Source organism: Tachypleus tridentatus, chromosome 13, assembly GCF_004210375.1.
Source record: "Tachypleus tridentatus isolate NWPU-2018 chromosome 13, ASM421037v1, whole genome shotgun sequence".
Taxonomy (NCBI): Eukaryota; Metazoa; Arthropoda; class Merostomata; order Xiphosura; family Limulidae; genus Tachypleus; species Tachypleus tridentatus.
In genome coordinates this window covers 172,120,239-172,192,327 of record NC_134837.1, presented here as the reverse complement: position 1 = coordinate 172,192,327, position 72,089 = coordinate 172,120,239, and the positions used below count along the sequence as shown (strand labels likewise).

General features: G+C 33.3%; 2 protein-coding genes across 3 annotated transcripts; one reads left to right on the top strand and one right to left on the bottom strand.

The window, feature by feature from the left end:
- Window positions 1-23,973: 23,973 nt before the first annotated feature.
- Window positions 23,974-28,782, bottom strand: LOC143238132 (juvenile hormone acid O-methyltransferase-like). Its single transcript, XM_076478098.1, has 4 exons — window positions 28,496-28,782; window positions 26,083-26,290; window positions 25,307-25,454; window positions 23,974-24,111 (listed from the first exon to the last, which is right to left on the bottom strand). The coding sequence occupies exons 1-2, from the start codon at window positions 28,780-28,782 to the stop codon at window positions 26,098-26,100; spliced, it is 480 nt and encodes a 159-aa protein (XP_076334213.1). The 3' UTR covers window positions 23,974-24,111; window positions 25,307-25,454; window positions 26,083-26,097.
- A 9,221-nt stretch (window positions 28,783-38,003) lies between these two features.
- On the top strand, window positions 38,004-48,512 carry LOC143237295 (uncharacterized). Of its 2 annotated transcripts, XM_076476378.1 has the most exons (3): window positions 38,006-38,398; window positions 46,714-46,921; window positions 48,009-48,491. In XM_076476378.1, exons 1-3 carry the CDS (start codon window positions 38,307-38,309, stop codon window positions 48,195-48,197), a joined length of 489 nt encoding a protein of 162 aa, XP_076332493.1. In that variant the 5' UTR covers window positions 38,006-38,306; the 3' UTR covers window positions 48,198-48,491. The 2 variants fall into 2 exon arrangements, with proteins under 2 accessions (XP_076332494.1, XP_076332493.1); XM_076476379.1 differs by lacking the exon at window positions 46,714-46,921 and having other exon boundaries at window positions 38,004-38,398; window positions 48,009-48,512.
- Window positions 48,513-72,089: the final 23,577 nt, after the last annotated feature.

Here is a 72,089-nt window from a genome sequence, read left to right as displayed (position 1 = left end):
AAATATGATCAGTTTTTGTTTTGTATAAAGTTTTAGTAAACAATATTGTACCACCGGTAAGTTACGTTTCATTTACATTGTTGCTGCAGTTACGTGAAGAATACAATAAGCCATCGTACAATGACAGATCTAGGTTTTGAAGTTTGCTGTTAAATGACTGTACTCTGCAAGGACGTCAACTTGCGGCTGCAAAAGTCTGGTTTAGTTCCAAAACATTTATCTTCTGTCTATGATAAACTAACAGCAATATATAGCAGTTTTCTGTTTATGTTGTGGATGGAGATCAGCTTTATCTATCCAGTTGTCTGGAAAAGTGCATTATTGGTTTGTAAATAATTTCACGTTTAACCATTAAGACAACATAGTAACTCCGATTAGAAGATATATAATATTCAATACTCCTCAGATTAGTATTATAATTTTCATTTATAATTCTTTTCTTTTCTTATTGTTAAAGAATTTGTAAAGTATAATAGTATTTTATTAGATTCCCTTAACAATAAGCTTTCTCGAAGTAACATATTAACTTATAATTAAGTTTTCTGTAACACTGTACTTAGTCTTGAGTTAAGCTGAGAACTAATAACATCTTAAGAGTATGTTGTGTAAAGCACGTTAACAGAATTCAACTAGAATTTTTAGACTGAAGACAAAACTGGAAGAGTAGTCGGAACGGTGACTGTTCCGTCAACAAGTTACTCCATATTTGTAAAATGTTTTCTCGTAGTCCTCCAAGAATTTTTCGACATTTTCCAGTGGTATTTGTTTAACGATTTCTTATGACAAAACATATTCGTAGATATCTGGAAACGATAAAAAATACCTTACTGTTAGTAAATGTACAGAATATTCAACAGTCAAAATTATATGAAGTTTATCACCACCGTAATGTATGTTCTACTTCCAAGTCACCTTCAAACCTTAAGGTACATTTTATAATTCCACATTATAGTTTGTAACCTGGGATCTTTTCAATTAGTGAAGAATTCTTGTTTAATTTATTTTTGTTTTGTCTTGTTTTTTAAGTTACAACAAACCAATATATATATATATATATGTGTGTGTGTTCATTAGTTGTTACTATTTTTTATTCAAACTGTTTACTGTTTCTTTCAAAACCCGAGTAATTCATGTATGAGAACGTAATTGTGTCCCATAGGTTTTTCTTTCATTTTGGTGTGTTAAACAGTAGAACACATTATCCAAGTATGTCTCTTTGTTCTGCAAAGGAGGAATAATCACATTACATTAATATCTTGTGATTATATTTAGTTCTGAAGAACTGTTTATGCAATAATTATTTCAACAGTTACCCGACGTATATTAAAACGCTTCTATATTTCGCCCCAATGGCCTTTTGGTATGTCTCTGGTTTTACAATGCTAGAAAGTGGGTTTCAATACCCGTGGTTGGCAGAGCACAGATAACCCTTTGTGTTACTTTGTGTTACTCAATAGACTCATAGCTGGCAAAACTATTACATTTCGTAACATGAATCTGTAATGTTACACGTGAACTTGAAAAAGATAATACAAATAAAGTTAATGATATAGATTTTTAGCCTTCTGTCTTTCTTACATTTCTATTCCTGTTATTTTTGTACTTATTTACAAAATAAGTAAAATAAGTAAAATGCTTTCTGTAAGCATCTCATCTTGTAGGTGACGATTTTCCGTTTTTTTTTTGTTTTTTTTGTATTAAAAACCCTTGTTTGATATTGGTAACATTGGTTGAGTAAAAACAGTGTTAATTAATTTTACTTTATTTTCATAGGGATATTTGAGTGTTCAGGATACGTCGTTATTGTTACTCGTACTTAATTTCAATTTCAATAGTCCATTCATCCTTTTAGTGCAAACGTTTGTATTTCCTTTAATTAACTTGAACAATTTGGATATCCACTATTTGTTTGCTATTTCAGTCATAACTTCATCAGAGCTTTGTTTACCAGCAACGTTTCAATGAGTCCAGTCCGGACTTATGGTTACCGTAATATAAGATTTCGAATTATTGTTATAATACCACGTATATTTCCTTCAGTTTTTATTGTTAAAAATTAATAAATGTAGTATTTTTATTAGATTTCTCTAATAATAAAGTATCGTCATAATACCGATGCATATTGTTTTCAATTTGTATTTTTATAAAAATTTTATTAGATTTATTAATTAGATTATTAGATTTTATTAATTATAAACTCTCTTGAAGTGTTAAATTAATTAACAACTCTGTTTTGCTGTAACACAATACTTAGTCTTGATTAAATCTGATAACTAATAACATTTTAAGACTATATTGTATAAGTCTCGTTAAAAGCAATCAACTAGAATGTTTTGACTGAAGATGAATGTCAAGAACAGTAAGTTAAATAGTGACTGTTTGGTCAATATTGCAAGATACTACATATTTTTAAATGTTTTAATGTAGTCTTCGAACAATTTTTAACATTTCCCAATGATACTTGTTTAACGATTCTTCGGGTACAAGATATACAGGTAACTATAATCGTCCTTTTGTTGATACGTTTCAAACATTGCAGAGAACACTCTGTAAAGCTTATCTCAAACACCATTATAAGATATGAACTTCACTCCATTACACATAATTTTCCATAACAATAACTATGTCTGTTATGAGAGAAGAGACTTCAAAACCTTGATAATAATCATTGTATTACTAACACAGGTGATGAATGTCTCTATGTATCACAGCAGAGAGTCATCTTCTGTTATGCACCATGAAAGTGAAAATTTAAATTTAAATTTGATAGACACATTTTCAAACTTAAACAGTAGTGGGAATTATTTTCTTAACATTCTCATTTTATAACAAAATTTGAAATATAAATTACTTTTGTCGTTCTTTCATATTTATATATGCAAACATACTCGGAAACTATAATCCTACCCGTAAACTTAATTAACGAGTTTTTTTAGAAATGAAGTTTTGTTTATGGAACTATTTTCCTTTAAATTTTTGAAAACATGTCTATATGTAAAACTAACATCTGTGATTAACACCATGGGATTTTTACAAGTTTTTCTTTCAATCAAATCATAGTTAGGGCACTTGGCTTGCAATATGAGGGTAGTGGGATCGAATCCCTTTTTTCACCAAACGTGCTCTCTCTTTCAGCAGTGAGAGCGTTATAATGTGACGGACAATTTTTATATTCGTTGGTAAGATAGTGCCCCAAGAGTTGGCAGTGGGTGGTAATAAACAAAAACAAAACATAAGCGGTAGCATTATTCCATATAACATCGTGAATTCAAGATAGAAGTATTTCCCCCAACAAAAATGTTGCACGAGAACTTGTCAGATATAAGTTCTAAAAACGAGTTTAAATAAATAACTATTGCAGAATTATATCTTTTTAAACTTGATTAAGTTTCAGTTTATTTCATAATAATATTTTAGTCACGTACAAAACCAATGATTGGACTTTAAAATACTACGTTGGGTAAATAAAAAATCATCATATTTTCATTTTTATTACTTTTGTGAAAGTATTAGTAAACATTGTGTTTATCTCTTCCTACACGAAGATTAGATGCTCTGTCACCTTTACTACAATAAATAATATCATATTTAACCATCTTATAAAAACAGATCATTCGTACGAAGATTATTTCTAACTGGCTAGCCATTGACATGATGTTGACTTGAGACTGCGAATTGCCGATTCTGTCTCAGAAAACGTATCTTTTGACTGTAATAAACCAGAATCAACAAATAACAATTGTCTGTTTATGTTATGAATGACAATCAGCTTTGCCTAGTTGTCTAAGAAACCGCACCAGTGGCTTAGTATCAGTTACATATTTAACTAATATGATTTCGACATTTTTAACCATTTCAAATCAGTCTACGTGATGTAGTTGCACAGATTTAATTTATTTTCAATTTTATCTTAGAACGGCTGTTATGGGTATTGACACTTTTATTGATAAGGAGAGAATGACATTTCGACCTTCCTAAATATAGCGTGTTTCAATAAATAATCATTTCTATTTCAATAACATGGTTATCATGCATCACAATGATCTGATGTGCATAGTTAATATAATTTTATAACATTTCATTATAATATAGTTTCCGATATTGTTCTGTTTACAGAGTTAACTATTTCAGTGTTGACGAGAAAACCCACTTGTAGAGAAATATTTGTTTAAAACGGCTGGTTTGGGTTGATACAATGTTAATGTAGAGAAGCGAACAATGTTTCGACCTTCTTCGGTCCTCGTCAGGTTCACAAAAAAAAAAAAAATCTGAATCCAAACAAGCCGTTTTTAATATAAAGTTAACTATACTTTTCAAAAAAAGAAACGCAAAAGGCAAAATTTGAGACAAATTCTTAACAAGTTTATAACGGGTAGTTCTGTATGACATGTGTGAAACTTTGCACATTCATTGCTGAACATCCAAAATCTGAAAAGGAGGTAGAGTCTGCGGTTGAGGTTGTCGCCGTCTCAGACGTCGGTCCAACTCGTCCCAAAGATATTCGATGGGGTTTAAATCTGGTGATCTAGAGGGCCAGGGAAAAACGTTGATGTTGTGGTGTCTCAAGAAGACAGTGGTGAGTTGGTCTGTGTGAGGACAGGCGTTGTCATGTTGAAAAACGTCGTTGACGTTCACCATGATGGGTTGCACATGGGGCCTAAGAATCTCCTCGACGGTTGCGTACGGTCTGATCGGAAATCCTATGCAGGACGGGTATGGTTGAGGCAGTAGACGTCGCAGTGATGGTCCTCTCCCGAAGTTGACGTAACCGTATGTAGCGATCTTTTGATGACGTAGTCACACGAGGTCTGCCAGATCGTGGACGGTCACGAGTTGATCGATGTTGTTGGTGACGATTCCATTGCCTTGTGATGGTGCTTGGGTGGACATTCACAGCTCTGGCAACATCTGATCGAGATTCGCCTGCTTCCAAGCGACCAATGGCGTTGTTGCGTTGTGCTTCAGTCAGTCTTGGCGTAACTGTATTGCTTGTCGGTGGCTTAATACTGACCTATGGAAACCGAAAACCCGTCACTTCTATAGGGATTTTGCACATGTTGCACTTGCAGAACATGCAGATCTCTCAAACAAATGTATTGGACACGAATGCGTTTTGGCGAAATATCCGATGTTTTCCTCAGTTTTCAAAGTGCACAACTTTTATTGTCATTTTGCTCTGACAATCAGTGCCTTAACACGTGTAACATCACATACTCTGAGCTTGTAACGTTATTACATATATTTCTCTTTAAAATAAAAAAAAAACCCTTTTGCGTTTCTTTTTTTGAAGAGTATATTTGTATCTTTATATGGAAAATTGAAATGAAACAATATTTATGTAATTTATACCATTTACATATGATTCTTCGTATACTGAACAAATAATAACACATTGTTCTTTCTAGATGTACTGATTATTAGTATAGGGAGAGAACTGTGAGTATTTCAGTACACCATTACGTGATTCCACTTGGAATCACATTAGTGAAACTTAGCTGGAAAAACTGTTTGTTTCTACATTTATCTCAAGACTTGTTTCAAACTGATTATTAAAATGAAGAATATAATAATGAAAGGAAAACTAAATGTTATTTGTGTTACGTGTTATAATTTACCTTGAACTGAAGTTCGATTTATTATGTTAGATATCTTACGTATTACGATTTCAAATAGCCTGAAGTTTTAATTTTAATTTATAAATTAAGTGAAAGTCGATGTGTATCAAATTTATGATATTTGTCAATAAAACTTACACACCCAACTTTCTTAACACAAATACCTTTTAATATACATACAACAATAGAATTTATAATAACTGTAATTACAATAATAATGATTTGTATACAAAAGTTTTACAAACGTACAAGCAACAGTGAGACTTCTGTGATGTTTGGAATAAAATATTTTTTTCTACGATTCGAGATGAACGAATTCATTCTGTGTTGATACACAGGTACACTTCAGTTGACGGGAAGCTAGCTAACTTTCCACGTTAGTTTTCTCTGATGAAGTTGAATGTTTTCTAACTGTCGAAATATAAAGACATTTCTGGTCAGATATTTGTAGTTTTGCAATTAATAAATGTTTATAATAGTTACAGCTTCCGAGCTTTATATTATACTAACTGTAGCAAGATTCTACGACATTTCGCAGCCACAATTTCGCACCCGACACTTGGCAGCCAACAATTTAACAGTCGAGCTCGTTGACAACGGACAATTTCGCACCCAGGAAACTTGGCAGCTGATGATTACCCAGCCAAGCAATACATAGTTAAGTTATGGTGTTGTTCATGATGTTACTAATGTTAACTTAACAACAAATTAACATCCATTTGAAAATTGACGTCACTATTAAATCTGGGAAAAACATATAAAATGTCTGTGTTTACTGTTAGTACTTCAACACATAGTCTTCTTGTTAAACTTTCATTGAATATTTTGTAAAACAGTTTCAAACAGCCGATTAGTAACATCATGAACAACACTTGTTGTTGTTGTTTTGGAATTTCGCACAAAACTACTCGAGGGCTATCTGTGCTAGCCGTCCCTAATTTAGCAGTGTAAGACAAGAGGGAAGAGAGCTAGTTATCACCACCCACCGCCAATTCTTGGGCTACTCTTTTTACCAACGAATAGTGGGATTGACCGTCAATTATACGCTCCCACGGCTGGGAGGGCGAGCATGTTTAGCGCGACGCGGGCGCGAACCCGCGACCCTCGGATTACGCGCTTGGCCATGCCAGGCCTTGAACAATATAGTAACTTACGCAACATCAAACAGAGGAAAGCCGAAGGCATGCAACAATGGATACGTTTAATTATTCGATAAGGGTAGCAAGAAGGACAATCAGGTAACTTTCTACATGTGTGGAAATTACAGAACTTTGTACTGCCCAGCGAGAATTCATGTCCGAGACGATACAGTTACAGCTCGCCTCAAGGAGCACAGCCATGCACCCGATGGACCGAGAAAATCCGTCCTGGAAGTTGTATCTGCAATTAAAACACAGGCAGATGCTACAGCGGAGTCGCCTATTACCATTTTGGCTAACAACACCACCACAGTATCGCTGGCTGTTGATGCTAGCCTACCACTTGCAGACAATCTCAAGCGCATGATACAGCGGACGCGCTTAAGACAACAGCACATTCCACGATAGCCTGATTCCCTAGAAACTATGGTCCTGCCTGAAAGTTTCACTCGCCTCGAAACAGGAATCCGAGCCCCCAACCTCTTTGTATTGATTGAACATCTGAAAAAAAGAATACCAATTGAATCTAAATCTTCTGGAACAAATGATTGCAGGGCATGAACCGCTAAGGAAGAAGGCAAAGTACGAGACTGTAAATCGAAGATTCCAACGTATGGTTAACGAATATCAAGAAAGGGATCTTATTCAATTCCTTCAAGGAATGAGCTACTGCTTTAAACTGTGAACAGATGTGACAGCATGGCTGTATGATTTTGACTGTGAATAAATTTGGCTACATGGCTGTATGATATATTGTATCATACAGTATGATATATGTCTGTAATTATCCGCTGCCAATTTTCCTGGGTGCGAAATTGTCCGCTGCCAACGAGCTCGGCTGTGAAATTGTTGGCTACAAAGAGTCGGGTGCGAAATTGCGGCTGCGAAATGTCGTGATACCCTATAGCAAATCAACAATATTAAACTGTCTCTCAGCATTGCATTGGTTGCTTTTGTATAAATTTGAGAGAAGACTTTCTAGAAATTTCAGCTGAGGCAACAATACTGGCAATCACTAGTTTTTTACACAGACTTATAGTACATTGTTGATTTTTACACTCGAGAATTTCCTACAAAAATAATGAATAAGCGGGACTTTCGCGGTGCACATTTAACAGTAAACGTTACATGCAGTTTTAAATTAACTTAGACAGACTTCGATATTAGAATAAATATAAAATAGTGAATCCGTTACATTTATTACAGCTAGCTTTCATGTGATTTTGTACCATATATTCTTTACTACAAACTGTATTACTGCATAAATTTCTCTTTTTTGTAACAAATGCTATCGTTCTATTTTAGCAATTTTAATAGAAATCTAGTCATGGAAATATATAATATTCAAAAATTCATAGACTATTTTTATCATAATACTTATGCCAAAGATTGATAGTGTTATTATTATAGAAATTGGAAAGTTCGATATGTTTTAAAAAACAATAACTTTATTAGATTTTATTAATATTTAAGTTTTTTTAAAGTTACACTTTAATTAACAATTATTTTTCCTTTATACCTAATTTTATTTTTGAATCATCTGTAAATTAATCACATGTTAGGAGTATAATTAATATTTCTGAAAACTTGACAATAGTATTCCAAGAATAATTGGCATAGTATTTTTTAAATTATTTCTATAGGCAAGACTGACTTGTAGAAATCTGCAAATGATTAAAAAATATCATATTGTGACTAAGACTATACGCAGGATTTTTAAAGGAATACCATATATATTTAAAAAAAGGTAACTTCAAATGATAATGATAACACCATTTACACTAGAATTATGTTTTAGCTTATATAAAATAAAGAAGAATACATGCTTTTCTTATAGCAATGCTACATCAGGCTATCTCCTAAGTTCACTGCGAGGAAACGAATCCCTGATTTTAGCGTTGCAAATCCGTAGACTTACCGCTGACTAGGTGTGGTTGTAAAGAAAGAAACAGATCGATCTTCTCATACCTCTACAACCTTGACAGTACCTTATTTAGTATTTCACAAATGGTTTAGGTACAATATTCCAAGCCATTGTTGGTAAGTAACAAGAATGGTCTTCCTGTTTGAATACATAGACTTCAACTGGGACACAATTCTGAACACCTCATAGTAAAGATTAACACAAAACATCATCAGAAAGAAATGAAGAGACACGGCATGTTTCTTTCTGTGAAAGCTTCTTTTGTTAAAAGTAGAGAGGGCATGTAAATAAAATCAGAACACTGTTACTAAAGCAAGAACAAAAACATTTTTTAAAGAGTCACAATTTAGGTCCATTAGAACGAAAAAAAAACTATTACATAAGCCTACCTACAAGAGCTCATCACGGTAGAGAAGTCTGTATAATAAAAGGAATAATAGCAAAGTATGAAAAAATTATCCACACACGAGGTAAATAAAGAAACAACAAAATCTACACATTCAGGTAATTCTGGCATAGAATTTAAAAAATTCAGATCGTTTAGATATTTACTTGGTTTAGATTAGTAACTGATAATCCAATTTAACTAAATCCGGTCTTGAAACCTTCTGAATATTTAGTTACACCAAGTAAACTGGTGAAACGAAACGTATAAAGTAAGTAGCATCTTGCAAGAATGTCTATTAAGTACACTTAGTTGTTTATATGACCCGCGACTAGGATATTATAGAAAAAAACTGGAATTACAATATAGTAAACACATAGTCATCTTAGAATAATAAACTTATTGATGAACATACTTTGCTGGAAAAAAATCGCATTTCTTGAGTGTAATTTGCATGTTAGGACAACTTGTTTCGAAACTAATAAAACTTAAATTTAAAACTACGGTGGTTGTTAGAGGATAATTAAGATATTGATTTTTGACGCAAGTTACGGGTGTTTGTTGAGTGAGTAAATAGTGTCAGACAGTAACGCTCTAATGTAAGCAATAAATAATACTCTATGCGATAAAAATTAATTAGCTATTGAAAGCTATATTTAATCATTTATTTCAAAAAAATCCAGATTCTATCTTGAAAACAATGCCAACATTAGAACAACTGTGTTTCCAGTGTTTGTGTGTATGTATGCATATAACGTAAAATGTGAAAAATGAAATATCCTTCTTCTGAAAGAACCATTTTATTATTATTGTGTGAAAAATGTTATCATTAGATGAAGAAATGTAAAGGTTTTCAGAACATAAACACATTTAAAGTAAACCAGTGACGAATAATCATGAAAATCTAGATCCTTAAGATAGGAATTTCGTGCTTATGTCTAATGTCAAGGAAACTGTCCAAAACAGTTAAATGTTATCAAAAGTAAAAAAAAAAAACAACTTTAAACTTCTAAGAAATTAAATAAGTTGCTGAAAGATGGAAGTAGAGTATCCTGTACTTAAACATCGCACGTGTTTATCCTTTTCAACATAAGTATGTTAATTTGATAGTAACGAATGTAGGAAGATATAAAAGAAAGAGATTACCTAATATGAGAGAGGCCATGAAATCTAGCATAAAGAACCCCAAAAATAGAAGAGTAAATAAAATTCAATGAAAACTAAAATAAATAAAATGAATATAAATTTAAATAATTTTCTTTTAACGTGTCGTGAGAAGAAAATAAACTAACATAAGGATCAGTTATCTAATATAAACATGTGTGTGTGTGTGTGAATTGACAAAAAATTGACATTTTTCATTAAAAAAAGATATCATTTAGATTACTTAAATAGTGGAAAAGAAGCCTAAACTACAGACTTGCTACAATAAAAAGTATGAAACTCTTAAGTATCGAGTTAACAAACTTAAGCTTAAGGTACTTTAAAATTTACGTGTATGAAGTAGTATTAATGCTACTAGCAAACGTATACTTAGATCATCACATCAGAAACGACAATAAATAAACTAAAACATATAAATAATTGGAAAATCAATAACTGAAAATTATTGAAAATAATTAAAAAACTGAAAAAAAGCTACTCGAGGGCTATCTGTGCTAGCCGTCCCTAATTTAGCAGTGTAAGACTATAGGGAAGGCAGCTAGTCATCACCACCCATCGTTTTTAGTTTTCTCTTCTCAGATAAAAGACGGCTGATTTAAAGCAGCAAAATTATAGCGAGAAAGAACTTCCAGCCACATAAGTACTGGATAGGCCAAGCAAATTAGATTAGCAGTTTCTAGCTCAAGTTTTGAAAATTGTCATATCCGTGGACGGTTAATATTCATTAAACTATTAAGTACAAATTTGCAAAATATTATGAAATTCTCATCATTAAAGATCATTCAGCTTCAGGTGATTTTAGCTTAAGCAATTAGCGTAAATACTGCTTGATACAGATGGACCAAGTGCAAACGAGTTGTGGCAATCAATTTATTGAAGAAGATACATTAAAACAGTTACATCACTTCATTACCGGAAAAGGAGAAACTTAAACTTCTGGTGTAGTGATTTAAAAAAAGTGTGGTATTTATACATTTCAACAATTAAAAGTTCACAATTTCAAAAACTTGGTAAACATGAAATTTAGAATGTCCAGGCAACTGTATTCTTACACGTATTGATATATCTTATGAGTATTATTAGGAAAATTAGTGTATTTTTGCAAGTATTTTTATTGTGAGATATTTTTCTTCATGAACAGCATATCCTATTTACAAATGTTTCAGCTTCATTGAATAGACCGACATACACCTAGTGCTATTAAGCCAGTAGTACTTATTGTAATTATTATAGAAAACTAAAACTTTAACACAATGTTTATTTTAATAAGGTTTCAAATATTTAATAAACATTAAAAATGTAAAGCTATTGGAATAAGTATGGCTGATGTTATGGCACCAAGTACGTTATGTCTAATCTGGTTGTGGGAAATCTCTCCAGGCTTTATATTGCAAAAAAGTGCTAATATTTAGGAACTATTAATGCCTATATTTGCGAGAGGAATTGACACTTGGCTTTTAACATTATAATATATTTTTTTTCCGAAGAGAGAACTAGCTCATTATAGTATTTATGTTTAGAAGCAAGTGGAATTGAAGGTTTGAAAGAATACACTTATGAATATATGTGTCAAAATCAAACTCCAGTAACGACATGCAAAAAACACTTTAAAGAAACGCAAATTTCATTGGTTGAAACTTCTTGTTTCGCAACGAGTAAGTTTAAAAACTACAGAGTTTATGTGCGATATAATATCGTGATATTGGATTCAAGTTAGTCGTGCTTCTTTAGTGTGAATGAAAGGTATAAGGTAACAAAGTGTTAAAATAAGTAATAGATAGTATTCTATATGATTAATTTATTTGTATGATAGTTTTGTCTGTTGTTATGCAATGGTATTGTTGTCATCTAACATTTCGAATTCTTTCACAAATATTGTGTATAGAGAATAAATACATTTTTGTGAAGCATAAAATGCTACACAATTAATGTGTCTCAATACTGTGTATATTGATAACTGGATTAATAATAAGGGAGCTATACCCAAGATGTGTTTAAAATCCAGTAGACGTTAAAATGCGAAAACAACATACGTCTATAAACAACAGACCTTTATTGTTTTATATTAAACTACATTTTATCTGTTGTGATGTCGGGTTTTCAAAGGTAAAAAAATAAGATATCTATTATATAGATATTCAAACACTGTAATATTGTTTCCAATAGATAATATTTCTATAAATTTAATTGTCCACAGTGGTAAGTCTCAAGGCTTATATTGTAAAAAATTGAGTTTCGATATTTTTTGGAAAGCATAACACAGATACCTTATTGTGCATCTTCTTGACTCTCCAGAAAAAGAAAATCCGTGACAATGAAAAAGCAAAACTGACTCACTTTTGTAGCAGTATTTACACTAGAAACGCTTCACAAGAGAAATATAGAAAATAAACAATTTATATACTCTCGTAGTGACTTGTCTAAACTTCATAAACATTGATGCTCTAACTGTTAAAATCATAATAAGATATAAAGTGGTTAAAACTGTCTTCAGATGCTTCGTAGATTGATCGATCATTTTATAAAAATCCTCAGAAACTAGAGCACTTACTGTGAATAAACGTCAAGTTTCTGGGATTACAAAACTAAATCCAGGGTTCCTTTTTACTGGATTACAGAGTACACATAACTGAAACAATAACAACGGAAACTTCCTAGTGTGAAGTGATCTTGTAATAGATTATTTACACTTTTTACGTATAATTTCAGTTAAATTTTCTTTTCTTAAATCACTATACAACTTTTCAACAATAATATTTAATATGAATGAATTATATGTTCTGCGAGTACGATGAGAAAAACATACAGTTTACTTTATTAAATATCTTATTAATGTAAGCTAAATATATAACAGAAAAACTTAGAAGCACAGTAGTTATATACTCTTAATATGACGCTTACACACAACGGAGACTTACTATCTTAGAACGAATTCAAAATCAGCCTAGTATTGTTCGAATAGATCAAGAGGGCTTTTAGAGTGGACAGATTCAAGACTATTACATTACGTCTCGAAGATGGCCGTCTCTAACTGGGATATTGTCTTAGACTTTGGATGTGGTCCAGGAGACGTCATTAAAAATATACTTTTACCACACTGTCCAAGCTTAAGAAAAAATATTTGCTGTTGATATTCAGCCAATTATTATTGACTTCGCCAGGGAAACATTTGGTGATGAAAGGATTGAATACATGGTTTTGGATATAACACAAAGGTAAGGAGAAAATTGTGTTTATTTATATATACACATAACCATATATTTAAAAAAATGTATATAACTGCTAATTATTCTTCAATAAAAGCTGACATGACAGAACATTTTTGTATAATATTTTGTATCATTAAGTGGTGAAAAGAAAGGTTTTGGGAACATTTGAAGTAAACCAGTAACGACTCATCATGAAACATACATTTTGAAAATACGGTTTGTCTTTGGTTTGGTTTGAATTTTCTCACAAAAATATAGGAAATCTATTTATGCTAATCGTTTCTAATGTAGTAATGACACATTAGAGGGAAGACACGTTGAGATAAACACCCACTGACAACGTTTGGGCTACTCTATTACCAACGAATACTGGGAGTTAACATTACATTATAATGCAAGGATCGGTTTTCTGATTATATTTACATGTATTTGTGTGAATTATTAAATACTTGTAATATGAGTTATTTAACAAGGTGAAAGAACATATATCGTATCAATATATATTTGTATGCGAAAAGGTAGAGTTCTTTCACATCTTTATTGTCATATCTCATGAAATGTTTTTACTAAACTCAGCTAAGACTATCCTATGCATTTACTTATTAAGATTTTGCTTTCTATTTATTTATTAGGTAATTATTTTAAAGCAGAAAACCAATTCTTTTCTGTAACAAAATCAGTATGAAAAAGAAGCAAAATAAATCATATTACGCCATTTAACACGGCACAAGTTTCATATTATATATGGAGAATTTATCTTATCAAACTAACTTCAGCGTTAATACATTGCTCAAAGGACACTCAACATTATTCCAATTTTATTTCCCAATAATCACGTTACATTTAACAAATTACAGTTTTCTTGCTTTATAAGTTAGAAAACCATTACAAACACTCGTATAAAGAAATGAAGTCCTAAAACATGTTTTTATGGATTCTTAATTGTTTTCTCGTTTTTAACCAAAAAGTGAGAATTATTTGAATGTTACAGTACTGTAGTGTGGTATGTCATTACATATTTTGAATTAATATTTATTTTTAGATTTAGATACGTTTGCAGCTCGCTTCAGTGATTGGCGTAAAAATTATTTGTAGTAGAAAGAAGCACGAAAATGACTGTAAACTGTTTTTTGTAATTCAGTAGATAATCCAAGATACGATAAATTATTTACTAAGGAATAAAATGGTAAGCAATAACTTATCTCGACTGATAAATATGCTTTATATTTACTCATACTAAAATTTTTTTCAATCATTTTGTAGAATTCTACGAGTCCTTTTTGTTTGAAGAAATCTTTATCAAATATCTCTGGAAAATTTCGACAAATTCTTGAAAGACAAGGGGAAAGCATTTGCGAAATATGAGGTAACTCACAATGCTGATGGAACAGTCACTGTTTAACCTTCTCTTCTTGAGATTTGTGTTCAGTCTAAAATTTCTAGTTGACTACTAACGTGTCTTATAACAATTATTCTTAAGATGCTACTAGTTATCAGATTAAATGAAAACTACAAAAACTAGAGTTGTCAGCTAATCTGTAACTTTAAGAAAGAATTATTATTAATGAAATCTAAAAAATACTGAGCTTTATTAATTTTTGAACAATAAAAACTGAACAAATATGTGTGTGTGTGTGTGCCATGAAACATTATGAATGTAAAGTATGTTGGAAATATAAGCCTAAATTAAAAACGGGTTCGGGATTTCCTAGCCAAGAGCCAAACGCATAACATTTACCATGAAATTAGAAATACCGATTAATTTTAAACACTAACCGTTTCTCAATTAAACTACTTTCTGTTATATAAACAATGTTTATGATAAAAACAATTGTTTTTAAGCAAGGGAGACTAAAAATAAAGAAATTGACAAATATTTGAAAACTTCTATATATTTATTATTTAATAAATATATTTCGGTGCTATTTTGTAGTTTGTTTGTGCGAGAATGAAGGATGCCCTCTCCCAAAACACACACACACACATATAATGTATACACACATACATAATTGAAAAATATAGCTTGAAATCTAAATTTGACCAAAATAAATTATTGGCTTTGGTTACGGTAAGGATTCTTTTCCATCCTTTCGAAACGTACAGATAGTTTGAAAATGGACCCTCAGTCTGCTTATTGTTTCACCTTGTCCTAAATTACTAGATCATTAAAAGATCATTTGGGCTTTACATGCAATACAGAATTGAGAAGAAATATTTAAGTTGTTGATGTTTTTGAGTATAAATTAGTAAATTACATGATTTTTTTTTCTGTTAAGTATTTTTTCAAATAATCATATCATGCAATGAAACAATATTTCCGCTCTTCTATTTTGACATTTCTAACCAACCGTAAAACATAGATCCTCAGTTAAGACCATTTTAATTACACTTTTAATTAGTATATTGCTCTAGCTCTTTATTTATCGACACTATGTAATATAGAGATATGCATATATTGAAAACATTATATTGAAAGATATTTGTTCAAGACAGTAAACAACTGTTTTTTTGCAAAAAAAAATTATCATACCCATTTCATATTATTTTGAAATTAACAGAATTCGAATAATTATATCATATATAACATTTCACTCTAAGAAAATTTATGTTTTTAGTTATTTATTTGTTTGTTTGGTGATTAGAGCACTTCACTCCCAAACTGCGTTTTAAGAGTTCGAACCCACTCACCGAATATATCACCAAGTAGTGTTAACTAACTTCCTTCCCTCTAAACTCTTACTCCTACATTTGAGATGATATAACCAGATAGCCCTCGATTAGCTTTAAGTAGACTTCGGTTAAAAAATAAAGCAAGTAAGTCGGCTATCTCAGCTTTCTCTCTCTAGGGACACTGCTCCTGAAGTTTTACGTAATAAGGTCATAATGCTATCGCTCCTCAAATTTTGACAATATCTATTATGGTTAAAAATTCATTTGAAGTATAATTTATACAGATAAATTAGGTTTGATTAATTTAGAATGTCTTAGGTTGCATTTACTTACCGCTTATATCATCTTATGGACTCAGATCCCAAATTAAGGCTGTAGAGTACAATAACAGATGAGATATATTCTGAAGCCCTATGTAATCACGTGAGAAACATACAGAGGTTTAACACATTATACTAAAGTGATCTTGTATCCTCGTGATATCGATATTATCGAGATTGTAACATATAATTATATTCTATCTGATGACAACACATTTGGAACATATTTTCACACCTTCACTTTCTTCACAAAATGCCCTGTCGTAAGGTTGTTAAAGGAACACAATCCTACCTTTCAGAAATCCAAGGATACTGCGTAGGATGTTTCTACTGATATTCATTCTATTAATTAGCATAAATACTCATCACCACTCCAACTACTTGAGATGGTTGAAAGGTTATTCTTGGATATAACTTGTTTATATCTCATTTACGTAGGCTTTTGAGATAGAGATTTATACTGATTATGTGAAGAAAAGGGATGCTACATAATTTTCAGATAAAATCATAAATTTTCCTGGATTAATTAGTAAAAGTTCTAAATGCTAAGAACGCCGTAAATTTAATTGAAAGCATACCAAATAAGTATTTAGTGTATCACTTAGTGAAAGGTTATTTTAATGTAGTAAAATCGAAAATTTAAAAATAATCCTATTTGATAAATGTGTGGTGTTTGTACGGTTCAACAATTATTACCTCACAATTACAATGCAACATAAAATTTTAGAATGTCCGGGCAATTGTTTTCATACATGTATTGATATATTTTAAGTGTATTTTTAGGAAATCAATATATTCTCATCAAGTATTTTTCTGTGAAATATTTTTGTTTTTGAAATGGCATATGTTTTTGAGATTTAGACTGGCAGATCAACGTACGTCCAACATGATTAATCCTGACTACAGTGACATCTGTCGATTCACAAGAAAACTCTAGTAATTATTGCAAGAAACTAAAAGTTATATACATTATTTCAATGTGGTTTCTTTATTTTAAACTGAGATGTATGAGCCTGAGATATTTAAGAAACATTAAACATTGAAAACCACCGGAATCATTGTGGCTGATGCGATTTGACACCCAATACGTCATGCCTAATCTGGTTTGGGGAAATATCTTCATAACTAGATTTTATGTAGAAAAAAAAATGCCAATATTTGGGATCTATTTACGGCTGTTTTAGCGATTAAGTACAACTGAGATGAGAATAGTAAACATTTTATGAAGTATTATAGGAGAAATAGTGAAAATGGACTCGTGTAACTCACAAAGTCCGGAGAAATCGAGAGTGACCGATTAACACCGATTATGGGAGAATTAGTTTATATCCTAATCTGATAATTTGAAGTCTTTGAAATGCTTCGGCTATTTCAAGAAACGATTCCATTCAGTTCCATGCTAGGCTATCTGAGTAAGTTAGCATTTGTTTGGTTTATCTCAAGCGTAGTTCATAACAGTCATATTTCACTATTAAAATGTTGCAGGTAAGTCAATAAAGGGTTTCCATTGGCCTGTTTGTTTCTTCAATAAATTCAATTCCACATTAAGATAGAATGTTATACAATGTTTTTCCCTTTCAAAGGGTATTTTGGTGGTTTTGTGTATTCTAACTATGATCGTATTATGTCTGGCTTCTGATTAATGTTTTGACTTTATGTTGTTTACAAATCCTGTGTACGTTTTCAGAATGATCTACACGTTTCTTTCTTCTTCATAATTAACTTTTGTCAAGTGTTTAGGGTATCCTTTGTCAAAGGGTTGTAGTTACGTGTTGTCATTTCTGCTTGGCATCTTCTACGCAATAAATATTGTTTATTCAGATAATTCTAAAGCAGTGAACGAAAACCGTCTTACGTATACATACATCGTTGTATTTTAAGCATTGAATAGGTTAGGATTTCGATACGGTAGACATTTCTTTTTACCATAACAGATCATTGTAACTGTAAAGTATTGAAGTTTTAAATTATTTCTATGGAGACAGAGTTAACGTCGTTCAATCTTGTACGACATAAACTGCGAAAAATGTGTTAAATATTATGATATTACATCATTGCACCATTGAAACAATTGAATATTAAAGTGAACCTTTTTCAATACAATGATACATTCTAAGTTTTTTGATCTCGCAAGAAAGGTTATGGTCTACAAGATATGACATATCAATTATTTTAGGTGAAATATACTTATAAAGATTATTCATGTAAATTTAGGTGTCACATATTTACCAACATAATTAGACTGAGGTTAGTGATTTATCTTCAGAGTCTACCCGTTAAAGGTTCATGATCCGTATAAACAATGGTTATTGTAATTAAGCTAGTATTAGTCCTCTATATCACACGAAAACTGAATGACTTAGTTTGTCATAGGCATCTAAATTTTGTCTGGTAAATGAAATATTTCCAAAGCGTTTAGTTGCTATGATCTCAGGCTCTATGAGTTATGGCTTAATGTTGATTACTAGGATGGATATTGGTAAACACTTGTTTAATTTTAATTCTGTTATTTAGTGACACTGAAAACAGTTTTCTTAAACCTATATCAGTGTACCTTCTAAATGAGTTTAAGCCCATCTTATTATTGTTATTATTTTATTTCGGAAGAGTTTCTGATTTATTACGTAAAGTATGTTACGTATTACTGTCTCAAATAACCGGAACTTTGAATATGAGATTAGTAGTTAATTAAATGTTAATGTGTATTAAATTTCTGTTATTTGCCAACAAGATTGATACACACAATTTCTTTTGTAACACAAATATCTTTTAATATGCACGCATAAAACCAATACAATTTGTAATAACGATTAACACATAGTTATTATAAATGATGCTTTTCGTACAACAGTTTTACAAACTTACAGACAATACTGACTCTTATATCAGCTCTAGAACTGAGTATTTTACTACGATCCAAGTTCACGCCGATCATATCAATTCTGAATTGATATTGTTGCACCTCGCTTAAGCTAACGACGTCTTTACTGAGCAGTTTCACACCCTTACAATCTCACTTTTTCCGGTGAAGATATTTCATGTTCTTGTACGAATACTAGTATCATAAGTAATTCACTAAAGTTGAACGGTTTATAATGTTCGACGTATATAATGTTCCTGGTCAACTTCTGTTCTTTTCCAATTAACAGACGTTAATCGCAATCACACTATCCTAGGCTTATAGCATACTGACTGTAGCTGTCAAATAATATTCTCTTTTTCCTTCTCTCGGCACGTAGGCTTTTAATATCAAAATCACGCGATTTTCGCGACTCTTCAACAATATTCTAGCAAGTTTTCGCAAACAAATATTGTTGCTTCTGACTTTAAAGAATTCCATACAAGTTGCTAGAACAGGTGGTACTTATGCTATATACATTCAAAACTATACGTCACATGAAATCAAGAAGAAAAAAGCTATACAGAAAAAATGGTAACCTTTAAAATAAATGTACAACAGTAAAACTGTTATACTATTCACTTGTCAGAAGGTTTCATCATATAGATAAAATTGCCTCTAAGCTGGTAAGAGTCCGTCTATTAATATTGGTCTAACTAGCTCTAAAACCGAAATACGAATTTATAGACAAATAAACATTATCCACTATGTAAATTTCCACAGCGCATTTTAGCTTCTAAGTTCATAAACTTACCACTTATCCACTAGGAGACAGAATTGTGAAAGATAGAATCTTGTTTCTATCAATCAGTTACTTTTATCATACTTGAAAAATTTTAATATTCTTTTTGAGATTTATTTAACATTGGTAAGATAGGGGAAATGCACTAGAATTTGAAAAACAATTAATTAGATGCTTTGTATTTTGTATAAATATACTCTTCAAAAAAGAAACGCAAAAGGCAAAATATGAGACATATTGTTAACAAGTTTATTTTGGGTAGTTCTGTATGACATTCAGCACATTCACTGCTGAACATCCAAAGTCTACAAAGGCGAAGTCCACGCGCACTAGTTGAAGTTTAACGTCACTCAACGTCATAAACGAGTATGCCCCAATAGAGCATACAAAACTGCTTGGCATCTCCTGCCCATGGAAGCGATGAGATGACGTATCACATACTGTGGAAAGGCTGTCCACTCAGCCTGCAAAGCTGCTGCAAGCTGAGGTAGAATCTGCGGATGAGGTAGTCGCCGTCTCAGACGTCGGTCCAACTCGTCCCAAAAATGTTCGATGGGGTTTAAATCTGACGATCTGGAGGGCCAGGGAAAAACGTTGATGTTGTGGTGTCTCATGAAGACAGTGGTGAGTCGGACTGTGTGAGGACGGGCGTTGTCATGTTGAAAAACGTCGTTGACGTTCACCATGATGGGTTGCACATGGGGCTTAAGAATCTCGTAGACGGTTGCGTACGGTTTGATCGGAAATCATAAGCAACCCTGGTATGGTTAAGGCAGTAGACGTCGTAGTGGTGGTCCTATCCCGAAGGTGACGTAACCGGATGTTGCGATCTAGTACGGACGTAGTCACACGAGGTCTGCCAGATCGTGGACGGTCACGAGTTGATCCATGTTGTTGGTGACGATTCCATTGCCTTGTGATGGTGCTTGGGTGGACATTCACAGCTCTGGCAACATCTGATCGAGATTCGCCTGCTTCCAAGCGATCAATGGCGTTGTTGCGTTGTGCTTCAGTCAGTCTTGGCGTAACTGTATTGCGTGTCGGTGGCTTAACACTGAGCTATGGAAACCGAGAAACCGTCACTTTTATAGGGATTTTGCAAATGTGCACTTGCAGAACATGCAGATCTCTCAAACAAGTTTATTGGATACGCATGCGATTTGGCGAAAAATCCGATGTTTTCCTCCGTTTTCAAAGTGCACAACTTTTATTGTCATTTTGGTCTGACAATCAGTGCCTTAACACGTGTAACATCACATACTCTGAGCTTGTAACGTTATTACATATATTTCTCTTTAAAATAAAAAAATATCCCTTTTGCGTTTCTTGTTTTGAAGAGTATATATTGTAATAGAATAACTAGAATTGACTACGCTATTTTGAAACAATTTTTGAATGCAAGTCATTAAAGTACGAGTCAGCGACAGCCCATGTAAACTTGAGAGAGAATGAAATGTGTGACAAGTACATTTTGACTTTGTTTGGTGTTATACACTTAGATGAAGTCATTGAAAATTCACCAACATTCGTCAATAAAGTATACACACAACATTTCTTATCCACAAAGACAGCATGGTTATCGGTTTCAAGAAGACAACAGCCAGTCAACAGCGCACATACAAGTATGTTAGTAATTCCCAAGGAAATCCAGGAGCAAAAAATTATATACTGTAGGAAATATTCTTTAAAACTTACAAAGTCATAGCAAGATATGTCCATTAGTTTGAGACAACACAATTAAGTATATGCAATTAAGAGTTTAGCGGAGAGTTGAGCTCCGTCAGGGCTGGGATGAGCTTGGTAAGTACTTGTGACAGTACATGATCGAATTTTTCAGTTCATGGTTAAAAGAGAACAAACCTGTAGGTGAAGTATTCAGTTGTTATACAGCAAAGGAGTTAATGTTCTACAGGAAAGTCAAACAAATAAAGCCTGTTAACAGTGCAACAGTGTATTCAGGAGAAGCAGTAACTGTACCACTGTATACATAAAGTTGCTCTGTTATTTAATCCAGATGAATTCTAATGCATCCGTTTTGTGTAATGTAATTCCAGAAGACACGCATGAAATGAACTCTTTATTGTTAAGAAGGTTGGTTATATTAGCTCAGACAATTATATGACTAACGAGAGATGAAGCTCTGGTGTTGGTTTGTAATAATGAACAGTTGGATATCGAGAGAGGTAAAGTAATCAGTGTTGATAATAACATTAGATTTGCATATGTTGTACTGTGACTGAAAGTACTTAAAGGTCACTGGTTGAGCACTGTGGAAGCAATCAAGACTAAATGCGGTGAAAACTTCTCTGAGATTTGTTGATGTAATATATTAATGTATTTGTCAGACAAAATAGCTGAACAGGTCGAATAACAGTAAATTGGCACAATTAAGATATGTTATCAGTATCCGAACACAAATACTTTATTACCACTACTACAATGTTGGAAGGTTAGCATCAGACGAACAGAGTTTCATTTAAATGGCTATTTAATTTTAAATTATCTGGTAGATAAAACTCATTCAAAAAGAACGTTGAAAGAATACAACTTTGTCGTAGTGTATTCCCAGGCCCTCAACACAATAGTACAGAGATTGTGTTGCTACTCAGCGAAACTTTGCCCATTTCAGAAACTTCCCGATTGTGGACACTTGGAAGAAATTGGTATAATAGCCATTTTCACTATAGCAATAACAACATTTGGAGATTGTTGTTGCAGGAGTGGTCATATTTTTTATGGTAAGCCAGAATGAACAACTACAAAGAGTTTCAGTTATTGTTTATTGGATCACCACTCGATCTGTACTTCTAAATGCCTTTTATTTACGATTAATTTTGATCTAACAATTTAGAGAGTTCAATGGATACTACTACGTATAACGGAGCAACTAGTCGCATGCATTTTAATCACAATTCATTTTAATACGAATGATTCTGTTTGATTTTGAATTTCACGCAAAGCTACGCGAGGTCTATTTGCGCTAGCCGTCCCTAACATAGGAGTTTTAGACAAGAGGTAAAGTAGCTGATCATCACCTTCCACCACCAACTCTTAGGCTACTCCTTTCCAAACGAATAGTGAGATTACGAGTCGAGCGCCTTATCCATTTGGCCGAATACCAGTGAAGTGATAAGTTTAATTTCGTTATTCGTAATTTATCCTCAGCAGAACATTATAGATTTTTAGTTTTTTCGTGTATAGTTAATTATTTGTTTTTATAATTTCGGACAATTAACTCAAAGCAAAACGTGTGCAAGATTCCATTTTGATGTTATGATATTTTTGCATCTCATGCGAGTAATAATAATAATATGCATTACGTTTTATCCATTTGTATTGTATGTATAATTTGTTGGTTTTTTTTACTTTTGTACACCAGTATAAAACTCACAATTTTATACTAAAATTTACAGATTTGCATTATCTTTGTATGAAGTCTTGATTTAAAACTGTTAATAAAAATGAAGAATATAAAATTAGAAATATATAAAGTTTTTAAATGAACTTCACAGTGGGTTTGCAATTATGATAAAAATATTTCTTTACATACTTTAATACCGAATACCCTTTATTAGATGAGTGAATTTGAGACAAAATTGCGTTTCATTTTAGTAATTTTATTAAAACTAATAAAAACAAACACTAAATAGATCTAATATTGTTGTGATACACATTTACGACGTTTTTTCTTTTATTGTTAAACACTAACTCTTGGCAAGTTTTAAAATTAATAACATTCCATTAATATTCTACTTTACAAATATTTATCAATTAATTTTGAATAACGTTTGTGATAATTCTTGATCTAATCTGAAAAGTAATGGTATTTTGAAATTTTGTTTAAAACATGCTAACATCATTCAAGTTAACTTTTAGACTGCAGAAACATTTCGATAAAGGTATGCTGAGCAGTGACTGTTCCGTCAGTATTGTAAGTTACTTCATATCTTTTAAAAACTATTTTATAGTCTTCTAAAAATTTCTCGAAATTTTCCAGTGGTATTTGTTTGACGATTTCTTCAGGCAAAACACATTCCTGGAAACCTGCAAATCATAAAAAGTATATTAACTTGCATAAATGTAAAGTTTACTATGAATTATTGATGTAATTATCGTCATATAATCCTAAGTCCAAATCAATTCAAGCTGATCACTTTACTATGATATTCCTCTCTAATTACGTAATAGAAGAATAAGCGTATTAGCTCTTAAATAATACAACAAATTAATCTTTACTGGGTAAGCAATTAGTCTACAAGTTTAGAATGCCAAAGAATGTTGTTTAGACAGCTATGGTTGGCACAGCTCAGACATGTATCATTTCACAATTTGAGGTTACAGTTTTCGAATCAGTACTTTGATTAAAGTTTCGTAAAGTGAACTTAAACAATTGTTACATATTATAATTTGATTCGAACGAGTTTCCGAATTATGTTATGTCTTACAATTTCAAACAGACTAACCTTTAATTTTAATTTTGAAATCAGCTGAATGTCGATATGAATGAAGTTTATATACTTGCCAACAAGATTGAATACACACAATTTTCTTTCTTAACAAAAATATACAAAATAATACGATTTACAATAACAATTATTAAAAATAAGTTAAATGCAAAAGTTCTACAAACATAGAAAGAATCACGAGTCTTCGTTTCGGTTTCGATCTGAAAATTTTATGTGTGGTTTTTAATCAGCGAATTAATTCTCTGTTGATACAGATAAGCTAGCTGTATTAGTAATTGACCTCACGCGATTAACAATTTGGTTTTTTCACCGAGAATGATATCTAATACTTCATTAGAAATACTAACGTCCAAAAGTTAATTTTCCAAAGTTCAACACGTTGCAATGAACGTTCCTGGTCAAGTATCTGCAGTTTTTCGATCAATAAGCATTTATAACTGTCGAGGTTTATAGTGTACAAACTGTGCCAAACCGACAATATTAAAGTGTTTTTCCGCGTGTCGGTTTATAAACGTCAAAATGAGATTTTCAAAAGTTCAGTTGGCAATAATACTGGCAATAACTAGCATTTTACACATATTACATTAGGGTTTCTTACGCTCAAAAGTGTTTAACAAATGTAGAATACAGTAGAGATTTTCGCGATATAGGTTTGAAATACAAGTTGCATGGATTATTTAAATACAAATTTAACTGAAAAAAATACTAAATCCTTTACATAAGCTATAATCAAAACCATTTATTAAGATTCGTACACAAATAACACTACTTACCCATGAATTGTTTTTCTGTATCAAAAGTAACAGTTTCGAAACATGAAGTTACAACAATGGGGAGAAATCCACATTCTTCTGCCAATTTCTTGTATGTACTACAATAATTTTTCGAGGTATGGGTAAACGGAATATATTTTTCTATCCCCTGTTAGTAAATAGTAGGATAACTAACATTTTATGTATATCTTTCATGACATTAAAAAACATTGAACTTATTAACAGTGCATAAAGTATTCTAAGAAGAAACCCACCGATATCACCGATATTAAAGCTAGCTTGCCATCGAGACCACACAAAAGTTCCTTAAATTAAGAAAATGCACTGCTTTAATTAATTAAACCTATTTTTATTTTTGAAGGATATGCGAAATTCACCTAAAAAAGGATAGTTTCTGTACTTTTGACAAAAACTGGTTGCTTTCCAAATTCTCAGCGGTAAGTCTGTGGACTTGCAAGATCAGAAATCTAGTTTCGAAACTTCCGTAGGGAAAAACATATTCCTTTCCGTAGCTTTGTACTTAACAGTGAACTTAAGTAAGTAAATTTAAACTTAAATATTAAATGAACATTATGAATGTGTTTTTTCCAAACGCGTTATATTTTGTGCCTCAGTTCTTTTGAGAATGGTGTCTCGATCCTCCGTATAAAAAGTTGGCGAGATTTATGGAAAGTTACGCAAAATTAAATCATTTTTAGCGCTTTCTTACTAAGCCAAATGAAAAGCAAAAGTTGTATTCCTTAAGTATCAAAAACACCAGAAATATTATTTCTTACGATAAGATACTTGTTCTACTCTTCTTTCGTTGACAACTCTAACCAAACAGAATACGTAGGAGCCGAAGCAATACCAAGACAGATAACGTAACCTTCTGGTTTTAATATCTCACGAAATACTTTTAGAAATTTTCTAAAATCACTGATGTAATGATGGGAAAAGAAAGCGAAAACTTTGTCAAACCTCTTCGCCCAATGCAAGGGAGTTCTAAACGAAAGGAAACAGAAAAAAGTTTTATATTCTTAAAACTGTATTTATTTTAAGAAATCAGGGTTATATATTGAAATTCATTTAAAATAAATAACTCACTTGTTTATAGATATACACACACTCAAACGATCAGAGAAAATTTTGTTATAAAATCTTATATTATATTCAAGATATAATTTGGATTAGTTCAGATATTCGCAGATAATTACACAAAGACATAACACATAATTCTGTCAAAATTAAGAAAATTAACAGTAAGTTTCAATTCATGAATATAAGTTGAAATTGTTTCACTGTTCTGGTATTGAAAGGATGTTCGAGACTCTCATAAAATTGTAACTTTACATAACCAAGTTACTTTGAAATACCTTTTTATGTCTGTATTAAAAGTAGATTATGCGAGTAAAAACGAAAAAGAAACATCACATCTTGTTTTGGTAAGAATAGTTTGATTTCCTTCAAGTCCTTCGTTATTTTACTCTAACTTAATGTGAGACATATTAAGACGAAAGTAGTTAAACAAAAATTATTCCCATTTTTTTCATAAATACATACACCACATGAGCAAAATTTTGGGAGACACCCCTTCTAATAGCGGGTTCAGCTATTTCAGCCAAACCAATCGCAAAAAGGTACATAAAATCATGTATACAGGCATGTAATTCTCCTGTTATCTTAGGGAAGGTAAAACTTTCGGAGCCTGTCTTGCGAAAGGGGGTTTTCTCGGGTCACTTTCGTTCTATCCTTCTTCCCCCATTAAAATCTCTGACATTGGATCTTTTTATTCCATTCAAAGCAATAATCTTGCCCGGACCTTAATTGGTCCATTTTAAGCTAGTATCTCATCGGCTTTTCGGAGTGCGGGCTTCGGCATGGTTTACTTTCCTTGCACAGCTTTGTGTCGCCCCCCTTTCTCACCGGTATTTTTTTTATAATAAACAACCTCACTTCATCAACTTAAACAAGCTAAATCAAACTACAAGAAAACTTCAATGAACGGTAGGAAAGTGGAACCACAACGTTCCCGACCACCCCTGTTTGGGAGAGAATTCCTTAGACTATTCTCTCTCTCTCTAAACTTAACCTCTGCGTAGTTCAAAGTGCAATTTTTCTAGACCACCACTAGGAGCAGGATTATCGTGCTGAAGCGTCTTGTGGTTTGCGACGTTCATTTGCGGCTGCAGTATTTTTGCAGTGTCTGTTTCCGGGGTTGTGCCAATATGTGCTTCACTTTCGTGTTTTTCGGTGAATTTTGTTTGAGTGTAATTTAGACTTTGTCCTTTGTAGCAGTGTTTGTATTTTTTTCTTTTTCTTCGCTTGCTTTAATGAAACGATTTTCATTTTTGGCCGGTATGACTATGGCCATGCCTTTCGTGTTGCCCGCAACCTCTCTACCTTCGGCGGTAATAAACACCGTTAGTACAGACTTCTTGTAGCATTGTAGAGTGGCTCCTTCTTTTGGTTAGGAGGGTTACATAACGATGCTGTCGTCGTCGATACACGCCAGAACTCTGCTCGACAAGGTTGACTTTTCTCTTGTGCACCAACGTGTGTTCGTGGAGAGGAAGAATAATAATCTGTGGTTGTTTTTTTTATGGTTTGGGTGAGGCTCTTTACTTGCAATGAAGGGTAATCTTAATGCTACAGCAAACAGTAACATTCTAAAGAATTATGCGCTTTCAGCTTTGTGGCAACAGTTTAAGGAAGACCTTTTTTTGTTACAGCACGACAATACTGCCGTGCACAATGCGAAGTCCAAAAGACTAGCTCTCCGAGATTGGTGTGGAATAACTTGACTGGCCAGCACAGAGCCCTGATGTCAATCCCATCGAACACATTTGAGATGAATTGGAACCCCGACTGCGAGCCAGGTCTTCTGGTCTGCTCTTGTGGCAGAATAGCAGCAAATCCCCGCAGCCATGTTCCAAAATCTTGTGAAAAGCTTTCCCAGAAGAGTGGAGACTCTTACAGCAGAAAAGGAGGAGCCAACTCGATATTAATGCTCATGGTTTTTGGAATTAGATGGCTAACAAGCAAATGGGTGTAATGGTCGGGTGTCCACGTACTTTGCCATGCAGTGTATCAGTTGAAAGATAAAAGAATATTTCATTAACTCACTGCCTTAATTTAATGCAGCTTTAAAATTATATATAGCTAAATATTTAAGTATCTATATAAATGTAAAGCCACATTTCACTTTACTTCTCTATTACATCCAAAACCATATATTCAATCCTTTCATGACCGAATGTTTCCTTTGCGAAATCCACAAATGCTGATTGAATATCAATAGCAATAATCTTAGTATGGGCTGAACAGTGGGATAAAAGTATGTTTTTTGTGATGTTCCCTGCGCCACAACCAAAGTCTAAAACAATATCCCAGTTAGATCCAGTCATTTTCGAGACATAATGCGATAGTCTTGAATCAATCCATTCAACATCTGTTTTAGATCTACTGGAACAATACTGGGCTGGTTTGGAATTCATTCTAAAAAAAAAATCATTGAGAATTTAAAAACGTTATATTAATAATATTAGTATTGTTATGTTTTCTGTAAATCTCTAAAATATATCTTAATCCACATTACTTTTTTGTGAATTTCTCTGTTTATAGAACGTTATTCGTCTGCAAACACTATACCCGACCCAACTCGAACATTTATGTACAGTAGTTTTGCTATTTGTACCTCTTAATTTGGAGACAAATATACTATTTATAATGTTTATACAAACTTAGTACAGACCCATAAATTTAAGACCATACTCTTTTCCAGCAAAATAAGGACATTGTTTGAATACGTACAGTCATTCAAGTCTTATTGCATTCGTAATAACACTGTCAGAACATGTAAAATTTAATTTAGAATACAAAAAGAAAGAGCTGCCGAATATTTTTGAAAGAACTATTTTTCATGGTTTTAACATTTCATTGATGTTTTCTATGTCTAGAATGTATTTTACCTGTACAATATAATAATCCAAATTAATTAAATTACGACGAATGCTATCACATGGTAACGTTATCAAGAACTATAACTTAGGGAATATTTCTTTATTTTTAAGAACGAATCTATATAGAAACTGACGCGGTGGTCATAAAGGATGTACAGAATGAGGTCTTATCCCACGAAATATTGTCACAAATTTTCTAAACCCTCTGACGTAATGATGGAAAAATAAAATAAAAATTTTGTCCAATGAGAGGTAGGTCTGAAACAAGAAAACAAGGATAATTCAAGAACCATTTACTTGAAATTTTTTTTTCTTCTTTGGAATTTCGCACAAAGCTACTTGAGTGCTATCTCTGCTAGCCGTCCCTAATTTAGCAGTGTAAGACTAGAGGGAAGGCAGCTAGTCGTCACCACCCACCGCCAACTCTTGGGCTACTCTTTTACCAACGAAAAGTGGGATTGACCGTCACATAATAACGCCCCCACGGCTGGGAGGTCGAGCATGTTTGGCGCGACTCGGGCGTGAACCCGCGACCCTCAGATTACGAAGAGCACGTTTTAACGCGCCAGGCTATGTCAGGCCTTACTTAAAATAAATAGCCCGTGATAGAAGTTATATGAATATGGAGGGTGTGTATTTTCCCTATAACAAAGTTACATTGGGCTATTTGTTGAGTCCAAAATATGGAGAGAGAGAGAGAGAGACGCATGCACAAACATAGTCAAAATACAATTTTTAAACTTGATATTATATCCAAATTATAATCGGGATTATATCGCATACATGCACAAATATTACTTGCGTAAGTCTTCCCGTAAATTTTGCCCAACACCACGAAAATTACGGGTAAGTTTTTATATCATGAATATGCAAAAATAAGTTGAAGTTTCTTTTAATCGTTTTGGTGTTGAAGGAACCATAGAACTGTTTTATGTATTATATCAAAACAATCACAAGGGTTTAATGCCTGAGAGAAAAGCTTTTTTATTAATGTTCCAACATTAATGAATGCACTTTCAATGTATTTATTCTCTATTTTGAATAGTTTGTCTAATTATACGTGTAGGATAAACATCAATAGTATTTTACTAATATTAATGTTACTGTACATTAATTCTCAACTTATTAAGCCTTTAAAAGTATGGCGTGTAACTGTTTCTCACAGTTTTGTATATTGTTTAATTGATGAAATTAATCGTGATTAAGAATTAATTGGCCTTATTTACTTTATCTAGGTGGTTTTAGTAGGGCAGTTTAATTTATCTATTTGACCTATATCAACAGATTGTTTAAACTATCAATAAATCAATAGTTATTTTTCAATGTTTAACTCATCTTATTTCATAACTTTTGTTCCGCTTTACTTATTCACCGCTTAATTTTTGGACAACCGGTTCTACAATATTTTAAATATTTACGTATACAAGATAAAATATCATCATGTTTGGTTTCTCGGTCTACTTTACGCTTAAAGATAACATGTCTTTTTCGCATGTTTCATGTTAACTTTCCCAGTTTTACTCGTACTATTCTTTAATTAGTCAGTTGAAATCACATACCATACCATACCTAAAGTTTCAACAAGAAACCTTTTTTCTTTGAGACTGTCAAATTAATGTATTTGTTTTGAAAGTGTTCTACATGTACGGTGTTTAATAATGGGAACCTCAGTTTTCCTTTATGTAGTATAGATTAACAGCTAATTTTATATACTACAATCAGTTAAAAGTTTATACGTCTGTGTTGCTTTTCAATAATTCTTTCGCATCTGTGAATTATGTGACATAAAAAGAACAAAACCATTGTCTCACCTCCATGATCACTGACTGTCACTTTGAAACGATCCAGCTTTTGTTGTTGCCTTGCTGTTCATAAATACTGATTTTTGCAATATTTGATACTCTTTTGTGTTACTTTGATAAACCATAAGATGCATAGTCTGTGAAAACTAATAACTTTAAGAGATTTGAATATGGTAATCAAAGGAAGTTAACCACCAAAGTTGGTATAATTTTTACAAACATTCAAAAGATTTCAAACGATGTTTCAATTGTGAAGAACTGCTTTAAGTTTTCTTTTGTATTGAATCGTGATATTTTTATTTGTGTTTTAACAAAACTATTTTTTTCCTTTGTCTTTTGTATTTCCTAATCATTTTCTGACAATTTTAATTTCTTGTATTCGACAAAAAAGTGTGTTTGACAACTGTTTTATTGGAATAAAAATATTTCTTTCTAATGAGGCGCCAACGTTATGCGACAAAGTGCCAAATTTTTTTTGTAACAATGTGTAATTTCTCATCTTAGAAAAATACAATCTATTATTACCAAATTACCTACCTAATTAGATTATCATTTGGAAACAAAAAACTTACATGATGTATTTAATAAAAATTTGAACTATATAAAAAATATTACTTTACTTCTCTATTATATCTAAACTTATACATTCAATCCTTTTGTGAATTAACGTATTCTTAACGAGTCGACAAATGTTGATTGATAAAACTATAGTTTTGTAACGTTCCTACGCCACAATCAAAGTCTAACACAATATTTTAGTTAAATACGGTCATTTACAATCCACTTAATATAGTTTTTTAGATCTACTGAAACAATACTTGGTTGGTTTGAAATTCATTCTGAGGAAACAACAAACAATTTTCCACTGGTTGAAAACGTTATATTAACAATAAATAAATACTGTTTAGCGTTTCTGTAAATCTCTAGGTTATATTAAAGCACATTATTTATTGATATGAATTTCGATATCATTTGTGGAATGTGATTGACTGACCTATGAAGTACATATGTGATCCAGCTCGAATCTCAATGTAAAAAAGCTAATTTCGTAAACACAGTGTTTTCACTACTTTCTCCTCGAAATAGTTTTGCTAATTTGAATATTAACAATAATGTAAGATATACAAGCTATTATTAATTTAATCAAATATATTTGTTTATTTGATATATTTGAATTTGAAGAATTTCTGGTGCAAATATTGCTTGACATTTGAGACAAAGTACATTTAGCAACCGAAGGGTGTGGGGTGTTGCAGAATATAATTGTGATTCTGAGTGAGTACATATAAACAAACATTTTTGTATACAAATGAAAATAATCTAACTTGTGAGACTTCATATAATGTTTATATGAACTGTGTACAGATTTATAACGTTAATACCATACTCTTTAATAGGAAAAATAATGACATTATTTTAAGACCTATAATCATGCAGGTGTCATTGCATTTCTAATATCAAGATCCGAACATGAATACAGGTAAATGTAATTTAGAATAAAAGAATAAATACGTGTTATGTAATTGTGAATATTGTTTTCATTGTTTTAACATTTAATTGGTGTTAGCTATGTCCATATAATTTATACCAAGTACACGATACAAAAATGAAAGTATTTAAATTATGACAAATATCATCATATGGTTACATACTCAACAACTGTACAATAAAACATATCTTTATTTTTAAGAATAAGTTCTTAAAATTTACAATGTAGCATTAAAGGATATACAAATTACGCTTGATACGTTCTTACTTTTTCAGTAAAAACATTATTCTTGTTATTCTTAAAGCTTTACAGCCTCATACGTTTTATTCACGCTCAAGATAACGATCCAATGTGCTAATTGAATCACATATGACCAGCTTAAATCTCTGAACGACACCTCAAGCTACGACGTATAAGTTTTTTCTTTAGCTAAAAATATATCTAGAGACTTTTTTAATGTTGGCCATGGTCAAAATAAACATTTTACTGCGCATTTTAAATGTTGTTCTCGCTCTTTTTTTAATACCACTTTGTACAAGCAAGAAACACTGACATTTAATAATAGATCACGAGTCTTCTTGCCAGCTCAAAACTTAAGACAGGAATACGCAGACAAAAACAATTCACATAAATTATCTTTCCACTGCGGGAAATCAAACACCCGCGTTCAGCATTGTAAATCCACAATTTACCATTTGGCCACCAAATGACAGAAGTGTGTAAAAAACCCTTATTTTAATCAATCAGTTGTTTTTATAGTCATTTGAAAAACTAATATTGTTGTTGATAATTTTATTTTACTAAGATGGGAAAATGCGAGCGCTTTAACCGCCTGGCAATGGTAGCCCACAGTATTCTTTGAAATTAACTTTTTTTTTTTCAAATATATATGCTTTACGATGACCGAAGAAGGTCGAAACGTTGTTCGCTCCTATACAAAAAAACAAATTGTCTAAACCCAAACCAGCCGTTTTTACATATATATTTTTTATCTACAAGTGGGTTTTCTCGTCATCACTGAGGATTGCCTTATTCTAGCACGAAGATTTATTTACAAATGTCTTGATATTTGCGATATACAAGTTTCACTTAACTGTCCTAGTATTGAACAAATTACCTGGTTAAGGTACCATTTAAGTAGCCTTACTCACAATCTTAAAAGTGATACCAACATTATAACAATTGTATTTTCAGAGTGTATTTGTGTATATATGTAAAAAGTGTACAGGGATATTAATTCGAAAAAAATTGTGATATATGAATTATCTTTTTCTGAAAATAAACCTTTGACTCTTATTGTTTAAAAATCTAATATATTTTAAACTTTTGTTTCTGAGTACTCCGTCACAATGGTACAAGATGTTTGACAAGGTCTTTGCTTTCTTTTGTCCTCACTACATAGAAGGGCTACAAAACTATTCTCACTCTGTCTAATCTCAGATCCTGTAGTTTCTGTTTGGTTAGAAATGTCAGTGCAACAAGTAAAGAAACAATAGTTCATTGTAATAATTAATATTTCTGATATTTATACTCCTTTTTATAAGTTTAAAACTTCTTTTACCTGTTACCAAATTACTTTAACTTCTTATTTGTTTATTTCAACGTAAAAGAAACTTTTGATAATAATAATAAAACATCACGATTATTATATTCTAGTTTAAGCTCTGAATCAACACCTTATACATAAACCTGGAACAGTTCTTGTAACGGTTCGAAACTTGCTCCACTTAATCCGCTATTTGTTTTGCCTGTCTTTCGAACGGTACACTTGTTTGTCAGATGTTTAACTATACAAAAGTAAATACTGTTTCAATAAATATATTTAGAAATATCTTTATTCCTTGTGTCAGGGAAGAGTTCGTGCGATACAAAGAAATACTCGTCAGATTTTAATTTGAGAGTGCGTTATAAAAGAAACAGTTACTATCTCATTTGGTGGGTTTTTGGTGTTGTTGAATGGTTTCCATTTATTCTGTTGGTACGGCAAGAAATAGTCTCAACTTGTAAACAATAATACCATCATATGACAACAGACATAACAATTATAAATTAAAATATTTCCACGTGATTACGAAAAATAATCAAAATGTATAAAGTGAGTTTAATACACTTATAGTTTTAGTACTCCTATGTTGTATTGACTTAGGTTAAATATTTAGGATTACGACAAACTAGATAGACCTAAGTAACATGCTTTATATAATATTATTTATTACTTACTTCAAAACTATGTCATCTGATACTTTTCAATCATTCTCAATGAACACAACTATCGTGATTCCAAGGTCAAGATGTTAAGCCTCTCGCAACCATTTGTAGGTTATTTCTTATATACCGAGAAAGACCAACCAATCACGAAATTGCTTTCCTTGAATGTGTTTTTTTTTTTGTTATTGTTGTAAGTAGTGAATAGTTCTCTGTTAATACAAGTATATTCATCACTGCACTTATTTCTTACTAGCTCTTAAATATCTTGTTAGATAGTAATTAGTTTACAGCCTAGGCTTCAGCTCCTTACATAGTTAGCTAAACAGAACAATTATAGGCTTATTTGGAATAGAATGTAGTCATTATGGTATTATCACCAGTATACTGAAAAATGTTTAATTAAAGTAGAGGTTTTGGTGTATCAGAAACACAGGATATAGAGGAGAAGTGACAAAACTGAACGTTGTGGAATTCCTACATGGAGAATAAAGAGTTTTGAATATGTATTTAAGAAAGGTGATTGTCTGACATGATAAGGGATGAATTTATGTTACAAATAATAAATTATCTGATAGACAAAGAACGTTTCTTGATGACTAAACCATAATACTAAAGCAAATAAATATATATATACATATATTTTCAAAATACAAAAATGTTGGTTTGCATTAAAGTGATTGTAAACGGTGTTTAAGAACCAAATACTTTTACATTGTGAAGAAAATAGAGAATGAAATCCAACGCTCATTTGTAGCAACAGATTATGATAAGAAAGAAATTAGTGTCGACACTTAAAAAGGATATGCTCAAAATATTTAATAAATACTTATTTCAAAAAAATGTGTGGTAGCTTACATTTAAAGAAGGCGTATTTGACTTACAATATTCATATAGAAAACTAGAGGCTTTTAATATGCAATAAAAAGAGGTGTCTGCCTGACTATTATACAGAGTGAATTTATAACACGAACATTAGAAAATCTAAAGGACAAAGAACGTACTTTGATCATAAAACCACAAGATTTTTGTTGATTGTCACAAATTGTTGAAATGTTATCGGACTGAATTCTAACTATGTGGACAAACTACTTAATTCTTTGCTTCTCAATGTATTACTGATTTGAGCTATTACAACCATTTCTCTGGTCTTTATATTTATTTTCTTATTTCTTCAAGCTGTGTTAAGAGCTTTCCGTGCACCCTGCTAGTACAGCGGTGAGTCTACGAATTCATAATGTTCTAATCAGGGATTCGATTCCCCTCAGTGGGCTCAGCAGATAGCCTAATGTGGCCTTCCTATAAGAAAAACATATATATAAAAACAACTTTCTGTAAGCATCTTATTTCGCAAGTGATGATTTTCAGTTCTTGATTTTTATTGTAACATGTGGTTAGTAAAACTACGATGTTAATTAATTTTCACTTTATTTACGCCAAGATATTTGTATGTTTTGTGAGAGGTTATTAACCTTACTCGTGTTCATTGAATTTTTCCAGGCCGTTCATCGTTTTAGTGCAATCGTTTTGTATCTCCTTTAATTAACTTGTTTGTTTTTAAATGCGCAAAAAGCTACACGAGGGATTTTTGCGCTAACCGTCCCTAATGTACAAGTATAAGACTAAAGAGAAGGCAGATATTATTACGACACACCGCCAATTTTTAAGCTACTTTTTTACCAACGAATTGTTGGATTGACCGTCACTTGTTAAGTTTCCACAATTGAAAGTGCGAGCATGTTTGATTGAATGGAGATTCGATCCTAAGACCCCATTTAGTTAACTTTAGCTGTATGGATATCCACTATGGTCCTGCTAGTTCAGTCATAATTTAAAAAAAAAATCTATTGACCAGCAGTGTCTCAAAGATTTACCGTAACGTAAATCTTCTGATAAGTATACCCACGTTATTCAGTTTTTATTGTTTCATTATCACCTTATATACATTCACAGTGACTTCATGAACACTGGTAATCTAACTTGTAAATATATAGTGATATAAAGTGGTTACAAACAATGCTCATTAACTTTGTAGTTTTGATCGCCTTTCATAAAGAAGCCTTAGAAACAAGAGTACCATCTTTGGATAAGCCTTAAGCTTCTGGGGTTACTTTATACTGGTTCACAGAGTGCTCATACCTTTGTGCTGAAATTAACAATAACGAAAGACTTCCTAGAGAGAAGGGACCTTAGAATAGATTGTATACAGGATTTATATATTATAAAAATGACGTTTTCATACAACGGAGACTTTCTTTCTTAGAATTAATTCAAAACCAGCCCAGTATTATTCGAAATGACCTAGAAGGAGTTTAGAGTGGACAGATTCAAGTCTGTTACATTACACTTCGAAGATGGCTGGCTCTAAATGGGACTCTGTCTCAGAGTTTGGATGTGGTCCAGAAGACGTTACTAAAAATATCACTCTAAATAAAAGTTGTTCATTACGACTACCAGGGAATAGTCACGTCTATTTTCTGCTTGAGAAATATCGTGGTCGCTGTCAAATTGACTATCTAAAATGTATCAATAAGCAAGATGACTATCATTTTGTAGTCGTGGATATGAAATTGACTGTTAAGTAATGACAATGATCTATTACTAGTCAGTTTGTCTAACCCTCAGACAATTGAAGAATTTAGTCAGTTTGACTACTTCCCAGTCAAAATGACCATGTCCCAGTCTGTTTTACCATTTCCAAGTCACCTTGATACTTCATAGCATCACTGCTATGCTATTCTTAAGGATTACTTTGCGGTCAGGAAGACCAACACCATAGTCAGCATTAACTCAGGAACTGACACTTTTGATGTTTCTTATATCATTAAGTCGCAGTTCAAACAAATGACTGTATACGTACATTTTGTTTCATAAATACAACAATTGAAACGTGACCAGTGCTAAACTTTGCAAGAATTTATTTATTTATTTACTTTTATTTTTTATATGGGGGGAATACATTTCTTTCACACAAAATAAAATCCTACCTAAATAAATTTTATTTATCGACCACTACTATTTCTTCACTGTTTATTTGACAATTGTGCTTTATATTGTTGTGTGCATGTGTTGGAATATTCGAATATGAAATCCAATAATCAATAATTTATTATTAGAATCCACAACGATCTAAGTTGTGATTGAAATAAGCTTTCCCCACGTGGTTAACACTCGCGCTAACACTACACGTCCGGGAAATGCATCCGATTCGTCTAGTGGTCTACAGCGCAAATCGAGAACAAATGGAAAGCAGCTACATTAGGTGTGAGCGAGACTATCTCTTTTCCAGACGGGTGTACCAGGTCGAGTTTATCTGAAGGCGGAAGTTCCTTGTGCAAGGAGGGCTGTACATGTTATTTGTGGAGAGAGGTGGATCATTCCTCAAGGTGATCGAGGGGGGATTCAGGGGCTCACATACAACAATACATTCACGGGGAGGAGTGTAGACGGCACGGCCCACTCCTTAGCGGCAGCCGAAGGTAGGGATGACACTATAAACTCAAAGGAGGCGGAGGGGAGAAGTCACACACAGCAATATTTTGTTGCACATTGGAGAATTACATATGACGTTTATAGAATTTATAATGACCGAAACATGTACTGACATTGCACAATTGCAATGCAACCGCGAAGATGTCGGAAAGAAGAAATCCAGGTAAATATTAAACGTTTATGTCTTATTTTCTTACACTATGTCTGAATAAAACAATACGAATGTTTAACTTTCTAGATTAGCTGAAGTGAATCCATCTGTATTTTTTTGTACAACTCGTTATGTGTAAACAAGGATGGTTGCCCGTTACATTATGTCGGTCTGTACTACTGTAGTTTAGTAGTAGTAGAGTAGGAATATTAATATTCAGGTAATGCTTTGAAGCAAATATGAAATCGAAAACATTCCCCAGTCTTGACATAACAAATGCACATATTTGGTATCTTGAATGCATATCCTGTGGTAGAATCAAAAACCCGCAATGATCCATGTTTCTACTCTGTTAAATTTAGCGCCAACTATGCCGCTGCTAGAAAGACTTGTTATGACCACCGCTACACAGATGAAAGTTGTATACTCATTAAAATTAACCTCGTCTGTTATTATTTTATAGACCTTTGATAATGAAAGATGACATACGATAATAGGTAAATAATAAATCCTTATTTGTAATAAATCAGCAGAGCTACAAATGCTAAAGCGTACACAGTTTATGCGACATGTGTATTATGGCAGGATCCTCTGACGCAGCCAACAATGGAATTACAAATGGGGGTGGCAAGACAAATCATTTGAAAACTGCGAAAAAGTGTAACTTATATTGTGTTTAATGTGTGTTTCTTTAATTTAATATTACAAACTATCTAAAACTCTCTTTAGGTACAAAATGTATTTAAACTTTTAAACTCTATACTTTGAAATCGAATGGTGTAAGATAGGAGCCAGTGGCAGGCCGTACACTATGAATAGAAAGCCTGTGATCCTGCAAAATATTACCCCAACCACTCTCGAGCATCTCACAGCTGACAAACTTCTGCATTGAGGAGTGGGGCAAGCTTTCTTTAGACCGATGTCAGAGACTGGTAGATGGCTGCAAGAAGCATCTCACTGCAGTTATTTCCAACTAATTAAATGAGTTGTTTATGGTCTTGAAGATGGAAAGAAGCCGAGTTTCCCATACTTAAACATCGTACATATTTATCCCTTTCAAGAGTATAAAGTATGTTAATGTTGTAGTAGCGAATATTTGAAAAAAGAAAAGAAAGAAACATCTTGTGATAGAGATGTTATGGTATCTAACATAATCAAACAAAGAAAGTGATAAGTCACGTAATAAGTGATGAGGACTGTTATCTCATATTTGTGTGTATATACATTTCTGTGAGTCTACGTGTCAGTGTGAAATCTTGAAATCTCGTGTAACATGTTAAAAACGTGAAGGGAAGGGAAATAAATCATGAAAAATGAAATAAATTAAACTACACAGAGAAATATGAGTTTATTTACTTATTGAGAGTACAAATATTCTTGATTTATTAATGACGATCAAACTGTGAAAATAAGCTGCTCTTAATTAATCATTTAGGTCACGTAAATAGAGAAAAAAGAAGCCTAAATCGCATACTTGTGTTGCAATAAACAGTATAAAACGCTTAGGTAACCAGTCATCCACAGATATAAAGCGTTAATAATCTGAGGGCTAATGCGCTTTAAACTTCATTTTTATGAAACAACATTAACGTTACTAGTAAACGTATACTTCGGTTGAGTTATGAGAACCTCGAATAAAATAAAGTATACAGATAACGTTGAAAAATAAGTAACTGAAAACTTTTCACCAAGACCAAAAATGACCAAACCTGAAGAGAAACGCCGCTAAGTTTCACGATTAATTATACAGATAAATTTAAAATAATGTTATGATAACGTTTTAATTCTGAAATCAAAATGAAGACTTCATTTTCTGTTGATCTGTCTTCAATTAAAACTTGTGCACTGGATAAACTGTTACTTTTTATAACTTCTGTGTATATACTGATTGAATAAAAGTTTCAGAAAACTTCCTAGTCTTGATCAACTTATAAGGGTAAGTGTGGAAAAATGAATGACTGCAAGCACACGTTTTGTTTTTATACCTTGTGCGAATAAACTGATTGAATAAAGTTTCAAAGAGTTTTATTTATTCATACATTCTAAAAAAAAATAAGATCGTTATTCCAACACCAAGATGTACTTATAAATGTTCTGATAATTGTGACATACATTTTTCAGTTAACTGTCCAAGTGTTGAGCACATTATAGAGGTAAGTGAGTCAAAATGAGGAAAGGCTAGCACATGTAGCTTTTACGAAACCTTTTGACATTTATTATTTAAAAATATAATATATTTTTATCTCTTCATTTAAAGAACTTCACCACAAGGGAACAAGATGTTTGACAACGACTTTGCTTTCTTTGGTCTTGATTATGTACAAGATTTACGAAACTTTCTGAAAACACTTCGTTCTATATTAAAATAAAGAGGCTTCTCTTTGGTTAGATATTTCAATAAAAGAAGAGTGAAATCGGTATTTCATTGTAAGAATTAATATTTCTCATATTATATTTTGCTTTTATATAGTTTTATAATTTCTTTTACCAATCTCCAAATTACTTCAATTTCTCATTTGTTTTTTTAATCTTAAGTAAAACTATTAATAATAATAATAATAATAATAATAATAAAACATCACATCTGAATTAACACCTTCTACATTAACCTGGGACAGTTGTTGTAACGATTCAAAACTTGTTCCAGTTAATCCTTTATTTGTTTTTCCTGTCTTTCTAGTGGTACAGTTGTTTGTCAAATGCTTAACTATACAAAAGAAAATTACTGTTTCAATAAATATATTGAGAAATATTTCTGTATCCCTTAAGTCGAGGAAAGGTTCGTCCAATACCACCAAATACTCGTCAGACGTTACATTGAGAATGCGTTATAACAATAACATTTAATATCTCAGTTGGTGGTTTTCTCGCTGTTCTTGAATGGCTTCTATTTATTCTGTCAGTATGGTAGCAAATTGCCTTAAATGTTAAACAACGACAATACCATCATATGACGACTGACACAACAATTTTACAATCAAAAATTTCCTCATGCTCAAAGTAATAAAAAAAAAAAGTAATCAAAATTTATACATAACTTTCAAAGAGTAAAAAGTGCGTTTAATACACGTACAGTTTTAGTATCCTAAAGTTGTATATACTTAAGCTAAATAATTAAGTTAATAAAGATTAACTCAAACTAGATAGGCCTAAGTAACATAGTTTATATAATAGTATTCATTACTTACTTTAAAACGATACAATCTGATACTTTTCACCCACTCTTAATAAATATGACGATCGTGAGATCAAGATATTAAGCCTCTCGCGACCACTCGTAGGTTATTTCTTATATACCGAGAAGACCAACCAATCACGATATTGAGTTCATTGAATGTTTTTTTTTGTTCTTGTCATATGTAGTGACTGAATAGTTTTTTGTTAACACAAGCATATTCATTAGTGTCCTTTTTTTCAAACCTCATCTTAAGACCACAAGATTTATGTGAATTATAATAGATTGTTGAGATGTGATTGGACTGCATTCTTACTATGTGGACAAACTACTTATATCTTTGCTTCTCAATGTGTTACCTGACGAGGGCTATTCCAACATTTTTTGTGACCATTATTATTTTTTTTTTGCTTCATCAAGTTGTGGTAACAGCTTTCTGTAAACATATCATTTCGCAAGTGGTGACTTTTCGTTCTTGATTTTATTTGTAACATGTGGTTAGTATAACTACGATGTTCATTAATCTTCACTTTATTTACACCACGATATCTGGATGTTTTGTGAGAGGTTATTAACCCTACTCGTGTTTACTTAAAAGTGAAGTGGCCGTCCACTTTGATAAAAAGCCTTAGAAAATAGAGTACATTCTGTGGATAAGTCTTAAGTTATTGGGGGTTACGAAACTATATCCGGGTTTTCTTTATAAGATGTTATTAATTTAAGCTAAATATTTAATAGAAAACATTTAAAGGACATGTCTTATATATTATTAAAATGATGTTTTCATACAATGGAGCCTACCTTTCTTAGAATAAATTCAAAAGCAGCCCAGTATTATTCGAATAGACTAAGAGTGGACAGATTCAATACTATAACATTACGTTTCTAAGATAGTTGGTTCTAACTTGGACTTTGCCATTATTTTCATTATTCAAATCATCCAGTTAAAGTAACTGAACATAATATATATTTAAATACATGGTTATTGTTATACTTACCTAAACACAATTTTATCCATACTTTTGTGTTATATCCAAAACCATGTATTTAATCGCTTCATAATCAAGTTCTCCCATGACGAACTTAACAAAATCTGATTGCATATCAATGGCAAGTTGTTTTGTTTTTTTTCAAGTTTGGGCAGTGTGATAAAAGTATATTTTTGTAGCCCTTCTATGTAGTGAGAAAGCAAAGACCTTGTCAAACATCTTGTACCATTGTGACGGAGTACTCAGAAACAAAAGTTTAAAATATATTAGATTTTTAAACAATAAGAGTCAAAGGTTTATTTTCAGAAAAAGATAATTCATATATCACAATTGTTTTCGAATTAATACCCCTGTACACGTTTTACATATATACACAAATACACACTGAAAATACAATTGTTCTAATGTTGCCATCACTTTCAAGATAGTGAATAAGGCTACTTAAATGGTACCTTACCCATATAATTTGTTCAATACTAGTACGGTTAACAGAAACTTTTATATCACAAATATCAAGACATTTATAAGTAAATCTTCGTGTTGGAATAAGGCAATCCTATTTTTATTTATTTTCAAAATTAAAACGTTACCACAACATGATTTTAACCTTTTCTATATAATTATTCGTGAAACTCAGAGCCATTTTTATTTAGGCTTCTTTGTTTTTATACGAAGCAACATCAGGCTAGCTGTTGTGTCTACCTAAGAGAGTCTAACCACGGATCGTAGCATCGTTAGTCAGTAAACATACCGCCGTCCAACAGGGGAAATTTATGTATAGAGAGACACCTCTGTTGATTATGTGCTACGCACGGCAGTTGAATATGTATGATCCTCGTATGTATTCTCTATGTTAAAGAGATGAAAATTAAGATATCTAAATATATCGGTATGGTGGCGGTATGGAGGAGATCCCCATACTCTTCTTACGCAGCTGCGGTTGTCCTGCAGCTGCCGCGATGTAAGATGCCACACGCCTCGGACAACGCCAGAACGCGGGGTGACTACCCCACACAGCATAAACTACCTTGCATTCTTCGTTGAAATATTCAAATACTAGACACTTTCCGCACTGGTGGGGTTTGGCAAGAACTCAACAAGTGGCTTTCAAGGCCACAGCGGTTGCATAGTCTCCGCATCCCAAAATAGTTTGTTACACATCACACGTAACCCCTGGATAGATGTAAACCGGCTTCTTCTTATCATAGAGTGTGGAGGCACTCTACATGGCTACTCGAAGTCGGTACTAACTGCGTTTATTATCGCCGAGGGTAGCGAGGCTGCGGGCACCACGAAACGCATGGCCGTAGAGTCATACCGGCCAACAATGAAAATCGTTTCATTAAAGCAAGTGAAGAAAAAGAAAAAAACACAAACACTGCTACAAAGGACAAAGTCTAAATTACACTCAAACAAAATTCACCGAAAAACTCGAAAGGTAAAGCACACGATATAATATTGGCACAACCCCGTGAACAAGCACTGAAAAAAATACTGCAGCAGAAAATGAACGTCGCAAACCAAAAGACTCTATAGCAAGGTAGTCCTGCTTCCAGTGATGGTCTAAGAAATTTGAACTTTGAACTTTGTAGAGGTTAAGTTGAGAGAGAGAGAGAAGTCTGAGTAATTCTCTTTCCAACAGCGGTGATCGGGAACGCTGTGGTTCTACTTCGTCCCCGCTCATGGAGGTTTATTTACTTTTACGTGGAAGTTTTTTGTAATTTGATTTAGCTTGTTTAAGTTGATGAAGTGAGGTGGAGTATTATAAAAATTACTGGTGAGGTAGGGGAGGCAAGGAAAGTAAGCCATGCCGGAGTGCTCAGAGAAAACACACGTTCACAGGCGCCGAAAGTTTTACCTGTGCCCGGAGGGAAATTGCAACGAAAACGAACGTGGCAGAGGCTTAGTTGAGAGAGAGAGAGAAATCTGAAGAATTCTCTCTCCAACTCTCATGGGTTTTTCCTTCGCTTTTATTTTGACATTTTTAAGGTTTAATGGGGTATTTGAGAGTAATACGAAAGACGGGAGAACTGGACGAGGGCGGCATAAGTAAAGTAAGCCAAACCTTGGCCTATGGTCGGAATATGCTGGCGGCTGGCGAATTAACTTAAAATTAACTATAACTGGATAAAGTATAAACTATAACTGAATAAACAAACGGCTCTTTTCAGGCTCCGGTAAGAATGTGACTGGGACCTACAGATCCAATGCGAGAGATTTTGCTGTGGGGGAAAACGGGAGTACCTGGAGAAAATACACTTTCACGGCATGAGCGCCGATAAATTTACCGAGACCATGCCCGGAAGTAGCTGGGACGAAACACAGGAATAAAAACAAAATCAAAATCAAAAACAAAAACAAAAGAAAAGCTGATGGACTGTGACGGTGGTATACATGAAAACTGCTAGCTGTGGTCTTGTAGATCAGGTAGTAACTTCGTCTTTCTGTTTGAACTGACGCGTCGATAGTTATCTTGCTAATGGTTTGAGTCTGGCTGGTTGTTGAATTCTGTGGAACTGGGACTGAAGCCTGGCATGATCTGTCGCTTGGACTGCTGAATCTTGGCGTGTTGCTAACAGAGGGAGTTGACGTCTTCTGGGTCGAGTTATCTGTATCTGTGTTCGTGTTTCTTCTAGTTGGATCTGGACTCGGCGGTATTTTTGTAGTTTCTCGTTGGAAGTTGTCCGTTGGTTGTTTATGATGTCTAGGCGCTTTGTTTGACCAAGTGTTGAAAGGTCGTCGATGTGGACGTTCGGCTCTAAAGTGAAATATGTGATAATAACATCCGTCACGTAAAATACAGTCAGCATTGTACTTCGATGTTGTCACTATCTTCATGAAGTACGTAGGAAGATTAGTGTTCTTAGAAAAAATTCGATGAACAGCATAAACACTGGCCTAAATTTGAGGTTCTATGGCTTGTTTGATTTCTTTTGGTTGAATTGATGGGTCGACGCCCCTGAGAAATACTGAATAAAGACTGACTGGACTTTTGGTAGGGGAACAACTTACATTAAATTCGGTGTTCCATGGTTGACACATATAAATTTGGTCTGCGGTAGTGGCGGGTTAAATGAGAATTCCGATCCGGCGTAAGATTCGGGTCCTGGACGGTTCAGTGATTGCCCCTGGCTTGGCTTGGGCGATCAACGTGGCGACTTGAAGCGGCGTGAGGTTCGACGGTAGACCGTCGACGATTACCGGCGGTACTGACGGCCTGCCTGGTGTGGATGAACGTTTCGTCTTAAAAACCATGTTGGTGGAGATATCAGCACGTCTGACTTGATCAGTGACTAGCGTGGACTCTAGTTGACTGGACTGGTCAAAAACTCCAAAATATTTCATTTGGTGTTTGAGAGTAGAAGTTTACATCTTTCACAAAGCTTGTGTTTTCTTACAGCAAAGCCACATCGGGCTATCTGCTGAGCCCACCGAGGGAAATCGAACCCTTGATTTTAGCGTTGTAAATCCGGGGGAAATTACATGCCTGAATACTTGATTTTATGCATCTTTTTAGCAATGGATGTGGCTGAAATAACTGAACCCACTAACTAGAAGGGGTGTCCACACAATATTCCTCACGTAGTATATATGTTTATGAAAAATTTAGATTTAATTTTTGTTTTACTACTTTCGTCTTAATATCTCTAACATTAGGGCTAGGAGCAAAATAACGAAGGCCTTATAGTACGTCAAACTATTCTTACCAAGGCAAGATGTAATGTTTCTTTTTATTGTTGACTGTTTCACTTAATCTACTCTTAATACAGATACGAAAGAGATATTTCAAAGTAACTTGGTTATGTAAAAGTACAATTTTATGTGGGTCTCGAACATCCTTTCATTACCAGAACAATGAAACAATTTCAACTTATATTCATGAATTGAAACTTACTGTTAATTTTCTTAATGTTGACAGAATTATGTGTTATGTCTTTGTGTAATTATCTGCGAATATCCAAACTAATCTAAATTATATCTTGAATATAATATCAGGTTTTACAACAACATTGTTTTCTCTGTACGTTTGTTTGTGTGTGTATATATATCTCTACACAAGTGAGTAATTTATTTTAAATGAATGTCAATATATTACCCTGATTTTTTTTTAATAAATACAGTTTTAAAAATCTAAAACATGTTTTTTTTTCGTTTTGTTTTAGAACTCCTTCGCATTGGGGGAAGATGTTTGACAAAGTTTTCGCTTTCTTTTCCCATCATTACATCAGAGATTTTAGAAAATTACTAAAAGTATTTCGTGAGATATTAAAACCAGAAGGTTACGTTATCTGTCTTGGTATTGCTTCAGCTCATACGTTTTCTGCTTGGTTAGAGTTGTCAACGAAAGAAGAATGGAACAAATATCTTATCGTAAGAAATAATGTTTCTGGTATTTTTGATACTTAAGGAATACAACTTTTGATTTTCTTTTGGCTTAGTAAGAAAGCGCTAAAACTAATTTTTTTTGCGTAACTCTCCATAAATCTAATGTCATACCCCTCTCGCCAACTTGTTATACGGAGGATTTGGCACAGTTTATATACCATAAACCTCGACACCTATAACTGTGATAAACGCTTATTAATCGAAAACCTGCTGATACTTGACCAGGAACATTCATTGGTATTTAACATTGCAACCTGTTGAACTTCGGAAATTAACTTTTGGATGTTAGTATTCCTAACAATGTATTAGATATCATCCTCGGTGAAAAGCCAAATTGTTAACTACGTGAGGCCAACCAATAATACAACTAGCTTATCTGTAAAGTAAATTGTATCTGTGAATCAACATAGAATTAATTCGCTCATTGAAAACCATACATAAAATATTCGGATCGAGACCAAAAAGAAGACTCGTGATTCTTTCTATGTTTGTAGAACTTTTGCATTTAAATTATTTTTAATAATCGTTATTGTAAATCATATTGTTTGTATATGTTTGTTAAGAAAGAAAATTGTGTGTATTCAATCTTGTTGGCAAGTATTATAAAGTTCATACATATCGACATTTAGTTAATTTCCAAATTAAAATTAAACGTTAGTCTGTTTGAAATTGTAAGACGTAACATAATTCGGAAACTCGTCCGAATCAAATTATGATATGTAACAATTGTTTAAGTTAACTTTACAAAACTCTAATCCAAGTACCGATTCTAGAACTGTAACCTCAAATTGTGAAATCATACATGTCTGAGCTGTGCTAACCATAGCTGTCTAAACAACATTCTTTAACATTTTAAACTTGTAGACTTATTGCTTACCCAGTAAAGATTAATTTGTTGTATGATTTAAGAGCTAATAGGTTTATTCTTCTATTACGTAATTAGAGAGGAATATCATAGTGAAGTGATCAGCTTGAATTAATTTGGACTTTGGATTATATGACGATAACTACATCAATAATTCATAGTAAACTTTACATTTATGTAAGTTAATATACTTTTTATGATTTGCAGGTTTCCAGGAAAGTGTTTTGCCTAAAGAAATTGTCAAACAAATACCACTGGAAAATTTCGACAAATTTTTGGAAGACGAAAGGAAAGTTGTTAAGAGATACAAAGTGGAATGCAATACTGAAGGACCAGTCACTGCTCAGCAAACCTTTATCGAGATGTTTCTGCAGTACAAAAGTTAGACTTGAATGATGTCAGCATGTATTAAACAAAGTTTCAAAATACCATTACTTTTCAGATTAGATCAAGAATAATCACAAGTATTGCGATACAAATATTTATCAATTAATCTTAAATAAAGTAGAATATTAATGGAATGTTATTAATTTTAAAACTTGCCAAGCTTTAGTGTTTAACAATAAAAGCAAAAACGTCGTAAATGAATATCACAACAATATAGAACTATTTAGTGCTTATGTTTATATTAGTTTTAATAAAATTACTAAAATGAAACACAAACATTTTTGTGTCAGATTCATTCTATTAATAAAGGGTATTCGGTATTAAAGTATGTGAAGAAAATATTTTTGTCATAATAGGTCATAATTGCAAAGTTGCTTTGAAGTTCATCTATAAAACTTTAAATATTTCTATTTTTATATTCTTCATTTTTATTAACAGTTTTAATTTTGATAAAAATTAGCGAAAAAATGAGTTGTTATGCGAACTAGACATATATTGCATATATGGTGAAAAGAGACCTAAACACCTCTCTTCGTTAATTTGTACATCAGATCATTATGATAAAATCATTTAAAATAATAATAGTAATAACAAAATAGAGCTAAAATAAAACAGGCCACCTACGTTCTAGACTTATTAAAAAAATCAAAGAATAATATAAATGTACATTGCCTTAAATAGGACCAGATTAGTGTTATGATATTACTCCAGCTATTCAGTATTTACTCGAAATATATTAATCAGGTCACTCCAACAAAGTAATAGGAGGAATACAAATATATATACCCAAACACCACAGAGAGAGAGAGAGAGCAGTATTCAAGCGAGTCATGTGATTTAAAATGAATACCACTAATTACTCAGCCAATACGTACATGTAATGGTATTCATTGAACTTATGTAAATTATTAGGTCGAAGTGAATCGTAAATAAAAGGCACTTAGATATGTTGATCGAGTGGTGAACCAATAAACAGTAACTGAAACTGACTGTAATTGTTCTCTGTGGTTTACCATTACAAGAAAAACTGCAAAACTAAATCACATGTTCACAGCCGACATTCGACGGTATTTTAGTGTACGACTAATTAGAAACAAACTTCCAAAATGTAACTACTCGTGCAACAACACTCTCGATAGACAACACTTATTAAAACATCTTGCAAGTTCAAAGGAAACAGTAAACTGATCATGTATTTTCCCAACACAATTCTCTTTTAAAATCGTCAAAATCCTAATTTTCAATCTTACTCGGCATTAATCTGCCAGTAACATCATCTACTTCAAATGTTGTTATTGCTGTAGCGAAAATGGCTATTATATCAATTTCTACGAAGTGTCCACAATCGGGAAGTTTCTGAAATGGGCAAAGTTTCGCTGAGTAGCAACACAATATATCTGCACCATTGTGTTGTGTGCCTGGGAATACACAACGACAAAGTAGTATTCTTCCAACACTCTTTCTGAATGAGTTATCATATCTACCAGATAATTTAAAGTAAATAGCCACTTAAATAAAACTCTGTCCGTCTGATGCTCACCTTCCAACATAGTAGTAGTGCCAATAACGTACCGTAAATGCAAGTAGTTCTTTCTCACGATAAAGTATTTGTATTAGAACACCGAGAACATATATTAATTGTGACACATCACTGTTATTCGACCCGTTCAGCTAACTGATTTGACAAATACGTTAATATATTTCACCAACAAATCTCTGAGTTTTTTTTTCACTGCATTTAGTCTAGATTGTTTGCACAGTGCTCAAACAGTGACCTTTAAGTGCTTTCAGCCTCAGTACAACAAATGCAAATTTAATGTTATTACCAACATTCATTACTTTTAACTCTCTCACCTTATCCGTAACAGCTCGAAATCCAACTGTTCATTATTACAAACCAACACTTGAGGTTCATCTCTCGTTACTGAAATAATTGTCTAAGCTACTGCTCTTGCACTGTTAACAGGCTTCATTTGGTTAACTTTCCTGTAGAACATCAACTTCTTTGCTGTATAACTAGTGAATACTTTCATCTACAGGCTTGTTCTCTTTAAACCATGAACTGAGATATTCGCTAATGTACTGTCAAAAAGTACTTACCAAGCTCATCCCAGCCCTGATGGAGTTCAAATCGCCGCTAAGATCTTAGGTGCATATACTTAATTGTGTTGTCTCAAACTAATGGACACATCTCACTATGGCTTTGTAAGTTTTCAAGAGTATCAGACTCTTCCGAAATAAAATAATAACATATAGCAATGATAAGATGGACTTAAACTCATTTTGAAAGTACACTAATATAGGTTTAAGAAAACTGTTTTCAGTGTCACTAAATCCAAATTTGTCATCACATTGAGATCGCAAATATTTATTTATTTCTTTTACCAGACAAAATTTAGACGCTTACCTCAAACTAGATGATTCAGTTTTTGTGTTATATAAAAAGAGTAGTACAGGCTTCATTACAATAACCATTGTTTATACAGATCATGAACCTTTGACGGGTAGTCTCTGGAGATAAATCATTAACCTCAGTCTAATTATGTTGGTAAATATGTGACACCTAAATTTACATAAATACTTTTTATAAATATATTTCACCTAAAATAATTGATATGTCATATCTTGCAGATCATAATTTTTCTTGATAGATCAAAAAACTTAGAATGTATCATTGTATTGAAAAAGGTTCACTTTAATATTCATGGTACTTATTCCTTCAGTGGGAAAGTGGTGTAATATCATAATATTTAATACATTTTCCGCAATCTATGTCATACAAGAGTTGGACGCTGTTAACTTTGTCTCCATAGTAATAATTTAAAACCTCAATACTTCACGGTTACTATGATCAGTTAAGGTAAAAAAAATATCTACTGTCGAAATCCTAACGTATTTAATAATTAAAATACAACGATGTATGCATATATAAGACGGTCTTCCTTCACTACCCTAGAATTATCTGAATAAACAATATTTATTGCGTAGAAGATGCCAAGCAGAAATAACACATAACTACAACCGCTTGACAAAAATTAATAATGAAGAAGAAAGAAACGTGTAGATCTTTATGAAAACGTACACTGGATTTGAAAACAATATAAAGTCAGAACAATAATCTGCAGTCAGACATAATATGATCATAGTTAGAACACATAAACCCACCAAACTTTCCTTTGAAAGGGAAAAACATTGTATAACATTCTCTCTGAATGTGGAATTGAATATATTGAAGAAACAAATAGAACAATGGAAACCCTTTATCGATTTACCTGCAACATTTTAATAGTAAAATATGATCCACGCTTCAAATAAACCACACAAATGTTACCTTACTCAAATAACCTAGCATAGAACTGAACAAAATCTGTTCTTGAAACAGCTCAATAATTTAGAGACTTCAGATTATCAGATTAGAATATAAACTAATTATCATCTAGAAAAACGTTGATTAAGTAGAAACTAGACTTAAGTGTTTATACACGTTGCTTACAATGAAAATAATAAAAACTAAATAAGCATCATGATATAAATATTTCGTTCTATTATAGTAAGACAATTATCATCCCCTAGAGACACAGTAGTGTGTCTACGGCGAACTTTTCCTTCAAAAAACCTTGTTTCGATACAAGTGGTGAGAAGATCACAGATAGTCCATTGTGTCACTTTGTATTTAACCTAGAACAGAACAAACACAATTATTCACACTTATGAACCAATCTCATTTCTACAAGGGCCGGCATGGCCAAGCGTGTTAAGGCGTGCGACTCGTAATCTGAGGGTCACGGGTTTGCATCCCTATCGCGCCAAACATGCTCGCCCTTTCAGCCGTGGGTGCGTTATAATGTGACGGTCAATCCCACTATTCGTTAGTAAAAGAGTAGCCCAAGAGTTGGCAGTGGGTGGTGATGACTAGCTGCCTTCCCTCTAGTCTTACACTGCTAAATTAGGGACGGCTAGCACAGATAGCCCTCGAGTAGCTTTGTGCGAAATTCAAAAACAAACAAACAAACATTTCTACAGCATAGCTGATAGTCGATTAGATTTATTATAAATGTTAATAAAGGTTTGTTAGCTTGTGGGATCTATCGATAAATGTTTCCCGTAAACTTCAAAGCACATTTATATTATACTTGTGGTAACAAGAAACTACACAGCCACTGTATGCCAAAGAGCATTAAAAAAATGGTCAGCTATAACTGGTTTGTATTACGTGCCAAAGGACATAATAAAGGGTCATCCATAATTAGGTGATGCTCTTCGTAACGAACAAGACAAAAATAACCAGTTTAGTGTAATTAACGGCACTGTTTGGGTACAAATATAAAGATTCAAACTCGTGACTTTGTGCTGAAATTAGTCGTGATTTTTGAGCGTGAATGAGAGGTATCAGATAGTAAAACCTTAATGTCAGTAGTAATTAATTTGTTATACAATGTAAATTAACTAGGGTTATCTCGTATATTACAACCATTTATATTCAACATAAGGTCGCAAAACTGATAAGTTAAGATAAATTAAGATTGGAAATGTGTAAATATTTAAATAGGGATTGTAAAAAGGTACATATATAAGGTTGAAGGTACAGTAGACATCATTTTCTCAAACTACAAACCATTTTTTGACTTCACAAAATATATTTCTAAGTAAATAATGCCTTGTTTTTTTGCTTTTTTTACGATCCCTATTTTCAGGTCTTTAAATTTACTATTTTGTATGAGCATCTATAGGCAAAGGATTACTTGATGTGATAGAGAAGTTTATACATTGTAATGGTAACAAATATAGTAGTTAGCTGATAAGGTTCATAATGATGTATTCTAGCGTTTGGCTATTTGATCACATTAACTTGAGATGTTAAATTTTAAGCTACGTCTAGAGATTGTCATGAATATTCGGTTGGAATTATAGTAAACATTTATAATTTATGTGTAACCTGATTCTCTCTATATATAATGCATAGAAATGGGCAAATGTGACCCAGACCACGTTATGAAAAGAACAACTAAGTTTCATTTATCCTTCATTGGTATTTATGTCCTCCGAACCATCAAAGCTCAGAAATAGAAAGTTTGACCTCGTTGGTGGTTTAAGAGGTTTTACTTAAGGACTTACGAACGAGAAGGGGATAAACAAGTTCATGGAATCTCAAGAATACCCCAAGAATCTCACCGATAAAAACTTGCTTCCGATTCTCGGGTGTTTAATATTCTCTTCGGCAACGATTCGGGGTATGATGGACTTAGGACGAAAAATAAAAAGAGATATGGTGAAGAAAGATGTATATTAAACCACCATATTGGGTTCCCCAAGTAATTTCTTTTGAGTTTCCCTTTTTATACCAATGTATTTTTCAGAATACTTCTGAATTGAAATATAATTCCATAAATTTAATGTTAGTTTTTAATTTTTATAAGATTACATATAACTCATTTTGTATGGCAGTGTGTTCTCTGTGTAAATTAACTTATTTAATTTTACAATATTATTCTTAGTTTAAAGTTCACGTATTCGTGCTTGTTTGGGGTTTATTTTCAAAGTCTACTTCTTTCCTGACTGAAACATGGTAACTGTGCAAATTGAGGCCGTTAAAACTGCTGTATGGGTCTATTTTATTTATTTGTATTAAAGAGGAATAAATATTTTTGTAATATAGTTTATGTGTCTGTTACCATGTGACAGTATTTGTCGCTATATAAATATGTTAACGTTTTCTAGAAAACTTGTATAAAAATAATAAGTTATGTTACAATTGTATAAGCAAACCCCACTAGACGTTAAATCATGAAAGTAACATACTCAGATAGGTAAGTGGCTTTCATCTTTTATTCTAAATCGAATTTAACCTCTTGTAATGCTGGACTCTCGAGATTTAGGAATATAACAAAAATTACATGGCTATAGATATTCAAACACTGTTACTGTTCATCCTAATATTGAGTACATTTACTTTTTCTTCTTTCTGTACTTGGTCTGGGTGAAACTTAAGATTGGTCAGTCAAATTAACCCTCCCCCCAGAATATATCGGAAAGTCTTAGAGCTTATATCGTTAAAATATGGGTTTTGATAATCACGGTGAGCAAATAACAAGCAGACTATTTTGCAACTTCACAGGTAACAACAAACAAATCTGTTGCAATGTAAAAAAAATCGAAATGTCAAATAATGACAGTACCATCACATAACAATAGACGAAACTATTATACAATTTTAATATTTCTTCATTTTTAAGAAGAAGAGATAAAGCATTTACTCAAAATGAAGTCTTAGATGATAAAAACTGTGCCTAATATTCTCAAACGCCCCTCAGTGGCTCAGCGGTATGTCTGCGGAGTTACAACGCTAAAATCCAGGTTTTGATGCCCGTGGTAAACAGAGCACAGATAGCCTTTTGTGTAGCTTTATGCTTAATTAAAAACAGCAACTACTCTTAAAGTTTCAGTACTCTAGCGTCGAATAATCTTATGTTAAATATGGAGGTGTGCTTATACAATATAATCCTAAATAACTTACATTGAATAAAATTTTACTTTACTTTAAAACTTTAAAACTTTATTGCCTGATACCTTTGATTGAGACTCAAGAAACACGACTGTCTTGATTCCAAGATCACGATGTTATATCTCTCATAACCCCTGTGGTTTTTAAAGCTTCCTCGTTATCAAACAAGTAGTTTCAACCAATGAAAATTACGTTTCTTGATTTTTTTTTCATATTGTTACCGCAGTTTCATATTAACACATATATCCTTAACTGCACTTTTTCAAACGTTCGATACCACTTGTTTTCAAACATAAATTAAAAACCAACTTTTACACTGGGCTAGTTGCTGTGCTACGAAAAAGTATATTATAATATTAAAAGTCAAGTGTTAATCGGTCACTCTCGATTTCTCCGGACTTTGTGAGTTACACGAGTCCATTTTCACTATTTCTCCTATAATACTTCATAAAATGTTTACTATTCTCATCACAGTTGTACTTAATCGCTAATACAGGCGTAAATAGCTCCTAAATACTGACATTTTTTTCTGCTATAAAAAAGCTGGTTCTGAAGAGATTTCCTAGAACCAGATTAGGCATGACGTATTGGGTGTCAAATAACTTCAGCCACAATGATTCCGGTGGTTTTCAATATTTAATGTTTCTTAAATATCTCAGACTCATACATCTCAGTTTAAAATAATGAAACCACATTGAAATAATGTGTATAACTTTCAGTTTCCTGCAATAATTACTAAAGATGTCACTGTAGTTAGAATGAATCACGTTTGGCGTATTTCGGTCTGCCTCTCTAAAGCTAAAATAAGATATGATATTTCATAAACAAAAATATTTCACACCAAAATACTTGACAAGAAGATATTGATTTTCCTAAAAATACACTTAAAATATATCAATACACGTATGAATACAATTGTTCGGACATTCCAAAATTTCATGTTGCTTTGTAAATGTAAATACATAAGGCTTCAGAATATATCTCATCTGTTATTGTACTCAACAACCTTAATTTGGGATCTGAGTCCATAAGATGATATAAGCGGTAATGAAATGCAACCTAAGACATTCTAAATAAATCAAACCTAATTTATCTGTATAAATTATACTTCAAATGAATTTTTAACCATAATAGATATTGTCAAAAATTGGGGAGCGATAGCATTATGACCTTATTACGTAAAACTTCAGGAGTAGTGTCCCGAGAGAGAGAAAGCTGAGATAGCCGACTATGTAGTTTTGAAGCAAAACAAGCATTTGCTTCCTTTATTTTTTAACCGAATTCTACTTAAAGCTAATCGAGAACTATCTGGTTATATCATCTCAAATGTAGGAGTAAGAGTTTAGAGAGAAGGAAGATAGTTAACACTACTTGGTGACACATTCGGTGAGTGGGTTCGAACTCTTAATACGCAGTTTGGGAGTGAAGTGCTCTAATCACCAAACAAACAAATAAATAATTAAAAACATAATTTTTTTTAAAAGTGAAATGCTATATATGATATAATTATTCGAATTCTGTTAATTTCAAAATAATATGAAATGAGTATGATATTTTTTTGTAAATTAAATCATTTTAAATTTAAAAAGAACAGTTGTTTACTAACTTGAACAAATATCTTTCAATATAATGTTTTAAATATATGCATATCTCTATATTACATAGTGTCGATAAATATAGAGCTAGAGTAATATACTAATTAAAAGTGTAATTAAAATGGTCTTAACTGAAGATCTATGTTTTACGGTTGGTTAGAAATGTCAAAATAGAAGAGCAGAAATATTGTTTCATTGTATGATATGATTATTTGAAAAAATATTTTAGAAAAAAAAAATCATGTAATTTACTAGTTTATACTGAAAAACATCAACAACTTAGATATTTCTTCTCAATTTTGTATTGCATGTAAGGCTCAAATAAGATTATAATGATCTAGTAATTCAGGGCTAGGTGAAACAATAAGCAGTCTGAGGGTCCATTTACAAACTATCTGTACGTTTCGAACGGAGCTACAAAGAATGTTGAATTTTATTATTAATGTATACTTGACTCACACTGAGAATTTTCAGACAACAAAAAATTAAATAACTTTCTTCGACAAACTTATTAAATCGTGCGTACTCGAAATAACATTGAGTTAAAGATGGAAAAGAATCCTTACCGTAAACAGAACCAATAATCTACCTTGGCCAGATTTATGTTTCAAGATATCTTTACGCAAAACGGACTTCTGTAAATCTGAAAATGATTGAGAAATTTCTTCGTGTGAGTAAATATAAAGCATATTTATCAATCGAGATAATTTCATGTTTACCATTTTACTCCTTAGTAAATAATTTATCGTTTCTTGGATTATCTACCGAATTACAAAAAACAGTTAACAGTCATTTTCGTGCTTCTTTCTACAACAAAGAATCTTTACGCCAATCACTGAAGCGAGCTGCAAACGTATCTAAATCTAAAAATAAATATTAATTCAAAATATGTAATGACATATCACACCACAGTACTGTAACATTGAAGTAATTTTCACTTTTTGGTTAAAAACGAGAAAACAATTAAGAATCCATAAAAACATGTTTTAGGACTTCATTTCTTTATACGAGTGTTTGTAATGGTTTTCTCATTTTCTTACAAACCAAGAAATCTGTAATTTGTTAAATGTAACGTGATTATTGGGAAATAAAATTAAAATGATGTTGAGTGTCCCTTGAGCAATGTATTAACGCTGTAATTAGTTTGGTTAGATAAATTCTCCTTATATAATATGAAACTTGTGCCGTGTTAAATGGCGTAATATGATTTATTTTGCCCATTTTTCATACTGATTTTGTTACAGAAAATAATTGATTTTCCGTTTAAAAGGTTAAGTAAAACGGTGTATAAAGATAGTTTAAAAGTAACTAAATTTAACTAATAAATAAATAGAGTTAAAATCTTTATAAGTAAATGCTTAATAAAAACATTGCATGAGCTATAACAATAAAGATGTTAAAGATCTCTTCCTTTATAACGCTATTATAAGATATCAAAAATACTCACCATGTCCATAAACCAAATGTTTTTGTCACATAATCTACCTTAACGCAAACGTGAAAGTGTTAAATAAAAGTATAGGGAATGATTGGAGTGAACGGGAATGACAGAAATGTAATTCTGGCTTGAGTTTGTAAGTACTAATAGGAGATAATTGTAGGTGAGGAATACATATTAATATCGTTTGTCAATACCTTCGAAGAGGCAATAATAAGTACGAGCTGTGGAAAAATCTGACTGACTAGAATGCAAATAAGGAGATCTTGAGTTGCTTATGATAAGGCAGTGTTGGCTGATACAGAAGAACGGCTGCGACTTGAAGTTACGAAACTAAACGAAGCAGAAAAATTTAATAATTGAAATAAACATGAAAGAAACTAGAGTGTTGAAAGTACTAAGGAGATAAGTTAGAAAATTAAACATTAATGTCAAAGGTTATATGTTCCAGGAAGTATGTTTTGCTATCTAAGAAGTCATATCACATGAGATGGTTGGTGTTTTTTAAATAAATAAAAATCACATTTAGAATGGCCTAAGAAGCCAACAGAGAGAAAAAGAGACGGAAACTGAACACAGAATAATAAAGAAATAATCCGGAATGTGGCAATATAATACAAAACATAAATAACAATAGATAGACTGGTAGGTAATTAAATGTGTATTTGACGGAGAGCTATGAATATAAGTTGAATTTAAAGAATAAAGTTTTACGTCATATGGAAGAAGACAAATTTCTTATCAGTTATGAAATGGATGAGAACCAGTACTGGGAATGTGTTGGGACGTGATGACCAGTTAAAGAACTTAAACAAAGGTATATTTCTTAGGAGAAGGTGAAGAGAAAGGAAACAAAAGACGAAGCTAGATAATATCCAACAATGAAGATCTTATGGATAAATCAACAGAACCACCGAAGATGGACTTAAGAGGAGAGAACTGTATTACAAAGACAACGCACGCGCAATTGATGCTGCTAATTATGAAATGTAAATAAACATCTTCAGTAATTAGTATTTTAATTTGATACAACTAATTAACTGAGTTTTTTATTCAAATTTACAATTCTATAGTTTTACACGTCATAGAATTCGTAAAAGTAATTTCCCGTACACAAACAATGAAGGGATAGTGTTTCACCACTTATTACACAATGGTATTAAAACTAATGTTTTCATTACGTTTATGTGTACTAGATTAGAGATACGTACTTGATACTTCTTGCATGTTCTCTATTGAAATGATATTTCAGAGTTGTTGTTTCTTGTTTTTTATACATTTCAAAAGTATATATTAAAACAATGAAGCAAGGTAAACTTTTTTCAGTCTAGTTTGGATTATCATTTCCTCTGTTATCTATCAGAAACTTGTAGAAAAAAGCTTCTTAAGGTTATTAGATTATAGATACGGGTGTGAGTGATAAAACTATCTATTTCACCCATGAACCCGCAACTCCCTGTTTCCTCCTAAAGAAGACAAAGTCCTTTTCTTCATATATCTTGATCAAAATGAAGCCATTCCTATGCCTGAAGTCAGAAAAGCATCCAGGTTAGTGACAAACTCTACATCATGAACTGGTTATGTTTCGGTGTTTCCTTTTCAAATTTCTCTATCTTTGCCTATATTTCAAAACCTTCTCCAGCTTCATAACGACAAGATACTCTGTACGAATTGTAATCCAAGCCTACTCATCTTGGCTATAATATTTGAGCTTTTATAAACTATTTTTTTAATGTTTTGTAATGGTAGAAAAACACAGTCAACGCTAACATATCTTAAAGTAGATTGTTTCTTGTTATTTTAGTTTCCTCCGAATCAAGCAACCAAAAAGTAGCCTTCTTGTGACAGTACTCACTTGCAATGACATGACGCAGTTTTAGTTGAAATGGTATAGAATAACCAGCTTCATAAATTCTGAAAACTGTTCTGAAAAATAAAATATACCAATAGTAATAACTTATATCATGGATTGTTTACATATGAAATGTTTCTAACCATTTTGAATAGTTTGGAATATTCTGGGATACTTCAGAATGTGCTATAACATTCCAAAATAATAGCTTTCCTGAATTATTTTCACTTTCATGATCAATTTTATACATTTAGCTCTAGTCTATGTGATCCCACATTGTCTTTACTTCAGGCTTATTATACCAACAGTAACTACACTTGTAAAGTTTACACTTGCACCCCAACCATTCGTAATCGATAGACAGTAATTTAACTATTATATTTTGATAAATGTATTTTAACCATTATGATTCCTCTTATTTCGAGAAATCAAGCTTGACTTTACACACAAACTGATTCATACAGGTTAAATATCAGGGGACCAATTGTATGGAGGGCTACAAGAAAAACCTGATTTTTACTAGCATTATTTTACCTGTGTGTGTGTTTTGTTTCTTATAGCAAAGCAACATTGGGTTATGTGCTGGGTCTAGCGAGGGAACTCGAACCCCTGATTTTAGCGATGTAAGTCTGCAGAATTGACAGCGAGGGACTTTCGTTCTCAGAAAAAAATAAATTATAAATAAAACAACAGGAAACAAGAATTACTGTATCGTATCATGATATAGAAGTCCGTTAATATAATTTCCATAAAGAAAAATAAGAACAAAAAATTAACTATAATTAAATCAAAAACTAATAAATACTTACGAAAATATCATAAGTAAAAACGAATTATTTTAAATAACTAAGCTGCAATTACCCTAATAATACAAAGTGAAAATAAACAAAAGAAATAACCCAGAGGAAAACTAAGTTTTATAATTATTGGAAGTACAAAAACATAAAAAATAACCTAGCTTAAAGAACAAAACCGTTATTGTAAGAACGAAATAAAAGAAAACCAATCATTAAAAAATAAAAATACAAAACAAACAACAAAAACAGAAGAAAGTTATATGATAATATACTACCAGCTAAAACAACAAAAACACAAACTACTGATGAAATATAAAAAAGCAAAATAACAAAAAACACCAACACGATAAAATAACAAATTATTTTTTGTTTACCACAGTGAAGCAATTTTTATAGAGGGTTTGTAGGATATTTAACCTTTGTGCAACAAATTTTGCTCTAAATTTAAAGTATTGCAATTACATATTGAATTTGAATATCTTCCAATATATTTGTATTATGAAGTATTGTTTCTTTGTTTTTGAATTTCGCACAAAGCTACTCGAGGGCTATCTGTGCTAGCCGTCCCTAATTTAGCAGTGTAAGACGAGGGAAGGCAGCTAGTCATCACCACCCACCGCCAACTCTTGGGCTACTCTTTTACCAACGAATAGTGGGATTGATCGTCACATTATAACGCCCCCACGGCTGAAAGGGCGAGCATGTTTAGCGCGACGGGGATGCGAACCCGCGACCCTCAGATTACGAGTCGCACGCCTTAACGCGCTTGGCCATGCCGGACCTAACAGCGTGAATTGAAAGTATAAGACAGCAAAGACTTAATGTAAGTAGTATTTAATCTGTCATACAATGTAGCTTAAATATGGTTATCTGGTATAGCGCAGCCATTAATAATGAAATTCAGATTACAAAACGTTAGAATACTAACAAATGTAACACAAAGTAAAATGCGGAATTTGTAAATCTTCAAATATGGATCGAATAAAAGTAAAGAAACAAGGCTGAAAATACCATGGACATTATTTACTCAAACTATAAACTATTATTTTGACTTCATGATGACATGCGGAGACGCATGTAAATTTACTGTTTCACATTTTGTGTTTTTCTGGGTAAATGGGCGTATTCAAGGAAAGAGCTTTTCATGTCACAAAATAACCTTTCATTAATGATAAATTTACATAGCGTACTTCCATGGTATGGGTATCCCAGGTAGTTTTAATAAACGTTCTTTGCTTGAGGGACGATGAGTTTACTACGCTATAATAACTGTTTTTCTATAACCTTCATGAGTAGTACATTATATAAACACTTAAATGAAATTTTTACTTGATGAATATTTTCTTTTCGTTTTGGCAAAAGCCGTTTTGTCTCAATGTGTCATCAACTGTGTGAATAGAAGGCTTCTTTCTTCTTCGTTTATTCATCTTGTACATAAAATATCACAATACTCTAGTGTTATCCATTTTATGATATTATCTAATTATGATATTTCAAGGCTGTTAAAGTTAGGTCGGTATGGACGATTTTTGTTAGTTTATCATTCGCCAAAATGTTCACTCTTTGTTTCTTTTATATATTTAGTAACTAGGTGTTTAAGAGGTTTTGTACGTTCTAACGAAGATATGATTGTGTTGTAGGCTCTGGATTCCGTTCTGATATTATTTTTACACTGAAATTATTCTAGTTGATGTATTACTTAATTCGATAATTAACTTCATGGATAAATCTGGTTCAAAAACTACACATCATGTAGTCTCATGTTGAGACTAGTTGAGCTTAGAATTTTGTACTTTGAACCTCGTGCGAGTTACCACTGTCATTATTTCAAGTTGTGAACACGTTTTCTAGAGATGCACAAAAAATCTTGAAGCAAAAATATATTTTAAAATTCCATACAAAATGAGAAACAGTTGTGTTTGCTAGTTTTGTTAAAGTGGTTTTGTTTTAATTGGAGATTTAAAAATCTATTTTGTATTAATGACATTGTGAATTGGAAGTGAGATATTCGTATATTTAACATGAAACTTTTTAATATTTGGATGAGCATTTGGGAATGTGACGTAATTATATAACTCCTGGGTTAAAATGAGTAGTTTTTTTTCTGATGGAGAGACAGTGATCTTGAAGTTCAGGCATCTTACGTCATTCACTGAAAGAAGGAAAGAAAGAGAACTGCGTAACTTGAGAATACCGATCCCAATCCAATCACAGATTACCGGATTGAGGTCAAATTAATAAAATTAGCACCAAATCTCTACTTATTCTTTACTGGTAAGGCACCTTTTGGTCTGCAAGATCCATGATCCAGGATAAATCTCTTAATATTTCGTTAAGATATCTTCGTAATTAGCCATATCACTTCCATGTTGTACCTAAATTAATTTCATTTTTAGATACACAATACATTTGTTACCCTGGTGTTCAATACTGCTGGCACTCGGAGATAAATGCGATTTACCCGTTCTGTGATCTTGAACTTGTTTCTTTTTTATTATAATGTGTGAGATAAGACGAGGAATTTGTGTCTGCCATTGTGGATCCCGTCGATCTTACTGTTGATACTTGTATAGTATTAGTATTAGAACTCACGTTGGTATCACGAAAAAACAAGGCAACCTCGGAATTTTCTTTGGAACCTTTCAAAAGCCTCTGCTGACACTGTTTTCTTTTTCATGGAGTATATGTGTATAGTATATATGTGTACTAGACATCAACTAAAGTAATGTTAGAGAAGCAAACACATACAAGCAACATTACCCGTTCCCGTTCCATTCTACAGCTATATATGGATGTTCAAGATACGTCTCTTTAACCCTTTTTTGTGGATTCCTATACGTGGTGAGGGGATCTCCCAAGGAAGGTTCTGATCTTTCAGTTTACCTCCACTGGAATCTAAATATTCATCCACGTGTTTGCCGTTCGTGGCGACCCGTGATGGTGAGGAGAAGATCCTGGTGGTTGAAGGGTCCAACCCAAACACACCACTTTGGCCTTGAATTCCTGTAGAGAGGCGGCCTTGGGGTGGAACCTAGGATTAATCGGCCGGTCCACTTGGGGTAAGGTCAACCAAGTACCAGTGTTGGATGTTCTCAAGAGGTGTTGTGGACATTGTATCTGATGCTGTTGTTTGGGTATAGTGCTCACGAAACCTTGGCGTGGCTGCAGTACACTTGTTTGACATTGCAATGCTCGTAGAGCTCCTTGGTGGGTGGGGTCAGTGGGCACGAAAATATTCCTTTTTATTATGGACCCTTCACATAAAAACTTAAATAAAATAATGAAAAACACTCCATAGGTAAACGACCACGTCTTGAACATTTTAAGCAGCAACCTTCAACATCTGTAACACCTGTTGCAACTCATTTTCTTATACTACATTCTCTTTCAGACAAACCTTCAGGGCAAATGTCTCCCTTTTTTTATCCAGGAAGTACTAGAAGGACTTGCTGGCTCTCCAAAGCCAGTCAAAAAGCTTTGCTCTGGTGACATGTTGGTGGAAAAATCAACATCTAAACACAGTGAACTCCTCTAACAATCAAAGGCAATTGGGGATATTCCTATTGAGGTTATGCCCCATGCTACTTTGAATTCATAATGAGGAGTTATTGTTGAGAGGGATTTGAAGAACATTCCCGAGTATGAAATTCTCACTGGTTTCTCCACTCAGAAACATCTACATCACCACGTTCACATGCCACCGTTAAGGCAGGTTATCTTACTTGTAAGTTACGGTCATACATTTCAAAACCTCTCTGATGTTTTCAGTGTCAGCAGTTTGGTCACTCAAAGACGTCATGTCGCGGTTCCTTGATGTGTGTTCGTTAAAAAACGACGATGAATCAACTTCAACACCTGTCTCTGTCTCTTACATAATTCCAACAAATCCCAAGATCAACTTCATTTGGTTCCGGGTACAGTAATTTCCTTGGATATATTTTCACCCACCCCTAGATGCAAAACAATCATTCGTTCGCGTCCTCCGTTACTAAAATCCCTTTCCAACAGCAAAGACCTGCCCATTCCACCTAGGGTAGAATCGATAGACCTCCTTCGAATACAGAGAGTAAAGAAAAGAGACGTGGTCGTAAACAGAAAGATAAATAAAATTGTCCATCTTAATACAATGGAGCTGTCGAGGTTTACGTTCTTATCTGCATGACATCAAAACATTGAGTGTTTCTTACCATTCTGTATGTTTTTCCTTGCAGGAAACATTTCTTAAACTTGCTGACACAGTCATCTCACGGTGGTTTTCTTTGTACAGAAATGGTAGGCTGTGTGATGGATGAGTGCATGGAAGGGTAACAATGTTGGATAATCAGCATGTGCCCACCCTCTCTTTACCACTCGACACACCCTTGGAGGCCGTAGCCGTCCGTGTTTCCTTGAGTCGTACCACCACTGTTTGTTCTCTCTACCTATCGCCTGGAGAGGCGTATGATTTATCAGACCTTGATGTTCTCGTTGATCAGTTGATCTCATACTGGAGGATTTAATGGACATCATCTCTTTTGGAGAAGTGCTGATATTGATAGGAGAAGTCGCTCTGTAGAGTGTATGCTCTCTGATCACAACATTTTTCTTTTCAATACTAGTTCTTCTACTTATTTTCATGCACATAGTCAGTTCTTTACTGCTATTGATCTTTCAATTTCCTTCACTATTCTTCCATTTTTCTTAGAGGGTTGATAATAATACACGAAGCAGTGATCATTTTCTACAATTTTGAGATAGAATGGCCCTGGTTGGTGCCACCCGACCCGTGTGCCCAAGTGGAAGCTGGGTCAAGTAAACTGGCCCTCTTTCACTGTTCTCGTAGAACTTGATCCTGCATTCGTCGGTAAGCGATCAATAGAAGATTGGGTGGCAGCAGTAACTGACTGTATTATACAAGAAGCTGCTCAATGTATTCCTAAAACCTTGACACGTTTATCACGATATCCTCGTCCGTGGTGGAATCCTGCCTGCCATATGGCACTGAAGACTCGGAAACATGCCTGGGATACTTTTTGTAGGATTCCACACTTTTGCACCGCGTCGCTTATCCACAGGCCCGTGCACATGCTTATTGGGTAAGACGTAAAAAAGCTAGAAGGAATCTTCAATTAAGTTCACAACCGGCATGTCTTCTATCACCAGTTCCAAAGTCATATGGGACGAGATTCGAAAGGTCAATGGGCAATATAATTTTGTTCCCTCTCGATCTTGCTCTCTGATGGCCAGAAAGTAGCTGATACCCAGAGCATCGCCAGTACTCTTGGTGAGAGCTTTTACCGGGTATCTAGCACTTCAGTTTCTTCCTCCATCTTCTTAGCCATCAAGACTCGGGCAGAGCGTATCACCTCTTTCCGTTTGAGCTGATTGTCTCTATTACTATAATCGTCCCTTTACACGGGTGGAACTCAAACTGGCCCTTTATAAGTCTGGTTGGACCTGATGATGTACACTATGAAATGCTGCTCCATCTATCTCCCACTTCTCTTGCTTTTCTTCTGATTGTTTTTAACCAGATCTGGAAGGATAATATTTTTCCTGAAGCCTGGCGCCAGGCTATTGTTCTACCTTTCTATAAGCATTGGAAGAATCCCAAGATGTTTTCCAAACTCTCGTCCAATTGCTTTGACGAGCTGTCTCTATAAGACCTTAGAGAGGATGGTTAATGTTCGTCTCGTTTGGTTCCTCGAATTAAACAACCTCCTCTCGCCCACTCAGTGTGGGGCTGACGACAGCGATCTACTGTGGACTACATGATTTGACTTGAAACGTCAATCAGAAAAGCCTTTCTCAAATGACAACATCTTGTATCAATATCCTTTGACTTTGAGAAGGCTTATGATACAACATGGAGGTATGGCATTTTGCGAGACCTACATATATGTGGGTTACGTCGCCATTTGCTCATTTTTATTAATAGGCATGAGATTCTACGTTCAGGTGGGTTGAACACTTTCACGTTCTTTTCTGCAGGATCTTGAAGTCCCTCAGGGCGTGTTTTTGGTGTCACACTTTTCAGTATAAATATTAATGCTATCACTGAACAACTCCCTCTTGCTGTTGTAAACGGGATCTATGTCAACAACTTTCACTTCTTTTGTCGATCGTCGAATATAAAATATATTGAGCGGCAGCTACAGACTACTCTCAATTGTTTGCTGAAGTGGACCACGGAAAACGACTTTAGCTTCTCTCTCTCTGAATTGATTTTTATACACTTTTGCCGACAACGGGGTATTCAACCTGATCCTAAACCCTGTATCAACGAAGTTGTGCTGCCTTCGGACCCTGAGACAAAGTTCTTCAGGCTTATCTTTGACCATAAGTTCGCCTTTATACCACACATCAAGCAGCTACGGGTCAAACATACAAGAGCACTGATCATCCTCTGTGTCCTCTCTTCCACTACGATTGGAGCATATCGATGCTCTATACTAAAGATATATCGTGCTCGTATTCGATCGAAACTCAGCTATGGCTCACTAATCTAAGGCTCTGCCAGAATCCCGGTCTTAAAGATACTAGACCCCATTCATCATCAACGACTTCGGATCTGCTCTGGAGCTTTCCACATTTCCCTAGTTCAGAGGAATTATACACAGAGTCCTATACACAGAATCTCAATTTGCAATTGTCTTTACTTTATGTTTCGAAACTTCATTACTGACCAAAACATCTCACCTGGAATTGTGTTTTCCTTCCTCGGTGGGCCATACTTTTTTAGAACAGACAATCTACCATTGCTCATTTTGGCCTTCGTATCCAGGCATAGTTGGATGAACTTGGTCTGTCCTTGAATAACATTGCTGTATCCACTGGTCAGCCCATCCCACCATAGCTTTTTACAGTCTCCAAATGTGACCTATTTCTAAATCATCTGAGGAAAGCAGACACTCCTTATTGGAAGTACTGTTTGTTATATGTTGAACATATTTCGAACCATCCTTCCACTCCAATTCTTACAGATGGTTAGAAATCAGGTCACTCTGTGGGCTGTGCCATGGTCTGCTGTGGTTCATTAGTTGCACACAGAATCCCTTCTACAGTTTTTGTGTTCACTGCTGAGCTTTACGCCATTTCTCTTGCCCTGGATCACATAATAGCTAAGCAGTACTCAAACTGTACTATTTATACTGACTCGCTTAGTTCTCTACTGGTTCTGGAATCGCTTCACGTTAGTTCTTACCCTGTTGTCGCCGATATTCAAAACTGACTAGCCCAATTCCCTCCAACATCTACTTCTATCCAGTTTTTCTGCAAACCGGGCCATTTTGGTATTCGCAGTAACGAGCTCCTCAACACTGCTGCTAAATCTATCAGCTCTGACACTATCACCACTGTGCCTGTTCCATACATGGACTATGATCCTGTATTCAAGACTCGGCTTCGTGCCAGTTGTCAATCGACTTGGAGTGAGCAACGTGAAAAGCAGCTCTTGCAAATAAAACCCTATGATGGACTTTGGCTGTCTTGCTTCGGTAAGGATCGGAAAGAGGAAGCTGTTCTAACTAGACTACGCATTGGTTATAGTTTTTTAACTCGTCGTTTCCTTTTATCTGTAATTGATGCATCAGTGTGTAGTCTGTGTAACACCCAGGTCACAATAAGCCACATGTTATTGTCTTGCCATCGTTATGACACTCAACGACGGCACCATTTTAATCATGTTCTGCCCCAAGGTTTGTTCCTAACGTTAGACAGTGTTATCGGTCCACTTTGTATATGTTTTTAGGTTTTAAAGGTCATTAATCAATTTATTATTTTTTCAATGTAAATATTGATTTTATGCTTTTTTATCTTTGTTTTATTTTACCTTAATTTCCTTTTATGAATTTTACTAAATTTACTTTAATTTTATCTTTTTCCCGGATGTTTGGCGCAGATAGCCATGTTGCTTTGTGTCATAAAACACCAAATCAACCAACCAACGTCTCTTTAAATCTAATACATCCCTAAAAAGTAAACAAACTAGCACTGTGAGGGTTACCAAAACATCGTTTAAAACAATTATTACAGGCCTAAAAGCTGACACGCACAAAAAGCTAAGTCATTACAAAATATTCTTTGTTGTTAATATATTTCTAGTTTTTAAGGTAATGATACAAATACCTACGCTATATTTTAACACTTAAATATATTATATTCAATTAATGTAAAATGTAAAAGGCTATAGGAAGTTTGTTAATTACCCAACCATTTCGAGACACACGAACGCCACAACTGATATTGTTTGACATTTTTTGGCAGTGTTAGTTACAAACTTTGAAACAAATGTCGCGTGTGTGCGCAAATGTATATATATTCTCAGTGTTTTTCTTTTTATTATTAGCATTCTTATTTGTGTCCCAATGGTACTGTATTGGCTGCATCGGTATAATTACGCTACTGAAGGTAGATGTCTCTGAGATATGGACATTAGGAATGCGAGGACAAAAGTATTATTAAAACAGACTATCAAAGGTCAACTTCAATCTTAAGCGTTGTGTTATAAATAAACTGAGTGAACGTTAGAATTTTTTTTAATAGAATCCACCCTCTATTTACCAATTGATAACTCAAGCACAGAACGCGTACTTCAGATTGAGAGGTCCTGAATTACTTAGTTTAGTTGCTAACCTCTCAAGGGATGATCCAGAATTCATCGAATTTGTAAGAGGCAAATGGAACATGGTCTTTGTAGAAGACTAATTCTAAATTTGTCCTGTATATTAGCTGGAGGGTGAGAAGAATGCAACTCAGAGACTTTTTTGTAAGAGACATAGACTGGTAAAGATAGAGCCTCTCCTCTACCAACACTGCTCTTCTGGATTATTCATTTTTTTGTTTTGGAATTTCGCACAAAGCTACTCGAGGGCTATCTGTGCTAGCCGTCCCTAATTTAGCAGTGTAAGACTAGAGGGAAGACAGCTAGTCATCACCACCCACCGCCAACTCTTGGGCTACTCTTTTACCAACGAATAGTGGGATTGACCATCACATTATATCGCCCCCACGGCTGGGAGGGCGAGCATGTTTTAGCGCGACGCGGGCGCGAACCCGCGACCCTCGGATTACGAGTCGCGCGCCTTACGCGCTAAGGCCATGCCAGGCCCTGGAGTATTCAAAGAGGAACAAAGAGGGTGAGTAGAAAGCAACAAAAATACTGCTACAGCGGTAACTGTTGGGATTTACGACGCTAAAATCAGGGGTTCGATTCCCTTCGGTGTACTCAGCAGATATCCCAAAGTGATTTTGTTATAAAAAAAACACACACATACAAGAGTTATCAAGGATTTATGTTATCAAATTCATATTTAATAACCTTCAAACCGACCTATAACGAGGTATATTGCTACACATAATATAAAATTGTTTCTTCCGCAGTGGCTAAGTGATACGGATGTTCCGACATGAAGTTTATCTTTTCAGTGATTATAAAAGAATGCAAGTTCAAGGGTTTAGAATGTGTAAGAAAAGGTTATCTGAAATATTGAACCATACTTGTAACAAAAGTTGTTTCATTTAACCTGGTGTTAACAACAACAAAAATACTGCACGATGAACTGCAAGTGGAATACAGGAGTTAAGGAAAAGTTAAACACTTTGCCACAAAAAAGGATATCAACACCATAGCAATCCATTAGTGCTTAAAACGAACGTTCTTTGGATCTGTTAACAAGATATGTCACATGTAGTGAGATATAAAAAAAGCCTTCACGATAACATTGTTCATTAACGTCTAATAAACTACACAATTAAACAAGAAGCCATTTTCCTACCAGTACACTGAATTAAAGAATATTGCCAAATTAATTATTTCTTTGTAAGGCTATTCTATCTTAAAAGTTATTTTTTGAAATAATGTTCAAAATGTAGACATTTGATATTAGAAAAATATATATAGTCATAAATTTTCAACAAACTCATAGTTAACATGACTATTCCATTTCGTAACATGAATCTCGAATGTCCTTGAATATAATACAATGTCTTGATATCATTTTTCTTTCACTCAAACATGAGATGCGTGAACTTGTAAAAGACAATAAACACAAGTTTGATGAAAAATGAATTTCAGTTTTCTGCCTTTTTTTAGTTTGGCAATTTTCAGCTTATATCTGAATCATTGTTAAATTATGTACACAAAAAAATAACATTTTTCAATTATTTCCCATAACAATCTTCCAATGTTAATAATATTGTCGGTTTATTTTCTATTTTCAGGTGATTGACGTTTTAATAAACTCTGTTTTTATCTCCCAGTACAGTACATTTCATTTACAGTGCTACAATTACGTTATAAATAAAATTAACTATCCTACAATGACAGATTTCATTTATGAAGTTTGTCTTGAAGTGACTGTACCCTCATAATGTGAATTTACTGCTGTGAACAATTGAGAGAGTATAAGGACATATATCATCCGGTTACGAAAAGTCAGATGCATCATGGTGCAGTTGTATATTTATGTTGTAAACGTAGATCTATATTGTATAATTTTTTGAAGAAGTGTACTATTGTTTTGGGAGCAATTTCACATGTAAAAAGAAAACTTAAAATCTCTCACTAAAAGGTGTATAATATTTATATGTTCATGATTATTATTATAACATTAAAGTACACTTTATACCCAATTTTTTGTTGATAAAAAAGTTAATTCCAGTTTTTATATTATTATTCCATTTACAACCAACTTTCTTCAACTAACAGATTTTCCTAGAACTATGTTTTTCTCTTACACTATATTGAATCATGCTATAAAATTATAATTAATAACATCTTAAGAGCATGGTAGATAAGACACATTAACAGCATTCATCTACAACTTCTAGACTCAAGACAAATCTCAAGAAAATTAATTTGAAAAGTGACTGTTCCGTCAGCATTATGAGTTTCTTGAATTTTCTTTAATTCTTTTCCGTAGTCTTTCACGAATTTGTCGAAATCTTCCACTGGTATTTCTTTTACGATTTCTTCAGGCAGAATGGCCTCATAAAAATCTATAAATGATTAATTTTTTCTTTCTCTGAGTGTCAACGTAAAAAGAAATGTTCACCAGTCAAGATAATTTCATATTTACCATTCTTACTCCTAAGATAGCCTGGCATGGCCTAGCGCGTTAAGGCGTGTGCTTCGTAATCTGAGGGTCGCAGGTTCGCGCCCGAGTCGCGCCAAACATGCTCGCCCTCCAAGCCGTGGGGGCGTTATAATGTGACGGTAAATCCCACTTTTCGTTGGTAAAAGAGTAGCCCAAGAGTTGGCGGTGGGTGGTGATGACTAGCTGCCTTCCCTCTAGTCTTACACTGCTAAATTAGGGACGGCTAACACAGATAGCCCTCGAGTAGCTTTGTGCGAAATTCCAAAACAAACAATACTCCTAAGTAAATAATTTATCATATCTTCGATTATCCACCGAATTAAAAAGACATTTAACAGTCATTTTCATACTTGCTTCTACTAAAACGAATCTTCGGTTTCGAATTTCTGTTACACCAAACATGCTCGCTCTTTCAGCCGTGGAGGAGTTATAATTTGAAGGACAATCGCACTATTCGTTGGTAAAGGAGTAGTACAAGAGTTGGCGGTGGGTTGTGATGACTAGCTGCCTTCCCTCTAATCTTTTATTGCTAAATTTGGGACGACTAGCGCACATAGCCCTCGAGTAGTTTTGCGCGAAGTTCAAAACATACGAAACCAAGAATCTTTACGCTTATCACTGAAGACAGCTACAAACATATCT

Bases quoted from the DNA above. Each gene is read 5' to 3' on its own strand.
- LOC143238132 (XM_076478098.1), bottom strand. From the start codon at position 28,782: ATGAATTCCAAACCAGCCCAGTATTGTTCCAGTAGATCTAAAACAGAT. The intron at 26,291-28,495 runs GTAAAGTGAAAT...CCTTTCGTTTAG, and splicing joins GTTTTGGATGTAATAGAGAA to AACTCCCTTGCATTGGGCGA.
- LOC143237295 (XM_076476378.1), top strand. From the start codon at position 38,307: ATGACGTTTATAGAATTTATAATGACCGAAACATGTACTGACATTGCA. The intron at 38,399-46,713 runs GTAAATATTAAA...GTTTTGTTTTAG, and splicing joins GTCGGAAAGAAGAAATCCAG to AACTCCTTCGCATTGGGGGA. The intron at 46,922-48,008 runs GTAAGAAATAAT...TATGATTTGCAG, and splicing joins AATGGAACAAATATCTTATC to GTTTCCAGGAAAGTGTTTTG.